Source organism: Asparagus officinalis, chromosome 5 (genome assembly GCF_001876935.1).
Source record: "Asparagus officinalis chromosome 5, Aspof.V1, whole genome shotgun sequence".
In the NCBI taxonomy this organism is placed as follows: Eukaryota; Viridiplantae; Streptophyta; class Magnoliopsida; order Asparagales; family Asparagaceae; genus Asparagus; species Asparagus officinalis.
The window spans coordinates 11,054,630-11,126,718 of NC_033798.1; the positions used below are offsets into that span (position 1 = coordinate 11,054,630).

Sequence of the window (72,089 nt, forward strand, 5' to 3'; positions counted from 1 at the left end):
CAACCTCGAAAATAAAATTTTGATATATACGCACTTACTAGCTACCCTCGACTATAACTATATAATATACCGTATACGTATATATATAGAGGAGGAGAGAGAGCGAGAGAGGCAATACTATATCCAAACCCTAAGTTTGATGTCCACCAAAGTTTATAGCCACCCACATTATATTAACTATTAAACAACATTTTTATATAATACATGGATCACCTCCTTCAGCGCCAATAGATGAGTGTAAAAATTTTGGTGGACTCACCACTATTGCGCCTATCCACTTAAGTTCGAATACGGAAGTTTTCACCTATATAATTAGTATCTAAATACATATAGTGACCATATACTAATAAACGTAACTATATACTACGTCCCAACTAGTAATATATATATAGTACGGACCTATACACTCTATACCGCTGACTATACTATAGGCCCTATATCCTATAGGCTCTACTGGTTATAGCTAGTATACCTACTCAGCTATGTCATATTTAGTGATTGAATAGTATAACTATATCAGTATACGTAGTGGAAATATGACTGCAAATATGGTGAGTGAGCCGTGGCCCAAGATCCCCCACCCCCTACCCCCATACCAGCCTTGAAGAGAGAGCCTTACATACGTATCTCACCTACTTTCTACAAGAGGTTTTATTTTCAGGTGTGATGTTAGGGTGGGGTTGATTGATGACCACCCTAACTTACAAGTTCATGCCAGAATTGATATTCAAGTTTACTCGTATATTCTTCTCAGTATATTATCATATATAGGTACTATATACCTACTACCTATATAGTATATCTACAGTGCGTACCAATATACTGACCTTATATATACCGTCCCTAGTATATATACCTACTAGGTCACTAATCTCTTACTAATAACCCGGAGAAACTTGGTACCAAGGTTCCTCCGCCAATTAGAGCTTATAATTAGAAGTGACCTCCCCAGATTTCAGTGTGGTAATCAAAGATCATTATTAAAGAGATACACAACTCCTCTGCCATTCAAACGGAGTGTAATAATATCATCTACTCTACACCAACACACAAAAAACCAACTAAACACAGAATAATGGAAATCATGTAATCAAAATGACTCTTATAATCTCTTTTAAAACACCCTCACATAATTGAATCTGATTCACTCGCAGTGAATGGATTCCACACGCGAAAGTCTTTCGTTTTTTCAATTGAATCCTCAACTGATACCTATGGAGGTGAATCGAATTCATGGAGTGAATCGAGATTCACTTGCAGTGAATCCCGAGTTCCAGTTATGTGGAGGTGAAAACCTGGACTGATTGAACTGGCTTCATCCAGTGACCATCTGATCATTGGTTGTTTGCTTGGCCCCTACTTTAAGAATTGCACTCTTTAATGGCATCCAAATAGCAAGGGGTTTTGTACGTCGTTTTGTTTGGTTGTTTGCTGCAAGTAAATAGGTTTTAGTTTTTTAGTCTAGGAGGTTTTTATTAGAAACCTACCATCATATACTACCTACGCCTCAGCTGCATTCTATGACGCGTATAGTATATTCACTATATACTATACTGATCCTACCCTGATCAAAAATGGAGACTTGGTACATTAATGTCTCTCCAAGCAACTTGGTAGTGCGATGTGGCCTACAATCTCTGCCCCTACCATCCACTCGAAGATACGAGCCTCACACCACCCTTCCTCACCTCCAACTGAGTGTAGCCGGAACAAGATTATGAGCCGCTCACATCACTACCAAGTTTGTTTGCAGAACTTGGTGACCGAAGTTTTCATTTTTCTCTATCTCTCTCTCACTCCTCTCCCTCTCTTATATATACTAGTCATACTTACTATAGCGTACTCATATTACTAATAGTACTATATACTTAGTATCGCTACCCCTAGCTAATATACCCCTACTATATAATATACTATATAATATATATATACATACCGTACCATGATTCAATATTCCTACCTATACCGCTAGAGAGAGAGAGAGAAGAGCAATCCTGACATCTGATGCTTATTATAGTACCATTTTCTTTTTCTAATTTTTTGCTTCTTTTACATAAAACTAGTTAAAGTGATGGCTGAAGAATGTCATCATATATTACCCAATCCTTGTATGATCATATGACCTACATATGTATAACGTGTAGCAGGTAGCACAAGGACATAGAGTGACAATGGGCCCTTGGCGTGAATATGCCTCGTACTAATTAATTTCCTTGCTTAGCCTATGAGATTTCAAGCCTGGCGTTATCTATTCTGGCCTACCACAATATTATGATCCATTAATTGATGCACTAATCCAGCTACTACCTCTAATGATTTGATGCAGCTTATAAGTTGTTAACGTACAATTACTTTCTTTTTTCCCCACTTTATTGTTCTTTTTTTTTTTAGAGTTTGTTGCGATTGGCGTTGCAATTTTAGGGTCCTTCAACTTTTAAAAACGTTGCAATTGTCAGTTACGTCCAAGTCGTCAGCTGCGACTGTAATTCGATCTTCATTTATAATTAGTCACAGTGAAACAAACAATTCAAATAATCCAAAATGTTCCAATTGTATGTAGTAAACACAATGGCAATCCTGCAATTACAATGAACCATGAAATCCCAGATGAAACTTAACCCTAAAATTTAATATCTATTATATATTTTTTCTATAGCTGCACCAAACATCTTCTAGATTCAGGAAAATCATTAATTACCTGTTCAGCTCGTACCTATACATCATGAGCTTATAAATTATAATGTGCAGGCAGTTGACTCTTAAAAATTGCAGCAGTATATCCATTTCGAAGGGGAAGTTTTAATCTGCTTAATGTAACGACGACAAGTTTGAACAGGTGTTGGTGAACTAACTTTCTGGTAATTAATCTGTAATTAACTTCCGCCAAGCTACTATTAGGTGTTAATTACAGACTACTGAGTGCTTAAAGTATTACTATCTAGATCAAGCCCGTCAAACATAGGTTAGGCAAATCTTACATCATTAAATAGCTGTCAAAACCTAGGAAAATTGAATCCTCTGAGATCATCTAGTCTGACTCTTTGAGCTCAAAACACGCTCGTACTTCCTTTCTAATTACTGAGCAAACAAATTAACTGCAATTACCGCATTAATATCATTCGTTTATTTTATTAAACCACAAGATGTGCAAAACTCTTCTATTGACATGGGTTCAAAACTGAAATTATGAATTATGATTAGAGGCAAGCTAAGCACATAAGGACTAAATGTTGGGATATTCATTTGTAAACATATATAGTACTGCATAGTAAAGAAAGAGCGATGATTTTAAGTAGGCTTTTAGAGCCAATTCAGAATACTTTTAAGCTTTCGGGTTAATTAGCAAAGCCAATCTCAATATATTTAAGGCTGTAAACTTCCAATTAGGTCCGGTTTCTCGAGGATTAGTGTATGGTCCTCCTGCGGTTGGAACATCAGCAAAAGGAGAGATTTTCCAACACATGCCATCATTCTGCGCATTATTTTAGCGAGTCATTCTAAAGGACATGGTATTATTGACAACCGACTTAGTCATGAAAATCTCTTCTGTGTAAATCTCAGTTCAGATATAATCAATTCATAATGTATCTATTAAGCATTATTAATCCACGATTCTTTGCTTGTTATCCAATTCATCTCACCTTCTCTATCAACTCTCCTGGGTTTAGTGCTGATCAGATATGGTCGCCTTCGATGTCTATAGAAGAGCCATCTTCATGTCGAAGCCTTCGAAATCCAGTAGCAAGAAATTTCTGGTCGATGCTGGGAGGCCCCTCTTCACTCTGAAATCCAAGGTTTCTTATTGAGATTTGTTTTTGTTATTGTTTTGAATTATAGATATATAATTCCTTTTATCTATACCTCCAGTAGTATTTACTGGATTTAGAGGGACATTTACATTAATCATAGCTGTCGATTTGTCTAGTATGTGACTATAATTCATACCAAATCTAACACTCAACAACCTTCGATGTCTATATAAGTGCCTCCGATGTCTATAGAAGAGACATCTTCATGTCGAAATTAACCTTCCAAATCCAGCAACAAGAAATTTATAGACGATGCTGAGAGACCTCTCTTCACTCTGAAGTCCAAGGTTTCTTATTGATCTTTGTTTTTGTTATTGTTTTGAATTATAGATATATAATTCCTTTTATCTATGCCTTCAGTAGTATTTACTGGATTTAGAGGGACCTTTACATTAATCATAGCTATCGATTTGTCTAGTATGTGACTATAATTCATACCAAATCTAACACTCAACCGATTTGCACTCATCTCCTAAAGTACACTCAAAGTCAAATCATAACCGACCATTAATAAGTAATATAATAATGGTCTCTTCATTACTATTTTTTAGTTGAGAGGATCTCCAAACTCTTTTATTGGTACTTACCCTTAATTCATGAGGGAAAGGAAGCTTATCTACAATTCAGGATCAGGAGGCTAATCTGGAAGTGATAACTATTTTTTTTGAAGTGGTGCTGTTAATTGACGATGATAACTGTTGGGGATTTTAGGTAATCTGTAATCCCCTCCTACGATCTCCTTGCAAGTCGGAAGCCAACTCATAATCAATAAGATAGAAATATCATAATAAAGAAGAAGAATACCTAGAATTACGTGGTTTGATCGATCAACTTTACCTACATCCACAGGGCAACAATAAGAGAAATTCACTATGTATCAAGAAGACCTATAAAAGGAATCACTCAACTATCGTCTCTCAATCTCTCAACCTCACTAATATAATCAACTCTCATATTCTCTCCAAAAACACTCTCCGTGCAATCTTTTGGAGGAACGAGACTATAAAACCCTCTCCCAATATTGGGATTGTTTACGCTGATAAAGACCATGAAACCTTCGCTAATATTATAATCTTTTATAGATAAAGATTACAAAACTCTCGTGTCTTGCACAATATTCTTGAATCACGCCACGCCACCTGTTAACCCAAGATTACAAGAACATTGTAGGCATCTAAAAATGTCTATAGGTTCCCGTATACGGCTGAAAATAAAGAGGACGAAGTGCTGTCAGATTAGAGATTAGAGCACAAATTTCAGAGAGTTAGCAGATCTTGGCGGAGTTCCTCAACAAAGTTAGAGTTCGAGAGATCTGAGACTTATTCTTTCTTTTCTTCAGATTTAAGCTTAATCTTAAACCTCGAGAAGAACCGTGATCTCGCTTGGTCGAGATTACCGTTGTTGCGATTACTTACTTGGTGAAGTGAAAACATTAATTATCTATCTTCTGCTAATCGGATCTGATCCGTAGGCGGTACACGAATAAACCCCGGCACCGGTAATGATCCCGCACAAGCAATAGGTGATAAACATCTATTGTGTGTAGTTTGAGAGAGAGTTGTAATTGTTGATTAAAGGTCTTATAAAAAGGCTATTTCTTTGAGTTTATTGTAGTGTTTGAAGTTGTAATGAGCTCATCAATGAAATCAACTTTCCACCCAAACAAGCTGACGACTACAGTAGGAGCCAATAGCTTCACTGCCGAAGCTATCGTGCTGCAACCATGGATCCGGATCCCGGTTGACGAAGAAGTTGAGTACGAATTCGATCAACTGAAGTTCGAGGAGTATCTGTCATCCTCCTCCTCTAAATCCTCTACCCCTCGCAATCGTAGGAAAATCAAGGCCCCCGTTGCTATTGTAATCTTGCCTTGCAACACCCCTCTGGCCACCAACAAGCCCGGATATACAAATATAGACCCTTCCTCCATCAAGGGGTCAATTGTAGAAGGCACGCCAACCCTATCAAAAAGGGCACGCCAAAGAGAGCGCCAACGACTTGCGCGCTGACTTGCTAATGCTTTGGAGCCAGTTGACGGGATTCGCTACGAAGCGGATCTAAAGTCCAGAAGACGCCAACCCCCTTAACAGCAAGCAAATGGACTCTTCTCCAAACCAACAACGAATGAATGGATCCAAGTCAAACAGACCCGCTCAACCCTCGAGGAGCGCATTCAGAAGCATCGCGCCTTGATTGCGTACACACGAATTCTCATGCGAGAAGCGCAGAAGCTGAAGCAAAAAGAGGTGATCAAGAAGCCACCAAAGCTACACCAAGTATGGAAACCAAAGTCCGAAACAGCGTCGAAAAAAAATCGAACACTGCCCAAACCTCGCGAACCAGCTCTGGCTGGCTCGGCCAAAACTAAGCCACCAAATGGTGGCTCGGCCAAAGCTGAGCCACCATTGGTTGGTTTGTGCTTGAGCCGAACCGGTTCGGTTCGCTTTGTGTCCAGTTCACCTCTCGCGTCCTGTTTTAAATCTCCGACAGCTCCTATTCTTGTCCCGATTAATCCCGCACTTCCGGTGAAGCCTCACGACCATGGAGACTTGTCCCATTTCAAGATGAGAATGACGGATCGCCTGGGTTCTTTGTACGAGGATCAAGACAAGGTTCCGATCAAAGAACACTTGGGTCCAGTGACTGAACCACGACCAACCACTCGAGGTAGGGGTCTCACACACTCTTGCAACAAGTCAGAGCCTTCCTATAATAGGAAAACCCCGGCACTTGACCGCCTCGAATGGCGAATTGAAGTCCAAGGGTCCGTCAAGAGTTCGCGCTCCCACCGTAGCTCCAAACGCATGACTCTTAAGAACGCCAATAAGGCAGCAAGCTCTCAGAAGGAAACATGTTGGTCAGACGATAGCGTTATACCTGAGGAGTCGTGCCAACACACGATAGGTTACTCTGATCATCTGATTGACGAGTTGTACTATCGGGCTGGGGGTACGAACAAGTCTCGGAAGAGAAGTACCCGAGAAACAGAATCTCACTGCCCGTGCGCCAAACTAGTCAGGACAGTATTATCAGCGTGTAGCTACCCTAAGACCACTCCTCAGAGGGTCTCGGTATTCAAGAGGATCTCTAACGGAATGGTTAAGTCCAAGCCAAAATGCTTCTGCAAGAAACGATTGGTCGCTCAAGACGACGAACTTCCAGAAGTCATGATTAACATGGCTGATAAAGGAAAATCGACTCGACCTTCTAATTCTGACCCGCTCATATCGCATCGTCTAACCCGTTTGTGATCAGGAACCATTAGACAAAAGGATTATTAGAGAATGTAAAGGGGATTATCCTCGGATGATGAAGCATCAGATGCCAACTCTGTAGTCGCTTCTGACAAAACGGTATCCAGCCCAGGATAATCCTGCGAGGTGTTTATGATTAACACCGAGGAAGTAGCCAAAATTGTGGAGGATGCTTTGGCCAAGCAGAAGCAAGCATTCAAAATTAAAATGAAAATGGTTATGCAGGAGATGAGATAAATGCACAACCAACAGATCCGAGCCTTGTCGAATCAAATAGGTGAATCCAGTCGTCGTAACAATGTTAGCCAAGCAGCTAGCGATTCAGACGTGGATGAATATATCAATGCTGACAATCCGCTTGTTGACCAAAATGCTGGGGGTGGTCTTACTGAGAATAACGACGTCAGGGGTGGTCCTACCAATGATAACAACACTGGGGGGTGGCTCTGTTGTTCCTCTCAGAAATCGTCCAAAGCATGATACAGACAAGGACGAAAAGATGAAGGACCTCGAGAGCAAAATCAACACTCTGATGTCTGCTCGAGAGGTAAAGAGAACTGATATTCTGTGTCCTTACCCACGAGAGTGGGATTCAATACCATACCCGACGAAGTTCAACCTGACCAACTTCACACCATTCGACTGGAAGGGTTCGCCCACTCAGTATCTGATCTACTTTAAGTCTCACTTGGGTATGATCTCTGGCAATGAGGCATTGATGGTCAGGTCATTCGTCAGCATCCTTCGTGGGCCCGCCTTCGATTGGTACTGACATCTCAAGCCTGGAAGCATCAACAATTGGGATGACCTGGAGAACCTGTTCCTCACTCACTTCTTTGATGATGATGCCGAGGTATTAATCAGAACACTCTTCAATGAGAAACAGGAAGACGACGAGACAGTCGACGACTTCATCAAGCGCTTTCGGAGTAAGGCGATAAACTACCGAGATCCGATCACAGAGGACTTCATCCTCCAAACCTGTCATAACAACCTCTCTTTGGACGTGTTGGAAGTTATGGGGTAGCACCGTCCAATATCTGAAAAGAGTTAAAAGTACCCGAAGAGCAGGTCGAACGCTTCCTCAGAAGGAAGAAAGCCGAGAGAAGCCGACCGACGGCTAACCCTCCAAATTTAAGTTTCGTCTCCTGTGATAAAGGGAAGGCCCCTGCAGCTGCTGTTGATGCTAATCAGACGTCACAACAGCAATCCCAAAGATAGCAAAAGACTTCGGATCCAAGATATGAAAAAGAGTACTCCTTCAAGGATAAAGACATTCTAGCCATTTAACAAGATCAAGCTACCACCTATCGCAGATCAGGAGGAAGTTGATAATACTTTGGATCCAAAGTACTGTGCGTACCACAGGAGGATCCTTCATCCTACCAAGGCTTATTTTTTTCTTAAAAATAGCATCCAAACCTTGGTTGAAGCTGGCGTTATAATGCTAAATTAAGCTGAATGACACTCCGAAGAGTATATGAGTATAAACTGCTTCTCAGTACTCCAACAGGTATACGAGTCTAAACTATTTCCTAATTTTAATGGGAAATTCCTGGAAGAATATCGTATGTGATATTCTTAAGGATAACCCGACCATTCAGCTAAGTACAATGTTAGATCCAGTTTCACAAAGAAAGCTGGGGATGGATGTAACGAGAAGTTCCCAAAAGAATGCTATATGTGGTGTTCTTAGGGATAACCCGGTCGCTACAAAAGGGGATGAATAAGAAACTCCTACTTGAACTCTAAATGCTTCCAAAAGTGAAACACGTCCAATTGCCGAGATCAGTTTCACCAACTTCCAAGCACTCTTTTGCTGAGACGAGATTTGATCACTTCGTTGGATCAATCTTCCCTCACAAAAAACTCCCACTGTTATTGACGATTTATAATCTTCCACCACAAAATCCATCACTGATCAAATTAATTGACAGTGAGTCTACTAAAGTTCTTTCTGGTTTAATACATTCAAACTCACACTGTGTCTGTGCACTCAACACTCCCATTATTAGAGTCATAACATAATGTTTGGAATTTTAGTCTAGTAATCTTTGACAATTATCAAACCCCTTCGTGTTAAGTTCTTATCACTTGACACCAAGAACCCCTACTGAGTGATTTGTACAAGTCAACACTCCCACTGTGATTTATACTCCCACTCCCACTGTCCACTCGGTCAAACCTTCCTACAGTTAGGACCATAACCAAAATATCCTCTCGATTCCTTCCATGAACGAGAGGTCAACTTTTAAATTCAGCGATCAAACCTATAAAAGTTAGGATCGTCTTAATCATCCCACTCGGTCAAACCTTCCTACAGTTAGGACCACAACCAAAATTTCCTCTCGATTCTTTCCATGAACGAAAGGTCCACTTTCAAATTGAACGATCAAACCTATAAAAGTTAGGATCGTTTTAATCCTCCCACTTGGTTAAACCTTCCTATAGTTAGGACCACAACCAAAATCTCCTCTCGGTTTCTTTCATGAATGAGAGGTTCACTTTATCGAGCGATCAAACATTCCTACAGTTAGGGTCGTCTCAAACCTCCCATTTGGTTAAACATTTCTACAGTTCGAGCCAAAACCATAATTCACTCTCGATAAATGAGAAACCCACCTTTAGTTCAGTAATCAAACCTTCCGACAGTTAGGATTATCCGAATCTTTTTGATTCTTGGAGTGAAGATCTCACTCTTAGTTTCACCTTCCCGGATTCTGGAAGTGAAGATCTCACTTTGAGTTTTTGTTGGCAACTGGAGATAGAATATAAAATTCTTCTTCTTCAGCTTTGGGAGATAGAATATAAAATTCTTCCTCTCCCGTATCGGGTTCGTATTTACCTCAAGAGAAGACATAATATTTGAACATTATAACTCCTAAAATCCGTGTTTCACACGTACGGGGAATTTTATCTCGAATCCTAAGTAGGGATAAGTCAACGCCTAACACGCGTTGCCGATTTAGTCTTTCGCTGAGTAAAGAAGATACTAGAATCCCAATCTGGGGAATTTTATCCTGAAACCTAAGTAGGAATAAGTCAACGCCTAACACGCGTTACCGGTTTAGTCTTTCACCGATTGAAGAAGACACTAGAATCCAAATCTGGAAAATTTTATCCCGAAGCCTAAGTAGGGATAAGTCAGCGCCTAACACGCGTTGCCGGTTAGTCCTTGACCGTAAAAAGGATAAAAGCTCACATATTCAACATTGTGACAGGTCGTTATTAATAACGCCAAAATCCGTGTCTTATACGCACGAGGAACTTTATCTCGATTCCTAAATAGAGATGATTCAGCACCTAACACGCGTTGCCGGTTTAGTCTTTCGCCGAGTGAAGAAGACACCCGAATCCGAGTCTGAGGACTTTTATCCTGAATCCTAAGTAAGGATGAGTCAGCGCCTAACACGCATTGCCGGTTAGTCTATTCCTATAAGAAAGACGAAGTCTACGTATTCAATATCGTAGCACTAAGAGAGTTAACTCTCTTAGCATAACGTTACATGCAGAACGGACTTAAACAATCTGTATGCTAGCCCGACTCGAACAGTAGTCAGTAAAGGCACGCCAAATCCATTGAAGGCTGAGGATTTGCCAAAAATCCTAAGTGTACGTCTAACACACGTCGCCGGGTAGTCTATTCCCATGAGAAAGACGAAGTCTATGTATTCAATATCGTAGCACTAAGCGAGTTAACTCTCTTAGTACAACGTTACATGAGGAACGAAATTAAACAATCTGCATGCTAGTCTGACTCAAACGGTAGTCGATAAAGTCTCATCAAACCCGTTAATGGCTGAGGGTTGGTCAAAAATCCTATAATTGTGAGAGTTATTAACGCATCAGCTCTATTAGTTGGTCTCATGACTTGAGGATCTGACAACATTCATATATGCAGATGAATCACCTTTAACAGTTGGTCCTGCAGCCCCACATTGGCTTCAATGCCTTAAAAACTTAAACTGTGTAAACTCTAGCAAACGTATGAGTATAAACTGTGTTAACGTCGGTCAGCACGTTACAGCAAAGGTTAACGCCGGTCAACGCAAAGGTCAATGCAGGTCAACGCGTCGATGATAAGGCTAAGAAAAGATTCCAGGTTAGAGGGTGATTCCAGGGAATTCAATCACATTCATATATGAATTCTCGACAAAGATAATCAGTTCAAAATCAACTCAATGACAAGAGCTAAGTTTAGAAACTTACGCATCAACTTCAGTTCAAGATTTCGACAATGGTCAGAAGATAAACCAAGTGCCGGAAGAACTTCATCTATTCAACAAAACACTAAATAGACTGAAGGCTGAAGATGTTAAGAATTAAAGCCAGCTATAGGTCCTTTGATACCGACTGAAGGTGGGGGCTATCATATCCAAAGCATTCCAGACTCCTCTATAAAAGAATAAGTCTGAAATACTTTGGAGGGGTTATCTGTAGGCGTCTAAAAATACCTATAGGTGTCCGCACACAGCTCGAGATAAAGAGAAGGTTATGAACACCATTATCCAAGTCGAAGGAGATTGTCCGAGTCAAAGAGGATCATATGATGCTGACAAGCGTATGAAGCGAATCGGCGAAACGTTGATGACGTGGTGACGAACCACCAGAACGACCAACGCCAGATGGCCCACGTGCTCACCGGCCACCACCAAGTGACTCGTATGCTAATCATCCACCAAAATGGCAAACCAAGTGGCTCTCATGTTCACCGGCCACCTCTAAGTGGCCCGCACGCTCATCAGCCACCTCCAAGTGGCCGGCGCGCTCATCAGCTAGCTCCAAGTGGCCGCGAGCCAACTCCAAATAGCCTGTATGCTTATCGGCTAGCTCCAAGTAGCCAACATGTTCACCGGGTTGCGCGCTCATCAGCCAACTCCAAATAGCCTGTATGCTTATCGGCTAGCTCCAAGTAGCCAACATGTTCACCGGTCACCTCCAACTTAACAAAATATATTATGCGAATCGGTGAAGCGTACGAGTCAACGTAACACACGAAATGGCAAAATAACCCAGCTAGGAGTTGTGTTTTTCCCAAAAAGGGATGAAACATCATGTGTTACTCGCACATACCATGTGTGGCTCGGCTATTGTAAGTTGTATATCTCTTCTCCATCTTTCCAATGCATCTTGAATCACCTTATTCTGAAATCGGACGAGAGAGTTGGAGCCAAAATACCCGAGGACGTACGAACGGGCTCGCACAGTGCCGAGCCACCATTTGGTGGCTCACACAAAGAACTGATATTTTAGCTATGATGTAATTTAATTCTGGAGAAACTCAAAAGACAAAAGTTATAGGTCTCTTCGTCAGCTTTCTAACGTATCCTGAATCATCTCATTCCGAGATCAGTTAAGAGAGTTAAAGTTAAAATATCCAAGATGGTACGAACTGGCTCGGCCAAGGCCGAGCCACCAATTAGTGGCTCGGACCCGGCCAAGTCATGTCAAAACGACTTAGCCAGGCTAGTAGCTCGGACCAGGCCGAGCCACCATTTGGTGGCTTGGCCAAGGCTGAGCCACCAAGTGGTAGTTCGTGCCGGTTCGCACTCGGTTTGATTCGGTTCGTACCCGGTTCGGTTCGGTTCACACCCGGTTCGGTTTGTTTGAACCCGGTTCGACGGATTTTGTCCGAAAACGCATTTTGACAGTTTTCGACGGGTTTTCACGAGATTTCTTTTGTTCCTGAGGTTCCCAACTACCTTGATATTATCTCTACACATAGTTAGGTGGTTGTTAACTGAGGATAAGACCAAATCTATCATTCTTATCAGAAAACCCCTCAATCGAAGCCTATAAATACAAGCCTAGGGGCTCATTTCACAGGGGGAAATCAAAAGGGAGAAGCACTATCAAAATTAAGAGTGGAGCCACGAATTTCAGAGGGTTAACAGATCTTGGCGAAGTTTCTCCATAAACAAAAAGAGAGTTCGAGAGATCTAAAACTCATTTCCCCAATATTCCTCTGGATTTAAGCTTGGTCTTAAATCCCGAGAAGAGTCATAATCTCGCTTGGTCGGGATTACCATTTCAGCGAATACTTTCTTCGTGAAGTAGGAGATTTGATTTTTAATCTGTTAACCGGATCTGATCTATGGCGGTCCACGGATTTCAACGTCCCCGGCACAGACAAAGATCACACGCAAACAACAGGCGATAAACATTTGTTGTGTGTTGTTTGAAGGAATTATAATATTATATTTTTTCATTGTGTAAGAAGATCTTATAAAAAGATCGAGCCTGGTCCACGAATTTCAGCCTGGTTCGAGCCACCAATTGGTGGCTCAGCCTTGGCCGAGTCAGTTCGTACTACCTTGGATATTTTGACTCTAACTCTTTCGTCTGATCTCAGAATGAGGTGATTCAAGATGCGTTAGAAAGCTGACGAAGAGACCTATAACTTTTATTTTTGAGTTTCTGCAGAATTAAATTACATTATAGCTGAAATATCAGTTCTTTTTGTGAGCCACCAAATGGTGGCTCGGTACTGTGCGAGCCAGTTCATACGTCCTCGGGTATTTTGGCTCCAACTCTCTTGTCCGATTTCAAAATAAAATGATTCAAGATGCATTGGAAAGTTGGAGAAGAGATCTACAACTTACAATAGCCGATCCACACATGGTATATGCGAGTCACACATGGTGTTTTGTTCAATTGGTGGCTCGGCACTGTGCGAGACAGTTCGTACTGTTGGCCTTCTTGTTTTGATGATGTTTAACAAACAATTTACTTCTAATATTGTTTGTCTAGTGTTTGTGTTTTCGTATTTATTCTAGACAAACAACGAGTTGGAGGATGGATGGAATAGCGCTTCAACGACGATATCAAATGGAGGTTGGCGGAATTGTGGAGTGAAGCCTACGCAATTCAAAGTTAAGCAATTCAAAGTTAAAGATCAAGTTCAAGCTTCATCCGCAAGTGTACCAAGTCGAGCTTATTGAAGATCAAGATCTAGCTTGGGTAACTTAGTTTAGGTTTATATTATGTGTGTTAGTACTTTAAGCTCAATATTATACACACACATTTATTGGTTTCCATGTATATATATAGTTATATATATACATATATGTTTTGGTTTGATAGTTTTTAAGTTTTAATATGAAACAATTTAATATAATTAGAAAACATATTTTTGTTTCATACTTATATGCATATATATGATTTCATCAATATCAATTTTATTTAGTTCAATGAAATCATGTTTTAGTGTATTATATGTGTATTTTGATAAAATACTACATTCATTGTTTATAGACTTCATAACAATAGTTTACATCTTTCTTTAAGTCTAAAAAATCATTTTGTAAAGTTTCAAAACATGGTTTAGCCAAAATATCAAAATTCATATGTTTACACATTTTTATGTTTTGGACTATTTTACAAAATAATGATATTTCTTATTTGGAAAGTCCTTTTAGAAAACCAATTTTTATAATATGTTTATTATCATGTCTACAATCATTCCCCAAAGTTTTACATTTTTTAGAATTTATTTGATATTTTTAAACAGTGTTTTAAAATCAGAAAACTATTCAAAACTGTATAATTTCATATATCAGTTCACGGTCGACCGTCACGGTCGACCGCGCCTGAGTTCTTTCGTCAGTGGGCAGCAAAGACTTTCACGGTCGACCGCCACGGTCGAGAAGTCTCTGGAGCTTTTCTTGTTGTTTTTATTGCTCGCGGTCGACCGCCGCGGTCGACCGCCGTTTATCCCAACGGCTCTTTTAGTACAGAATTAGATTTCTGATTCTTGGATTGTTTGGTCTTTTCCTTTGGGGTTTTTGCTGTTGTTTCCTCTTCCTATATAAACCCCCAAACCCCTTTCTATCTCAGTAATCCAAGAAATGTTTTAAACAAGTTTTAAAATAGTTTAAGTTTGTTTAGTTTGTTTTTGGGGTTTGCTGTTACAAAGAGGAGTTTGTATCATCTGTTGAGGACTTCATCTTCAATATCTTCTCATCCTCTCTTTGTGTTTATAGAGAAGTTTTCTAACTCTTTTCTCTAGCAATATTATTATATCTCTTACCTAAATTTCTAAGTAGAATAGGATACAAACTTCTAATCATGATGAAACCCAAGTTTCTAATCACCATAGACCTCTAACCATATCTAATTCTTATGAATTTATATAAAGAATCAAAGATATAATTCCAACAATCTCCACCTTAGATTTGATTTTCAAAACCCCTTGAAGATATATCATTATCATCTTAAAACTTTGTCTCTCCTGCCAGCGTCTTCTATTCTTTTGCACTTCAATCTGAAGCTCCCACACTCCTAATCAGAACATTCGCACTCCAACCTAGATGCCCCGCAGCTTTCTATGTCACCTGCCTTGCCATGGTGCCTCCACCACTTTTATGCGCACCAAGAGATCTTTGCCACAACACTAGAAGCAAATTGAATATGCTTCTCTCCTGAACTAAGCATTATAGTAGCCTTCCCCTACTTACTGTCCTCGTGCTCCACCTGCATCACTCATCTCGAACCATATCGGTGCACCTTTTACACCTCCCATAGTCCAATGTCACTATCTCCATCATCATGTGTATCACTTAGTCCTTCCCGCTTGAATGCTCCACCTAATTTGGCACCATCTCATCGAGGCTACACACCAACCATATCTTGCTCATATGATAACTCTGAGCAAATGCACGCTGACAACTCCACTAGTAGAATAATATTTGATTCTCTATATCAGTCTCATTCATCACATACGCATTCGCTTCATCTGCTATCAGATTTGTTTCACCACTATTATTAGAACTTTTTAGCACTTTCTGATCAACTTGAGCACATTCTGAAAAATCAAACTATTCCATCGCGTTCAGAGTACTCCAAAACTTATGAATCGACTTCTAGACCATCAAAATCTACCTTCAACTATCTTTCTACTAACCAACCAATCTGGACCGTTCGACGTGAAGACAAAACACCAGTCAGGTGATTTTTGTTTTCTCCTCCACGTGAAATTCTCGAATGTGACCTTCCTTTTTTTCTCTCTCTCTTTTTTCTTCGCCTTGAAAAGAACACTACACCCACGACTTTTTCACCGCCGCCTCTATCCGCTGTGCCAACTCTCTCCATCAGTCCACCGCATGGCTTCCCCCCGCTAGCAGTATTTGGAGATTCATCCCGCCAGTGATCTATAGATCTCCTTTTTTTCTTCTTCTTTTTCTTTATCTTGACATTAACTTATTTGTACATAATTTTGTTACAGGGATGAAAACATGTAAATGCCAAAGGGGCCTTAACTCCCATGGAAAGAACGTCTTTTGTCTATGCTATCTTCGGCTTTATGTTTTAACGCAAGCATATGTGCAAAATGACCCCAAATATTTAATACTTGCAAAACTAATCCAAATTATCAACATTGTATAAACTAACCCCCAAATTAACAAATAAACAAACTTGTTAGATATTATAACTAAGCATGACTATTTTTTTTAATTTTTTGCATTTCAATTACAAATTGACCTATCAAAGTTAATGATTTGTTGATTTTGGAATGTTTTTTCCTCAAAGTTGATGATTTTAAGATTATTACAAATATTGAGATTTGATGGATAGTTCTACAAATATTAAGATTTGAGAAGCAATATTCCAAATATACTTAGAGGTATATGATAGAAATCCACCAAAAAATCAATCAAGGATTAACTTGGTTAATAATAATTTTATATAAACCACAAGGGATAAAAATGTATGATCCCTCCAAATTTCTCAAAATCTCTCAGTTTCCTCTCGCGTGTCATGAATTACAAATAATTTTTTGAGGTTTTCACGAATGTTTTCTTCACCTTCATCCTGAAAAACCTACCTAGCTAGATTTTATCAATAGTATTCTCTCTGTTCTTATAGACATGTGTTCTCTCAGCCTCCTACACTTATCTTCAACGACATCTCATCCTAGTTCATTGCCTACCCCTTTTACTCGGCTTTGAACCCCCTTTATCTTGACATTAATTTATTTGTACATAACTTTATTACAGGGATGAAGACATGTAAATGCCTAAGAGCATCTCCAACCACAAAACCCAAAATGGTGTAGTTTTTACATCAAGTTGGTGTAGTTTTTACACCAAACCACTATTCCATCTCCAACCCATTACATCAAATTTTACACCAAAAAGAATATTCTTTTTATTATTCTTATCTTTTAACATTTTATCTATTTAAAATATTTAACAAATTATGTAATTATATAATACATTACATATAATTAATTATAATAATATATTTTATGAATAAAATAAAAATATAAAAATTAAATGTTAAATCAAATTAAAATATTATTTTCATAAATTCAACTAAAGATTACATTTAACATCACAAAAAAAACATCACACTTGCAAGCAAAAAATAAAAATAAAAGGCATTACATTTTTATGTCCTAATTTTTATCTAAATGGTGTAGTTTTTCTTATTTCTTTTTAAATTTTATTTTAATAATTATTTTATACTCTAATTTCATTATAATAATTAATATAAGATAATATATATTATTAATACAAATATAAAAAACAAAAGCAAAAAGAATAAAGTTTAGAAAAAAAAGCAAAAAGAAAAGAAAATATGAATAAAAGAATAAAGTTAAAAGAAAAAAAGCAAAAAAAAAAAAAACTACGCAATTGCTTCAGTGTTGCGCCATTTCTGACGCAACACTGTAGCACCCCGCTAATTTAGCGGGGTGTTTGGCGCTCCATTGGAGACGCTCTAAGGGCCCTTGACCCTCCATGGAAAGAATGTCTTTTGTATATATTGTCTTTGGCTTTATGTTTTAACGCAAGTATATGTGCAAAATGATCCCAAATATTTAATGCTTGCAAAACTAATCCAAATTATCAACATTGTAAAAGAAACTAACCCCCAAATTAATCAAAAAACAAATTTGTTATATATTATAACTAATTATGACTATTTTATTCATATTTATGCATTTCAATTACAAAGTGACCTATCAAAGTTAATGACTTGTTGATTTGAGAATATTTTGTTTCCATAGTTGATGATTTAAGGTTATCACAAATATTGAAATCTGATGGATCGTTCTACAAATATTGAGATTTTAATAGTAACTTTCCAAATATACTATGAGGTATATGATAGAAATCCAAAAAAAAAAAAAAAAAAAAAAACAAATCCAAAAAAAAAAAAAAACAATCAATCAAGGATTAACTTGGTTAATAATAATTTTATATAAACCACAAGGGATAAAATGTTTGATCCCTCAAACTTTCTCAAAATATCTCAGTTTTCTCTCGCGAGTTACGACTTGATTACAAATAATTTTTTAAGGTTTTCACGAGTGTTCTTTTCACCTTCATCCTGAAAAACCTACGTATCTAGATCTTATCAATGGTATTCCTTCTGCCCTTGGTCTACAGTTCCAGTTTGTTTCCCTTATAGATCAAATCATGCAAGAAAAGATAAAGCTAAATGAGGGTTTTTATTTGGTGCTTTTCTACAGCGAAGGTATAGTAGATCAAACAAAGAATAGAAAGCAGGTGAAGAAGGTAGAAGAAGAGGGAAGGCTTCAGATTTTTAAATTTCCGAAACTGCCCCCTCAGTTGTTTTGTTGGTTGTCCAGCGTGGAATAAAAAGAAATACAATAACTAAATAAATTCATTTTCCATGTTGGCTGTCCCCTATTGGGTCCCGTGGTTTGGGTCCAAAAAGAATTATTCCCTCAAAGAGTAGCGGATGAGGTGATGATTAACGAAGATGCACTAATTTATCCGGTGGCCCAACATTAGCCCATAATGAACAACTGCAGATCCCATCAATGTGGGTCGGGTATATACTTATAAGTAATAGATACAAATGTTAGCTTATTAATGAATATAAATATGAATATAATTCAATAACAAAAATTCATAGCTCATAACCATCAAAAAGGCACAACGAGGAAAACCTATATGGATAAAAAATAGATACTAGGGAGTACGCGCCTTATAGGTACTGCTCACATGTGACTATGTGAGCGAACAATTATGCGCCCTTTTGTAATTTTGCCCACTTTTTGTGATTCGCAGCCGCCCAACACATGAGGATGGTTCTGGTACGAAGCATTATATATGAGGGGAACTGTAAGATGAAAGAATTATATAAATCATTCGATACGGTGTATATGTGTGTGCAAGTATTCTTCATAAGCGTATATATGTGTGTGCAAGTATTCTTCATAAGCGTATTTGTATCGTACTTCATACGTGTGTCTATATACGGGAACATCCCTAGGTGATCAGCAGGCAAACGGACTTGCTTCCGACCTAGGAGTTCCCATGTGTGACATCTCCTACGCATTTGATTCCCATTAGCTTGTAGAAAATCAGTGTCTCTGAGTTAGAAGTTGATTGACATGTTCCCTAAAGTTTGATGTTACTGTTGAAAACGAAGCTTTATCTGTCCTCTGCCCTTGCGTATGCCTTCAGTTGGTCCTGAAGGGTTTCTCTAGCAAGTGGACATAGGCACTCACTAGGGGATGAGACAGAGAGGTGAGGTGATGAGAGAAATTGGTGCAAATCAGGGGGCCCACTTGCTATTCATTTCTCTCTCTCTCTTGTCCACTAACGAGTGCCCGTGGGTGCTCGTTGGACAAACCATACTCGGAATACCTATATTATACTGTTTCCAGCTAAAGCATGTCACGCACCGAAGTTAGATATACCTGAAATAACAACAATCTTTTGTATTATGTTTAAGTAAGATAGTGGGTGCTGTTGTGCGCGGCGCGGAAGCGAGACAACCAAACGGGCATGCTTCGAGAACCAAATCAAACAAACGTCGAGATAAAGACCAAACAAATCAAAACAACGGCACAAATCCAAACAACGGCACAAATCCAAACACAATAGTTTTACGTGGTTCGGCTAATTGCCTACGTCCACGGGACAAGAAGGAGATTGGGTTTTCACTAATAGAGAAGAAGTGTACAAACTGAGATTACAAAACACTCGAAGGAACAAACTAATCTCACCAACAAATCTCTTAATCTCTTCAAATAAACCCCCAAATAATTGCTCAGATAAACTCTTCTTTTTCTGTGCTCCAAATATCCCCAAACCAATCTCCAATCAAAGCCAAAAAAACCCTAATTCGTATGTTGGTAATTATAGCAAACACCAAACCCAATAAGAACAAGAAACCAAAACTACGCTTTGACCCGATTGGCGGTCGACCGCCCAAAGCTCGCGGTCAACCGCGATCTAGCGACATAGACCAAATTCGCCTACAGGGTCTGGCGGTCGACCGTGGCGGTCGACCGCAATGAATCCAAAATCACACCCTAAGCCTGTGCATGTTCGCGATCGACCGGCCTTGCGCTGCGGTCAACCGCGCAGCTTCCAAACAGTTCCCCTGCGCTTCCAAAACCTGTTCTTCACCAAATTTCTCGCCGATTCTACAATTCTCCACCTCGACGAAGTTTCTTTCAAAAACTGAGCCGACACCGACCAAACCAAATGCCTCACTTGTTGTGTCCAGTACACCATGGCAACGGACTCATGACAACGAACTCCATCCACAACAAATCGAGACCCAAACGGGAGTGCGAACACTCACCCAAACGTCGGTATCTACTCACACCAAATCGGCTGCATCAAAAACTAACTGCCTACGTATCCTCTTGCCCAAGGAATCAAGCCTTCACGTAGTTCACCTAAACGGCCTCCAAAGGCCCTCAATCAAATAGAAAAGTCTGCAACTCTTCACCAATATCATCTGTATCCAAATCCAAATGATCCACAATCTGTGTCACCTCAGCTGGAATCCCAAACGATATAGTATGATCTGGAGTATGTGGAGTAAACTCCACCCAACGTGGAGTAGCATCACCCTCCACCTGCTGCGATATCCAAACGATCTGATCAACACTCTCTACCAACCGAGAGTCCAAAGTGACGTACCTTCTTAGAACAAACTCAGAAGCTCCCAACCGATAATCAAATAAGCCTCTGAATCCTAAACACGCAATCGAACAAATCTCACATCCTCGATGTGACCAAATGCTGGGTAACCAAATATCCGACGCTAATCAAAATCTGAAGCAGCTTTACCAGATCCAATAACTCCTAATGCAGCAGTCGGCGACCTATGCATAAGATGACCCAAACATATCGAAGCCCGCACACCAATGCCAATGCTCGACATCAAACGCCGATCCCCCTTTAGAAAGGAACGACTGATACGGATGTATCTTCTCTTCGGAAAAGCAATCCTCATTAGAGCTTGAGGATAGGTGATTCTCATGATATCTTGAGAATAGTGATGTGAAGCGACACGACGGAGCACAGGTGGAAGCATGAAACGAGATGGCAAGCAGCAGATTCGAAGAATCCAGATTTTAGCTCGTGAGTCGACTCATACATGTACATGAGTCGACTCATCAGGTTGAGTCGACTCATGCCTGTCATGAGTCGACTCACGAAACCCAGTCATTTTGTCAAAAGTTTCTGCTCGGTTGACTCATTAGTTTTTGAGTCGACTCATCAGTCATGAGTCGACTCATCGAGGTTTCCTGAGCAGACTTGGTTTCTGTTTTGAAGGAATTCTAGTTGGGTTTGGTTTTGGTTATTTACCAGATTGTCACCATGTTGTAAACCCTATAAATAGGGACTGTTTAGGGTTCTAAACAGAGAGGGTGAGAGACCAATATGTAGATCTAAAGGGTTTTAAGTCTAAGTGAGATCCTGATCAAAAGGATTAGGGTTTAGATTGTGAAGATCTATGAGATCTTAGAATCAGAGGTAATTAAGAGAGATTCTAATCATTGTATTAGGGTTTAGAGATGATTGAGAGGTTATTCTCGATTCTAGTGAGATTATGAGGGAGAGATTTGTAATAATTGATTCTTCATAATCTAGAGAAGATATTTTCCTTCGCCATATTGAATTGTTCTTGTGTTTTAGTTGTCTTCTTCTCAACCCACCTTTTGGTAATTCCGCGACCAAAGGGTGCTCGTACAGCGACTCGTATCAAGTTGGTATCAGAGCAATCAGATCCTGTGAAGGGAGCATCCCGTGTATGGTCCTTACTCGATCACAGTACAAAAAGCTTAGTGAGATCCTTTTCTTTGGAAGGAGTTTAAAGATTAAGGAAGAAGAAGATGACTGAATTCAACAAAGATGGAGGGGCTCGAGAGTTTCCTTAGCTGAAGTTCTAACTTGAATGGGACTTCAAGTTTCTAAAGGGGAGACCCATGATACGGGTGTATCTTTTCTTCGGAAAAGCGATCCTCATTAGAGCTTGAGGATAGGTGATTCTCATGATATCTTGAGAATAGTGGTGTGAAGGGACACGGCGAAGCACAGGTGGAAGCATGGAATGAGACGACGAGCAGCAGATTCGAAGAATCCAGATTTCAGCTCGTGAGTCAACTCATATATGTACATGAGTCGACTCATCAAGTTGAGTCGACTCATGCCTGTCATGAGTCGACTCACGAAACCCAGCCGTTTTGTCAAAAGCTTCTGCTCGGTCGACTCATCAGTTTATGAGTCGACTCATCAGTTTATGAGTCGACTCATCAGTCATGAGTCGATTCATCAGTCATGAGTCGACTCATCGAGGTTTCCTGGGCAGACTTGGTTTCTGTTTTGAAGGAATTCTAGTTGGGTTTGGTTTTGGTTATTTACCAGATTGTCACCACGTTGTAAACCCTATAAATAGGGACTGTTTAGGGTTCTAAACAAAGAGGGTGAGAGGCCAAGATGTAGACCTAAATGGTTTTAGGTCTAAGTGAAATCCTGATCAAAAGGATTAGGGTTTAGATTGTGAAGATCTATGAGATCTTAGAATCAGAGGTAATTAAGAGAGATTCTAATCATTGTTTAAGGTTTAGAGAGGATTAAGATGTTGTTCTCAATTCTAGTGAGATTGTGAGGGAGAGATTTGTAATAATTGATTCTTCATAATCTAGAGAAGGTATTTTCCTTCGCCATACTGAATTGTTCTTGTGTTTTAATTGTCTTCTTCTCAATCCACCTTTTGGTAATTCCACGACCAAAGGGTGCTCGCACGGCGACTCCTATCAATGAGCCATCGAAACTGTCATCTCATATCATCGCCCCAATGTTTCCTCTCCAATGAAGTGCCTTAAACTGTCATGAGCTCGGCACAAATACAGTAGGTCCCTCTTGTACCTCCTTCTACAACCAGAATGAAATACCTTCACCTTACTCCCAATACACTTCTTCAACTGTTGTTGACTACTAGGACTTTAAAACCAACGGAACTTGGTTGCAACCCATAAATGTCTAGTACAATCCCCAACATAGGAAACCAAAATACCAATTTACCTTCCAATGATGCCTCCTTGGAAGGCCCCTAAATGCCTGAATGAACACCAAATAGAAGACTTCTCAATCATCGAATAGAAATGCCAAACTCCACCTCGGTCTCCTTGCTCATACCAACGTGCTCAAAGGACTTCAATACACAGGTCAATGGCACTTCTTGATAGTCCAATGCACCGTATCAATAAACAAATAACCCAACCTCAAATCTTTCTATCTCAGCCAACTATTTCAAAGCACCAACAAATGGAGAATAGATCCAAACTGATAAAGGAGAGAATTTTACCTCCAAATGAAACTCTAACAAGAGTCTCCAAACGATCTCACCCCGCACGACGGAAACGAGATCCACGAATAGGAAAAATCTCACATTTATCTCCAAACGAAGCCCTCGAAGAGCCTCCAAAGCGATCTACTCCTCCAAATAGCCCAAGCGCCAACAAACCAATGCGGAACAAATGAAGAATAGATCCAAACTGAAAAAGATAGAGTCTTTACCAAAAAGATCTCACCTTTCTCACCAAACGAAGCTCTAGCCGAACTTCCAAATTGATCTACTCCTCCAACCAAGACAAAACCCTAGATCTAAAATATAGAGCTCTGATACCAATTGTTGTGCGCGGTGCGGAAGCGGGACAACTAAATGGGCGTGCTTCGAGAACCAAATCAAACAAACGTCAAGATAAAGGCCAAACAAATCAAAACAACGGCACAAATCTAAACACAATAGTTTTACGTGGTTCGGCAAATTGCCTATGTCCACGGGACAAGAAGGGGATTGGGTTTTCACTAATAGAGAAGAAGAGTACAAACTGAGATTACAAATAACTCGAAGGAACAAACAAATCTCACCAACAAATCTCTTAATCTCTCCAAATAAACCCTCAAACAATTGCTCAGAAAAACTCTCCTTTTTCTGTGCTCCAAATATGCCCAAACCAATCTCCAATCAAAGACAAAGAAACGCTAATTCGTATGTTGGTATTTATAGCAAACACCAAACCCAATAAGAACAGGAAACCAAAACTGGACTTTGACCCGATTGGCGGTCGACCGCGATCCAGCGACAAAGACCAAATTCGCCTACAGGGTCTGGCGGGCGGCCGTGGCGATCGACCGCAACGAATCCAAAATCACACCCTGAGCCTGTGCACGTTTGCGGTCGACCGGCCTTGCGCCACGGTCGACCACGCAGCTTCCAAACAGTTCCCCTGCGCTTCCAAAACCTGTTCTTCACCAAATTTCTCACCGATTCTACAGGTGCAATTTCAGCACTCTCTTAATTTATTCTGCGCTTAATTAATACTGCTGGTTAACGGGAAATCTCAACTGCTAGCAATTCTCAAAAAAGGAAATAGGCAAGTATATGAAAATACTCGGTGAAGCATTGAAACTTTGCCAACCCATCAACAGCAACTCGATATCTGTTCACAGGCCTAGGTTTTGTACTCTCCTCCAGCTCAACAAATCTGCCCAGGTATCTTCATTTATCGAAACTACTAACATAAACTATGACCATATGAATCACTGAGCTTTTCAATGTTATTCTCAGGAGCTTGCAGCCCATATTGGAGAAGTTGTCATCAACAAATGCTTCTGTACAAGAAGAAACCCCATCAGCATCTCCGCTGCTGATATTTACCTAGCTTGCCAACTCGAAGACAAGCGAAAAACTCAAGCTGAAATCTGCAAGGTAACAGGTCTCACTGAGGTCACTCTTTGTAAAGTGTACAAAGAACTCCAGCAGTGCCCCCCTTAGAAAGCTTTTCCTAAGGCTTTAATAACTTCTGGCCGATCATCAACTCCTAAAGTTGAAGCTTCTGAAGATAAGCCTCCAAGAGTTTTAAAAAACCTGAGGTTAGGGAAGAAGATGACTGTTCTTTGGCATTGTTGTATACTCGTGATTTGAATACGGCAGCATTTTGGCAGAAAGATGAGGCCAAGGATGTGCATTTTTCTGAGTTTGATCAGAAGGTCAATACAGACTCGATACTTGATAGTAGCACAAGATGGATGAGGCAAACGACGTGTACATCATCATCTCAAGGATACAATTCTTGGCAATTTAATCGTACCTGGATCTTCCAATGCTCGGTCTGGAAAGCCTCAAAAATGGTTAGGAAACAAGACTGGAAGTGGGAGTGCTGATGGTTGATGCTGTTGAATGTAATGAAATAGTTGACTGCAATTTATAGTCACTGTTCTTTGAGCGGTATATATTTGTAATCTGGAATTACTATGGCAAGCACATAATTTATACTGTTTCTTGCGCAGTATAGTGTGTATTGTGCCGGTCTACTGTATTGAAGAATGACAAATTACTTAAACTGCATGTTGCTATGTTTAAAAGATGGGGTTCTATTGAAGAATGACAAATTACTTAAATTGCACAAAAGATGGATTTCTATTTAGTTGCAGCACTACCAATGTTAGGACCGGTTGATTTGAAAAGAGATAATTTGGGTACTTATCAGGATGCATCTGTTATTTGCAGCTTCCTCTGGCATTTATAAAATTTATAATTGCAGAAAAAAGAAAGACGTGTTTTTCTCAAGTGACTAAAGCAAAACTTGAATTTTGCAAAATTTATTGCATGCATCGAGTTACCCCATATTACTAATATTATATCGCAACATTTGAACATTGACAATTGATTTTAGATTGTAATATTCGGGTAATGAATGAAATAGCAGATATCAGCCTTTCATGTATGTTGCTCAAAGATGCTATCCGTATCTATGTCAGCCCCATATTCTTCGATCTTGGAACATGACAGACACCAGAAGAGACACGGGCAACTTGTTAAGAACAGAAAAATAGCAAGTCAACTATCATAAGAAGCTTATTCGTTTTTCCACATTGCAGATGGAATGCAATTGATCAATTGATGATATCCATAACTAAGTTACACGATGCTTCTAATAATATGTTCTTCAGCTCAAGAAGACATAATTGGAGGGAAGAAGAAAATATTTCAGATTTCCAAAAATCTGCACACTTCTTCAGATGTATTATAAGTCCTATAAGAATGAAACCTTTAGACCTTTGCCACAAAGTCCTTTCAGATATTTTGATCAGCTCCATCTCATGTCCCTAACAAAACAAAACTCAGCAATGTTTAGTAAAGACAGTAAACCTAAAGCTCGCGTAGCTAGTGATATTCTTTCTCTGTAGCTAGCCAATCATATTACTAGCAGATGTATCGATGGCTATAAATATTTGCGACATACCATAGTTTTGATGCTTGTTTGAAAAGTCATAAATGGCTTTTATAATGGCTCCACGCTTCATTGATTTCAAATGGCCCATATGTCTGCACACCAGAAGGAATAATCATCTCATTAGCCATTGTAACTCTTTTTATGTCTGAAGAAGAAACGGAAATCTATTTTGAGACGCCGAAATTTATAATCTCTGTTAACCATCCGCATAAGACTAGCAACAAGAAGAGAGCACTTTTTTTTCTTGCAAACTTGAAGTGCATGAAACTCTGTAATCAATAAGGAAAAACACTTCACACAAATGGTTGCATCAGTCTTATACTTTTGTGCAGTTCTATTAATAGTCACCTCCTTCATTAAGTTAACCAGTCATATCCTTAATTTCTTCCAACCAAATTATCTTGCGCCTAATTCTACTCCTTTCTCCATTAATTATAATCTTCTTGTTTCTAATTGGTGCAATTCACTTTGTAATGATTCAACCTACAGTAAGCAGGATTTCCAGTTTATTAGTTCCAAATGCATAAATGGAAAGTTGACCGAAGATGTCACAAGTAGGGAGGTAAAGAAAACATGAAGTTCACTGTATTTAACTCATTTTATATTTATATTTTTCTATACTAGGCCAAGCGGTCACTAGCGAAATAGTCCAATCACTAAAACAGTACGGCGATCCAAATTTGACTGAAATAGCTGACTCTAAAACACATGCATATCATCTAAGCAAGAAGCAGAGTCAGATTTATCTATGGCTTCTAGTCATTTGCAATATCACATTTTTATGAACCACCAAAGGCAAAGAAGGAGACTAGAAATTTGTTCCCTCGTTAAGAAAATGCATCATGCTGAGATGGATGGGAAAAATAATATAACTCATCAAATAATGATGCACCAAGCAAATTACCCAGTGTCACATAACATGTATTATAGAAGAAAACTTATGAGTCTCAACTGAGTAAGGGCACATGCACGCTTACTTGAATGAATATTGATAATCATGCAGAGCGCAGAAGCAAAGCTGCCTGGTAATTCAATAATTGACATTTCTGTGTAGAATCTGTTGCTCTTCCTTTAAGATACTTTCCCTTGGTATGTCGATTTGTCGAACTCTATGGTTTTCCCTTAGATGATTATTTTACTTTTACGTGCCGCAAATTACAATTATAAATGGTACTATCTCCCATCTTATTTTCTCAACATGATCTAAAGTTTTTGAAGAACCACATATGCTAGTGGATATCATAATGGGCGTACATGTGTTTCTAGAAGTGTTACTTCAAAGTTAATGTGCTTGTTGCATTCATCACTAACTAATGAGGTTATGCCAAGTCCAAATAAAAATTCGTTTTGATCCATTGATTACACAGTTCTAGAAAAATGTATCAGGTCTCTGAATTTACACGATGAATGGTGCAAGGTATCATTTCGGAGCCCTAATAATCTTTTAGCAATAAACCAAAACCAAGCTATAAGGGAGAAGAAAGGGAGCCCACATTACAAGTTGTTTTGCTTTTGTTTTCCTCAAATGCTGACGTCATATTTCCATCCACAAGAACCTTTCTTTATGAAAAGGATTTTTCTAATATCTGTCTCCCAGATATCAATAGTAAGAAATAGCTTCTATAGTTATTTGAAGGAAACTTACACAATCTCTGTGTAACGCATTCTCCATGCAGGAAATCCTAAATGGCATCTAGCAGGTCCATAAACAAGAAGTAGGTCAGGATCCGGTCCGTCAAAGCCTAAGATAAGGACACAAAGGAGAATAGAGCCAATATCAATAACAAGAGAGAAAAACATGTTATATCTAGTATATATCTTTCATATACAAGAAGAATCACACACCGACTGACTTCAAAGCAGCAGACATGTCAGCTTCTGTGAATGTTGGCTCTGCCTTATTGCAGCCTTCTGTATCACCTTTCAAATAATTGGAAAGTAGGAAGTTAGCAGCTTTAGCAGCTCCTGGTTTACAATCAGACGAAGAGAGCAACTCTATTGTTGTTTTTTCAAGACGAACACGTGTGATCACATTCTTCAAAGAAGTATCCTGTATTTGCAATGAATTATATGAGAATCACATATAAAAGCACTTTATACTGCTTGCTACGAAGTAAAATTCAAGAGATGGATCATAACTCACAGTGCATGGTTTAGCATTACAGCTGGAATTAGCCAAGCTAATCAGATAAGTCTCCAGAGATTGTTTCAGCACTCCTATATCATAGAAATAAAAAAATTGTGGAAGTAAACTTGAAGTGATATTGATTTTATTCTTTGGTCAAATTTGTATAAAAGGGATGTGCAAGTTTGCTTACCTTCCATGTCATACAACATTATATACTTTACACCGATATCTGATAACCAATGCAAAAGTTGTTTAACTTGTGTAGCGTTTTTAGCTTCTGCACTATCTATCACAACTGCCAAGTACTGAAGTTTATGTAATGGGAGCATTCGATACTTCTGCAGAAACTCTGATGAAATTATATAGCATTTCATAACTTGGATTAGATGTGACCCAGTGTGCATGATGCTGACCAATAGATGGAGTAGATACCAGCTTAATCCCAGAATAAATATGAAGATCCCGGATATGTGGAGTCTCTGCACAATTTAAGTACCAAAAGAAAAAATCACCCATTATAAGTGGCTTGACAATGAACTCAACATGGTGAATTTAACTAGGAAACAACCATGTAAATACGAAGAAAGGAGGGGAAAATATGTTCATTTACAGTCCTTAAGACTAATCTCATCACCAACCTAGAGACAAGGCTCTTTCAAACCACTTATAATCATGAATGGCCATATACAACTTTGGAATATGATTGGAACTGAGGTTCAAGTGAGAATCTGAACTTGTGCATTTTTTTAGAAGCATATGAAATGCAGGTTGACAACTTTCCACTATTGTTAGAGAATAAGAGTCAAATTTTGCTCAAGTGTCAAACTAAGATATTGCTAGATATGCAATAGCACAATTTAAGCTTTTCATGTGAAAGAAAAGCAACAGAATGTGATATAAAACAAACTAAAACCAAGTTTTGGTACTTCTTTGAATTTTATAGATATTTGGCATCAACCATGTTTAAATTCTTGGGCTATTGAGTCCAGTATCTTTGCTAGAAACAAGCAAAAACAAGAAAAGGAAAAAAAATCCATTTGCTTCTCTTGTTCTCATCACTTACCATATGCATTGCGTATTTCTTCTATTTGTAGTAAGATCATTGATGTTAGTGATCTCTGACTTCAATGTCGCTTCTAAAATTGAGGTAAGATCACTTTGTGTTGCTACATATTTGTTATTATTCTGTTATGATGTTTGACTACAAATAGCATTAGGCCAACTACCTAAATGAAAAACCACTTATTTACCTTTGCTTGTGTGAGCAGGAGGTTGGCTGGTATGGCTTTTTTTTTTTGGGAAAATAGTTTGGCTTTAATTTATTAGCTCACTACTTAATCAGCTTAAGTTTATGCATGAAATAATTTTAAAAAAAAAATTCATAATAATGGAGCAACCTACAAGTTCTTATTCCTACTGGCAAGCCCATCAGGTCAAATCTATGGTAATTCAAGCAGTCGTGACTGTAAAGCCACTATATAAATGATGTTAAATGTCAGTTTGATACCACCATACCACAATGAGCCGATTAAGGTCTTACATAATATTTTTCTTAAAAAAACATAGCGGGATAAGCATCAGCTTCATAAGAATTTAGTGGTAGCTTCAAACAAGAGTAAAATGAAGGTCACTTGACTGGATATATATTATCAAGAGCAACATGATGATAGTTGATGGCGTAAAAGGGTTAAAGTGTGAGCACGTGGGGGGACCACGTGATTAGATTGGCTAGGGAAAACAACCGCGTGAGGAGATGGAAGTTCACGTGAACAAGAATTCTTGTGCAAAGAAATTGTTTAGCGGACAAAAACAAGGCCCACCCGATTACCTACTTTCATATAAATACCAAGTCTTTTGCCCTAGGTCGGTGTGCAAGGTAAGGAATTAAGGGGAAAAGGAAAAACAAAAGGTTGCAGTGCAATTGAGGGCGTGTGCAGGAATCTTTTGCGGCTACAGTGCTGGAGGCAGAGCCGTCATTATTTTGTTTTTGGTTTTGTGCAGTCCCTTCTTTAGGGTTTTGTGCATTCTTTTGTAGAGAGATATTGTGAGGGATTTGATAATTGTGTGAGGGTTTAGATTGAGTGGTTGTAAACACTAGTTGTATTATCTCCCTCTAATAGTAAATCCCCCCTCCTTGCCCCGTGGACGTAGGCAGTTTGCCGAAAGGAATCTTTTGCGGCTACAGTGCTGGAGGCAGAGCCGTCATTATTTTGTTTTTGGTTTTGTGCAATCCCTTCTTTAGGGTTTTGTGCATTCTTTTGTAGAGAGATATTGTGAGGGATTTGATAATTGTGTGAGGGTTTAGATTGAGTGGTTGTAAACACTAGTTGTATTATCTCCCTCTAATAGTAAATCCCCCCTCCTTGCCCCGTGGACGTAGGCAGTTTGCCGAACCACGTAAAATTGGTTGTTTGAGTTTGTGGTCATTGTAATAGTTTTTAGGATCCCTCGACGCGCAGTCCTAGAGCTGACGAGAGGAAGAGCAACCACTTTGATGGGATATTAGGCTTCAGATTCTTGTTCCCTTTGAGAAATAAGAATTTTTATCGATCTTTCTCTCTTATTGTGCACCAGAAACTCTGCCGAAATTTTCGCTGCGCACAACAAGTGGTATCAGAGCCCAGATTCCAGATCTAGGGTTTGGTTGGAGGAGTAGATCAATTTGGAGACCCGTTTAGGACTTCGTTGGTGATAAAGGTGGGATCTTTTGGTAAAGACTCTATCTTTCAGTTTTGGATCTATTCTTTGTTCGTTGGTGCGTAAGATGTCGGGGAAAGAAGGTGCTTTGGGTGTCGAGGGTGGTTCTTCTGGCGTGAAGACCATTCAGAGTTTGAATATCCACTCTATGAAGATAGATGTGGAGAAATTTAATGGCACAAAAAACTTTGGATTATGGAGATGCGAGGTTTTGGATGCGCTGAACGCGAAGAATTTGGAGGATATATTGGAGTTAGATGGCAAGCCAGATGAGATTGAAGAGAAGGTTTGGAAGAAGATGAATCGAACGGCGTGTGGGGTGATTAGGTCTTGTTTGACTCAACATCTAAAATATGATGTGATGAATGAGACTTCTGCGAAGAAGATTTGGGAGATTCTCGAAAGCAAGTATTTGATCAAGAGTGTGAAAAATCGCTTGCATTTGAAGAGGATGTTTTATCGTTTCCAATTGAAGAAGGGAACCTCCATTAGAGATCACATGAACCACTACATTAAGCTTCTTGCGGATTTGACGAATGTGGATGTCGTGATTGAAGATGAGGACAAGGCGTTGCTGTTGTTGAGTTCCTTGCCCGATGAGGAATATGAGACCTTCGTTCTTACTCTGATTAATGGGAAGACATCACTTTCGCATAGTGAGGTCACTGCTGCATTGGTGAATTATCAGCTTCGGAAGAAGGATAAGGAGAATTCGACTGAGTCGGTAGCAGAGGCGTTGGTCGCAAGAGGGAAGAATCCGAACCGAAAGAATTAGAAGTCACAGTCTAGAGTAGGAAAAGATCAGTGTGCTTGGTGCAAGAAGACTGGTCATTGGAAGAAAGACTGCCCAAAGCTCAACGAATGGATGAAGAATAAGCAGAAGGGAAAAGGGAAGCAACCATCATCAGAAGCAAATATCGTATCGGATGGTAATAATTCTGACTCTTCTATTTATTCGCTTTCTATCAGCCCTACAGATAGCTATTCGGAAGAATCTGAATGGATGTTGGATAGTGGTGCGACCTATCATGTGTGCCCTAGAAGGGAATGATTCTCCAGTTTTAAGAAGCTGGTGGATAGTGATATGGTGTACATGGCCGATAACCGTGCATGCCAGATCATTGGGATAGGAAGAATTCGCATAAAAATGTTTGACGGGACTGTTAGAGAGTTAAACGATGTGAGATATGTTTCTTTTTTGAGGAAGAACTTGATCTCGATTGGAGCTTTGGTTGGAGAGGGTCTGAAGGTTCGTGTTGAGGACATGGTTCTCGAGATTGCGAGAGACTCTCGTATTTTGATGAAGGGCGTCAGGAAAAATAACCTGTACTACTTGACTGGAGATATAGTGGCAGGTGGAGAGCTGACGACTTCTGTTGATTCGACTAGACTGCGGCATTTGGGGCTTGGCCATTCCAGTATTGATTCCTCGCATAAATTGAAAGAGGGTGTGAAGACCTACAGTTTGAAGTCCAGTGAACATGTTGATGTGAGCAAGAAGACCGAGGTGAAGTGTGGCACCTCTATTCACCGTGCTAAGGGTCGTTCTAGAGGAGTTCACGTGGATGTTTGGGGGCCTTCCAAGGGGGCATCATTGGGAGGTAATAGGCGTTTGGTTTCCTTTGTTGGTGGCTGTTCTAGACGTGTTTGGGTTGCAACCAAATCCCCATTGGAGAAAGTCCTAGTAGTCTCTAACAGATTGAATAAGTGTGTAATAGACAGAAAGGTGAAGGTACTTCATTCTGGTGGGAGGTACAAGATGGACCTGTTTCTGTATTGGAGCCGAGCTCACGGCATTTCGAGATACTTCGTTGGAAAGGAAATCTTGAGGCAGCTAGATAGGGTGATAAATTTAGAGAACCGTACCTTGCTGGAGGAGGATCGGTGTTTGTTGTCAAGCAATGGTCTGCAGAAGAGTTTCTGGACAGAGGCTTCGACATATTTAGGTCATCCTATTAAAGAGTTGTCAACTGCTGTGATTGGAGGTAAAACTCCATTGGATGTTTGGTCTGATAGTGTCACTTTGGTTGAGGCTTCGATGAGGGAGCTAATTGACTCTCAGCAGGTGGAAAGTTTTGGACAGACCTTAGAGGTATCGCAACGGGTGGAGACTGATGCTACTCCACATTGGGTGGGGATTTTCCTACATACTCCAGGTCATTCTGCATTGGTTAGGATTCCAGCTGAGGTGACACAGCGTGGAAGTCATTTGGATTCGGATGCAGATGATGAGTTGGGTTTTGATTCGAGTGCAGCTGATAGATCCAGTTTGGATATGACCATTGGTTCACCTCAGGTGGAGGTGTTTGAGACCATTGGAGGTGCTATCAGTCGCAGAGTTGATGATATTGGAGAAGGGTTGCGAACTCTTCTAGTGAATTGAGGCCTTTGGAGGCCATTTGGGTGAACTACGTTCGGCTTGATTCCTTGGGCAAGAGGATACGTAGGAAGTCTTATGATGCAGCCGGGTTGGATTTTGATGGGGGTGAGATTGATTTGGTGAGTTGATACCGATATTTGGAGAGTGTTTGCATTCTCATTTGGGTTCTCGACTTGTTGTGGATTGAGTCCGTTGTCGTGAATCGTTTCACTTCGTACCGGACGTAACAAGTGAGACATTTGGTTTGGTTGGTGTCGGCTCAGTTTTGGGAAACTTCACCGAGGTGGAAAATTGTGAGCACGTGTGGGGGACCACGTGATTAGATTGGCTGGGGAAAACAACCGCGTGAGGAGATGGAAGTTCACGTGAACAAGAATTCTTGTGCAAAGAAATTGTTTAGCGGACAAAAGCAAGGCCCACCCGATTACCTACTTTCATATAAATACCAAGTCTTTTGCCCTAGGTCGGTGTGCAAGGTAAGGAATTAAGGGGAAAAGAAAAACAAAAGGCTGCAGTGCAATTGAGGGCGTGTGCAGGAATCTTTTGCGGCTACAGTGCTGGAGGCAGAGCCGTCATTATTGCAGTGCAATTGAGGGCGTGTGCAGGAATCTTTTGCGGCTACAGTGCTGGAGGCAGAGCCGTCATTATTTTGTTTTTGGTTTTGTGCAGTCCCTTCTTTAGGGTTTTGTGCATTCTTTTGTAGAGAGATATTGTGAGGGATTTGATAATTGTGTGAGGGTTTAGATTGAGTGGTTGTAAATCCTAGTTGTATTATCTCCCTCTAATAGTAGATCCCCCTTCCTTGCCCTGTGGACGTAGGCAGTTTGCCGAACCGCGTAAAATTGATTGTTTGAGTTTGTGGTCATTGTAATAATTTTTAGGATCCCTCGACGCGCAGTCCTAGAACTGACGAGAGGAAGAGCAAATATCCCACTTTGATGGGATATTAGGCTTCCCTCGACGCGCAGTCCTAGAACTGACGAGAGGAAGAGCAAATATCCCACTTTGATGGGATATTAGGCTTCAGATTCTTGTTCCCTTTGAGAAACAAGAATTCTTATCGATCTTTCTCTCTTATTGTGCATCAGAAACTCTACCGAAATTTCCGCTGCGCACAACATAAAGTATAGACATGGAGGACATGGATTGTATTTGTTACCAATAAATTAACTCTCTAATTGCTGTAATTGCTCTATTTGTTTCTCTTCAACAGGACCAACAAAAGGAAAAACAGCTAAGCAATCTATTAATTTACCAAAGATGATGATCCTTACAGCATTTAAAGTAGGTAAACCATTTGTGTAACTAAGTGTTTAAGACAATGGTTTTTTTCTAATTTCTAAATCAAATATTTATCTATTTCTTTAGTCGAAGTAGAACTCTTGAAACCAAACAACTTGGGGGCAATTTCATTCATAGCATCAGCTCAACACAATCACACCCAAATATGAGAACTTGATCAAATTCCCAACTGAGTTTTCATTCAATCAGCATAAAACCACCTAAAAACCCAATTAATCACAAACAAAGTTCACGAAATAGCTTACCCTGAGATGGGTCATCATTATCTCCATCTCCTTATTGAAAATCATATATCTGCAACCCAAAACAAAAAAAAAAATCAAAAATAAGCAGACACAGTAGATTAATGTACACCGATTGGGAAAGGAAGGGGGAAAAAATCTAACATTGATCGTAACAAAAGAGCATCCATGGTGAGCGTAATGTGCAGAAATCAAATAAGCGTATGAGGAAATAAAGAAAGGGTTATAGAGTTAGTACAACTCACTTTTGAGATAGAAAGTTTAGGGATTTATAAAGGAGAAAGCACAATAAGCGTGAAGAGAAGAAGCATGCAATTCGTCACTCTCCTCAAAATCCTCGAGTTCAGTTTAATACTTATTTTGAGGGTGGCTTCCTGAAGTTTAGTCTTGAGGGAGACGCGACGGAGACTTGGGAGTTACGAGGTTCTACTTTGCGGTTTTGCCTTTAACCCCTGTGAACTGTTTTTAACTCGGGAAAATTGCTTCCGCCTCCTTAAGTTTTCATCTATGTTTCGCAGTCCAAGTTGACTGATCAAGGGTGGAAAACCCACCTACCATTTTAAAGATAGTAGGCCAAGCACCTAAGTTTCCTGAATGGCGATTTCCTCTGGAATCCCAATTTAATCCTCAAAATGGTCTGCATTAAAAAAAAAAAAATCAAGAAAGAGAGGACTAGAGTGTGGAATTTTTACTTTTTTCTACACTCAGAAATAGTCTAGGGAGTTACACCGGAAAAATCACCCTTTTTTCTCACCAGGAAGTTCTAGCTTTCTGATAACTCTAGTTAGAATATGCTATCATTTGAGTGGCCTAGTAGGTCACATGATAAAGTTGTGTCGCTCCCTCATGAGGGGCTTGGGTTCGATTCTCGTGTGCACAAAGGCGCGATAAAAAGCTGTCAATCGCACTTTATTATATACATGACTTCACTCTTATATATCCCAAGTCTTTTTGTCACATTTAAATACCCTACTGTTCTTAAAAATAACACATAACTACCTCTTATTAGTTAAATGTTTAAATGTTATAGTTAAATATTGGAATATAGCCCTAAAAATATGGCTACACTACACGTGATGAAAATTGGTTAATCTTCATTTGACTTGCAATATTTAACTAATAGAAACAATAGATTGTTAGATGTCAGGAAATACTTAGGACAAATAAGTGCGAAGCAAATTGTATAGGTATTTAAGTACAATTTTACATACTTGTGTTTGGATACATAGGTAACATGTGACATGCACGCAAAAGCTTTACAAATTCCAAAAAAAGTGATATTTACATAACTTTATTATCGATCATCTGAAAGAGATGGTATCTCGCAATTTAACTGTGGTAAAATGTTTCTTCATATTATGATGCACTTGCGTTCACATTAAGCAGCAGTAACCTAGCATTATTTAGAGTGAGATTCGATCTATCAAGGTAACGAAATCTCTCTTGAGATTCAATCCGTGAAAGGTAATCAGTTTTTTTATCCCTTTGTCCAAACATGCTGGCTTAGTTACTTCACTTTTTTTTATTATCGGATTAAATAAGAAAGTTTAAGCAAGTCGTTGGGGGTTTTGTGTTAACGTTTATCATGTATCTTTATTAGCTGTGTTAATTGATTAATTTCATTTTATAACAATGTTATATATTTATTTGTAATAATTTACCAGCAAGTGATTTTGAGATTTCTAAACAAAGCGTAAATCATTATTTTATCTCTATATACAAGAAAAAAAAAACCCCAACGCCCAACAAGCTGGATCGGTGTCTCAGCTTTCTCTTAAGGCCAAGACGATTTCAATACCTCTATCTCTATGAGAAGTATGTGCCTAAAATAGTACTAAAATATTAGAAGCTTAATAATTAAATGGGAGAATGTTATTATATATTATATATAGTATATATATATATATATATAATATCATATATATAGAAAGTGAATCTAAGGTGACACCTTAGGCTCCCACCTAAGGAGCGCGGCCTAAAATCACATCATTTCTTTTTTTTTGCGATCCGCTCCGTTGAACTTGATCTACACGTTCTTAAACCAAGCACACCAATTTTGGGGTGAACCCATCGTGTTTTGACCATTTATCCACTCGTTGCAATTTTAACGGTTTCGAATGAATAGAACTTTTTGCACGGCTCAACGAATGGTCAAAACACAACGGGTTCCCCCCAAAATTGGTGTGTTTGGGTTTAAGAAGTGTAGATCAAGTTCAATGGATAGATCGTAAAAAAAATTAGGAAATGATGTGTATTCTAAGGCCGGTCCTTAGGTGAGAGCCTAGGGTGTCACCTTAGATTCACATTCTACTCCATATGTCCATATATATATATATATATATATATATATATAATATATATATATATAATATTATAATATATTATATTATAATAATATATATATATATATATATATTATATATATATATATACTATTCGGCAACTTAGAGCTATTTGGTTTGATTTCCATTTAGAGACTGTTTGGTTCATTTCTTAGAAACTCAAGTTTGAGAGATTACTCATGAGAAATAAGTTGTGAGACCAATTTTTATATTTTCAAACCCATTTCATGCTTTTTTTGAGAGGAAATGAGTTTCCTTAAATTTGGAACCCATGACACTATTATCTTACTAGTGGGTGAGTCATACATGCACAACATCTTTTTTTTTTCTTCTCTCAACCAAACACAAGAAAAGGAAATCAAACATGTTCACATGAGTTTGTTGGGTGTTTTGATTTTCTTTTCTTAGTTTCTAAGCCTACCAAACAGCCCAAAAAGAATTTGGATCATCTCCACTATAAAAAAGCAGTGGAGAGACCACTACTTTTAATCTCAATCGTTGATTACTTAATAAGCGGTTATGATACAATCTAAATCTAACAATTACCATACCCCTGTGTATTGCACTCATTCCTAATTTACACTAAAAGAAAAAATCATAACCACCACCTAGATAATCAATGGTTGTGATTATGTAGTGATCTCTTCACTACTTTTTAGATAGTGGAGAGGATCCGAATCCGCCCAAAAAAAGAAGTGGGCAGAGAAATAGTCTCCAAATATTTCCATAGATTTTTATGGAAATCTTTTTACTAGTGTTACAAAATGGAGGTTTCCATCTTTTGTACTTTTCCTAGTTTAGTTCAGAAGCACAAAATAAGGAAACCCAAAAGAAGGTTTCTTGTCATTTTTTATTTGGTTCACCGGAGAAACAAGAAAGAGAAAAAAATGTTTCTACATGGTTTTGATAGGATAAAGGTAGATTTATACAAAATATACCTCTTTTCTCTACTTTATAGAAATCTATCTCAGTAAAAATTTGGTGGACCAAACTGAGCTTTAGAAAACCTATAGAAACTATTTAATTACGGAAATACCATTGTTAGACGGTTTTCATAAAATTTTGTGCAGATTAGGAATCCTAATAACCTGTTACCAAAACAGATTTGGAATCATGTTACCAAAACAGATTAGAAATCCCAAAAACATGCTACCAAAACAAATTAAGAAACATATTAGAAACCTGCTATCCAACAGTTTGTCCGGAAGACAAAAGTTGGGAGGGAGAGTGAATACATTATTTATTAGGGTTTTTTTTGTGGAAGTGAGCTTCATTGTTCATGGATGAAGGAAGTTGGAAGTGAGAGCTCAGGATGTGGAAAGAGAAGAAGAGTGGTCTGATATTTAGTTTTAAAGAAAGATTGGTAGAGGCCAACAATTTCAAAGGAAACATAGGGAATTTCCCAACGTTTTGAGTGCAAACGTTGATGCTGCACTCGTTGCAGCTGCTACTATCGTAATTCTTCATGAGATTGAAGGAGAATCGGATTCAGAAGCATTTTAGGAATTTTTCGAGGCAATAGCCACATTCTATGGTGTAGAATAGATAAGTCTACAAATAACAACCTTTTTCCACTGCGGAAATCACAAGTTATAAGGGGAGCTAGAATTGCATCGTTGAAGTTTGTCCCTTATTACATTTGTTGTTGTTGTTACCATTGTTATTATATAGGGAAAATTGCTTCTGGCCCCCAATTTCCTTAAGGCTGCGTTTGGGAACTAAGATTTGGATTTGGAATGTTGATTCAAAATCAAAGGATTTTAAATCTAGGATTTGAAATCAATGATTTGATAGAATATTTTGTTTGGGTATCTTTACAAAATGCAAAGATTTGAAATCAAAGATTTCATATATAGTGTTTGGATACACTTTATTATACATGAACTTGGATTACAGAATTTGTGTTTTAAGAAAATTTATGCTTTCTCTTAACTCCTCAATCTTTTATGCGGACATTAAGGTTTATGTTGAGGTAAAAGTTAGGATAAATTTCACAAAGCCCCTGAGAAGTTTGACAAAATATCTTCAAATTTTCCAGTAGCTTATTTATTAATAAATTTTCAATAACGATATCCAATATATGAATCATTATTATCCAAATTTTCCAGTAGCTTATTTATTAATAAATTTTCAATAACGATATCCAATATATGAATCATTATTATCTTCAAACTATCACCATTATTATCTTCAAACCATCACCATTTAATTTCATAACAAAAGGAAAACAATGCTACCATCAGCTTGATCCAAGAATATCAATTCCAATATATGTACGTCACGGGAAAACAAAAACATCCAATACAAATATGGATCCATATAATTCCAATATATGTACGTCACGGGAAAACAAAAACATCCAATACAAATATGGATCCATATTTAAAAAAACTCACTTTTCTTTTCAATAACAAATAACATGAAACTACTACTCCTCACTGACACCTGAAGAAAAATCTGGATATTACATAATGGCATTGGCTGCACTAGCAATCCTAGGCCACAAATCAACACACTCCTTTCCAATTGGTCCAGTAATTGCAGATCCTGAAGAAGCAGAAAACATCGATTGATATATATTAGATGAAGAAGCAAAAATAAATTTATGCATTACAGTTTTCACTACAAACAACAATGCATGTACAAAATAGAGTCTGATGCTGAGATGGTTAAAAAAAGGATAATCCATGGGAAAAGGATGTAATATACCTTTCATTTCCCCCTTTGGGTTCACAATAACCCCGGCATTATCTGCATCACCAATCTCAGAGACTGAACATCAACTAACGCTTTTGCAGATATGCAAAGAGCGGACTACTATAAGTTTAACAACTAATCAAATTCACATGAGGCTAACAAGTGAACCCTTGACAAGATTAAACGAAATATCCCAAAATTGGTGGTTAGCCCCTGTTACTTGAAGATGCGAATGTCCACGAGGTCCAGATTACTTCACAAGAAAAGATAACAGGTAATGTCAATGCCTTCATTGGTTTTGTAGTACTTTGAGCCTTGTTGTCCATAAATAGAGACAAATTACACATGAATGGACCAAATCAGAAACGATTCAACTAATCTGCCTAACAGCAGCAACAGCCGCAAGTGTGTACCAAGGACAATCAGAAATGACAGTGAAACATTTTGTAAGTTTCAGTAACCCCCTAAACCATAGCACTATCCAAAGGTTCACTTAAAGCACACTCGATACTATGATAGATACAACACATATCCCAACAATATGAAGAAAGAATCATCCATCATCTGTTTTTTTAGGAAGGGATCAGGGGTCAGAATATATAATAGAAAATATAATGTTTTTATATAACAATGCGGAGAAAATATATAACAGAAAGGAAGTACTAGAAGAGTTAAAAGACACCAAATGCACAAACACCAAATAAAAGTAAATACTTACAAGATAAAGTGATGTAGGCACCAAGGTTTCGTATGACTCATTTAAGGTGATTACTCCACAAACACCAAGTTTTTAAGCATTGAACATGACTAGGAAATGGAACTGCACCTAGCAAAAGAAACTCATAGCAAATGTATTAGAGCAACGTGTTTAAGAAACAAAACAAGAATATCAATGAAAAAAAAATTCAAGAACATAACCTCAGTAGAACACAGAAGCAAAAAAAACCCTATAATGCACTCATGTTGGAAAGAATCACAAAAGTCATACTTTACTGTTTCCCATCTTCTCTTTTAAATTGGATTTCACAGTTTGACATATTGTTTATCTTTAAACCCTTTACAACTTCCAGTTTAAACTAGATTTTGCAGATCTATAGAACTTTTTTTAAAGAAAAATATGACCTATTATTACAGAGGGTATAATTACTTTTTCCCGATTGCAATAACAGGTGGTGAACACAATATTCATGCATGTGTGAGGATAATAACCACGATATTTACTCTATCAATCAAAAAGTCACTTTTTTTTGGGTGGGGGGTAACCATATAGCAAACTAAATAAACACTGCAATGACCAAGTTATAGCCATAAAACTCAGAATTATACACTCAAACTTCAACTCAACAAAGAATTAATAAAAACTAAGCACATGTTGTCTTCAATTAAATAAACATAGAATAAATATCTAAAAAGTTACAGAAATGTCTTCTGTAACATTGGAAAATCATGTAGTGCCAGAAGATAGACCGAGAGATATCAAAAGAGGCACACCGGGACTAGCATAATAATACAATACTCATCATGTTATAACAGATCAATTCAGATGATTTTACATCACCAACATTAACAAAGCTACAAAATGCGTTCTTTCAAAATGTCAAACGGGCAGACCTGAAGATGATCATCTAAAACAACTTTGCTTATAACTTTTAACACATCAATCAATGCCTCACACAAAAGTGGATGATCTAAATTTTGTGGAGATGCTTTTGGATTGGATTTAACCATTTATGACTTAATTTTTATGGAGAGTAGTGATAATGATACATGATAATTTATGACTTAATTTTCAATATTGCTTAACAGTAATAGAAGTGAAACATGAACCATAGAATATGAGCAGTATGCTTAATGTAAAAGATAAATATTGAAACCCAAAATAAACATTCAAGAAGCTATAGATAAGAGAATTACATTTAAAAATCACGATAATATCTTGAGAATTGCAAGGATTTTTAATTTGGTATCCCTATTAGAAAAAGTAGAGGAACCATAATGGTGAATAACGTGTGCATCATCAAACTATGCAGAACAAATTGATAACACAATCTTCTCCTTTTATGTTTGCAAAGATTTGCATTCAAGTTATTAATAACTCTTGTTGGTTATTATGCTCATCATCTCACCGCCAAAACCAGATACATAGGATGGCATTCAAGAAATATCGTAGACTCATCATAATTTATAAAATGCCCTATGTCTGCATCATATCTAGAAACTTCAATCTCACGAGTGTCGTAGACTTGAAGAGACTACTAAATGTACCAGAGTTAGGCCTAAGAGAACTAGGTTGGATGTAACCAAGAAAGTTTCGCTGGTGGTTGTTGTTGTTTAATTGATTAAACTTGAATTCTGTATATAAATCCAACTCTTTTCACTACCAAATTCCCACGCAGAGAACCTCCAAATATTATCGAACAAACATTATAACACAATTCTACGTAAGATGGAAAAATTTTCAGTCTTTTAAACAAATCCATTACCAATTAAACAGAGAAAATAGAGAAAACAGACCTCATCAACCACCGAAACTCCGCCTGGATCATCTTCCTGATGAAAAGATCATAGAGAAGCGCAGGGGTGGAGATCTCCTCCTCCTCCTCCTCCTCAATTCCCGCCTTTAAATCCTTCAGTTCCTCAATACGCAATCTTGAAATCTCCTCCTCCTCCTCCTCCTCAATTCCCGCCTTTAAATCCTTCAGTTCCTCAATACGCAATCTTGAAATTTGAAGAAAAATCAATCAGAGTCGAATCTTTCGCATGTTACGGAAACCCTAGGTGCTCGATCAAAAAGAACCCTCGGTCAGAAGATAGGCTCAGTCGCCTTCGATGTGGAAGTGGGAGTGGGGATCTAGTGTGGTGAAGTGTCACCTGGCCGAAAGCGGCGAAGACGACATCGAAACCCTCGCCGGAGCTGAGATCGACGGCGAGGGGGAGAGCGGGGGCGACGACGACGATGAGATCCTGAGGAGGGAACAGACAGTGGTGAGTAAATGTGATGACGAGAGAGGAGAAGGGGAGAGAGGAGAGATAGAGGTTAGAGAGAACTTGAGAGTCGGAATCGAGACTGAGAAATGAGAGAGGAGGAGTCCGGTCGGATTTTGGCAAATACCTAGGGGCAGGGTGAGATTTGAAATACGCGTATTTGGGTTTCCAAATTCCCCTCTTCAAAATAAGTTGATTTCAAATCTCAGCCCAACTTAGAGCCCAAACGAGAGATTTGGATTTGAAATACCCTGAATTTTAAATCCAGGGCCCAAATCCAAGTTCCCAAACGTAGCCTAAAAGTATTCCGCCCACCCTCAAGACTTTTTCAACACTCTCAAAGCCCCTAAAAGCAAAGCCACAATTCTCTGAGCCCTCAAAACACAAAACCCAATAGTTTAAAATATGTGAAGACCATAATATTGTTTCTCTTTTTTTTCATGATGTCACTGTGATGATTTGAAATGGTTTTTTTGGGGGGGGTGGGGGGGGGGGGGGGGGTGCCTCCTTCGATTGATCGCGTCGAACTTGCTCTCCGTTGACGATCCGAACGTCTTGATTCACTGGAACGATGTCTTCTCCTCACGATTTGACGCTGTGGAGAACTTGCAAAGCAAGTTTGAAACTCTGGACGAGTTGATAACTCTGATCGAGTTCGAAACTCTTGAAAAAGAGTCTTAAAAATAACTCTTAACGAGTTAATAACTCAGAGTGAGTTTTAGAAGAACTTGCAGAGCAAGTTTTGAACTCTGATCGAGTTGATAACTCTGAACGAGTTTGAACTCTTGAAAAAGAGTTGATTTGAACCGAAAGTCGGTTATAAGCCAAGGCCGAATAATTTCAAAGGCTTCAATTAAAAGCCTTCCAAAATAATTCAAGAGCTCCTTCAAGTTGTTGATCTCCAAAACTCTCTGTTGCTGCCAAGTCCCAGATCCAAGAATAAATGCCAGCCTTTTGACCGAATCTCCCTTTGTTGATGAGAAAAAATTCGATCCCTGAACTCAATTGAGTTTCTGGTATTTATAGGGGATTAAGGGTGGTAACTACCCCCTTAATCCGCTCTTAAGTGGGGCGAAAATCCCTCAAATCGTGGGGAAAAACAGTTCCTGGAACTGTTCATTGCGTGCTTGAACGAGTCAAACGCTAAAAACGGCGTTCAGGGCCCAAACTCTGCGTTTTTAGACTAAAAACGCAGAGTTGGGCCTATCTTGGTGGCTGAACGCACAGGCAGATTCTCTGTGCTAGGGCGTTAGAACGCAGAGCTGAACTCTGCGTTCAGCAGTTCAAGCAACACAGGCGCACATGCCACGTTTGGGCTTTAACTCTGCGTCCAAGGCTTAGGACGCAGAGTTAAATCTCTGTTGGAGATTTGAGACGCACAGGCCGCATGCGTTCTGAAATTGGAAACGCACAGGTCACTGGTGCGTTGAGGATCAACTCTGCGTTCAGAGTTTGGGATGCAGTCGAGTCTGTCGAAGAACGCACATTACGTGTGCGTTTCGTGATTTAACTCTGCGTTACAGAGCTCGACGCCTGCTAAGGAACGCACACTTGTCTGCGTTTTACGATTCAACTCTGCGTTACAGAGTTCGACGCCTGTTTAAGGAACGCACAGCTCGGCGAGCTTCAGGCTAAGTCCGATGTTCTGACGAAGTCCAGTCTTGCAGACGGACCTCAGAACATAATCTGCTACGAAGAACAGGTCATAACTTTCAAACCGTACGTCGGAATTGGACGAATTATATATGAAAATCGGCTATCTCGACGAGACGGGGCCATCCGAACCGAGCCGAAGGCTTCAGTTCGCTTCCTCCGTTTCGTCAAATTCCTTACGGTTTGAGAGATATATGCGTTTTAATATGAAGAGACCGTCAATTTGTAGTCTTTTTTGCTAGAGCTTTGCACAGATCGTCCTCTTGTAAACTTCGTCTTGGCTCCTTAAAAATATGAGAGTCGTCAGATTGTAACTCCCGATGTTGATTGTGAATGCTGTTGAATTAGAGCTTTCATCAGTTGTCGTGAAGGTCGTCAGATTGTAGCCTTCTACGTGAAAGTCCTCAAATTGTAGCCTTCTGGAAGTCGTCAGATTATAACTTCCATCATCGGTGTTTGATGGGGGATCAACTATCTATTGTGATTTTTAGACAGCCTACAGTGTTGCCATTCTGAAAAAAAGGCAGAAACTCCGGTGATGCAGCATAATTATGTACCAAAATTGCAAGTGCACAATTGATCAAGTTATAGTATAAAAAGTTATTGATCCCACGAGGAATGTGATTTTAAGAGATTATTAGAATTGGTTCTTATGTTTTGTGCGTGACAAAAATAGGATTAAAGAATAAGTGTGATTGTGATGAGTGATTGTTGTGAATATATGCAAGAGACAATAAATTGAATTTTAGAGGAGAGAAGAAAGAATCAAAGAATAAATGAAATCACAAGGCAAGAAAGAAGAATGAATAAAATCAAGAAATAAAATCAAGAATGAAAAGAAAATTCAAGAAAGTCAAGATGGAGAATTCAATTAAAGATATGAGAAATCTAGAATTTAATCCACTAGCTAATCTCAATTACAAAATACAAACTATTCTCTTTTTATCATATTTCAACTTAGATTTATTAAGCATAGACTATCAAACCATTTAAGAAAAGTATAACCTATCAAATTATCATCTAAGTCAAAATTACTATTCATGATAAGAACAACAACAAGATAGTAATCCTAGAATTCATAAGCATAACCTATCAAACCATTTAAGATAAATATAGATTATCAAATTCTTCTTCTACCAATTAGTTTTCTAGTTTATTATCCTAAACATGAATATTTAAGTGAAAGAGAATAATTCATATAATATAAAGAAAATTAGACTAGTTTCATACAATTCTAAGATTCCTACAAGAATTAATTTCACATTTTAAGAAATAAAAGCAAGAAGAAAAAGAACTAATTACAAAAATAAAAAGAAAAGAAAAATCTAAACTACGAACAAGAAATAAATCTAACTACAAAGAATTAAAATCTAAACTAAAAAATAAATTGTAAAAATTAAATACAAGAAAATAAATCTACTCTACAAATTATAGTGCAAAAAGAAATAAAAAGATAAAAAAATAAATCTACACTACAAGCATGAATGTAAATCTAACTAATAAGCAATAATAAAGAAATTACAAAAAAGAAATAAAAAAGGAAAATAAAAGAAATGCAAACCTTCCCAACAAAGAGGAGAAAAGATAAATTTAAAGTGGAGAAAAAATTATTATTATTAATTACAACAAAAGTTACAATTTTGGAAGGCCTTCTCAATTAAGAGTAGTCCTCCTCTCCAAATGGAGTTACAAAATTTTTCACACCTCTAACCCCTCACTCTCTACCCCTATTTATAGTAATCTTCAATGAATATAAGCCGTTAGATTTGTCTTGAGCCCCAAGCAACAATCTTCACCTTTGAATTTCTAGAACGTGCTACAGTCTCATAGGTTTCGATACCAGCATCGATGCTGGTATCGATACGGGTATCGATGCTGGTATCGATACGGGTATCGATGCCAGCATTGATGCTGGTATCGATACCCAGTCTCTTCCTTTTGCCATCCACAGATTTCCTCTTGTATTGACTTTGGGCTTTGGGCTTTTGGGCTTCATACTTATTTTCTTTATTAAATCAATGGCCTTTTGGATAAATTGGTAATTTGATTTTCCAATGGGCTTCTTGATTTCTCTTTTGCTTCATTTCTTCATTAAATCAATGGCCTTTGTTGAGAGATGAGAGTTTGAGATTTATTCTTCATTAACATGCATTTAAAGATAAAAACAATTATTAGTGACATATTTATTTATATAAAATAGATAATGAGGGTATAAAATTATAATAAAATATGATTATCATCCGGTGACTCCCGGTGTAGTTTTTTCCCTTTTTTAACTTGTACTTGAATCTGAGTGCTATATTTTTTTGTTATTTTATATATTGTTGTAATTTTTTTGAAATCGATGACTTGAGATTAAAGTAGAGTCTGTAAATTTATATATTATTGTTATTTTACTATAATAAATTTGTTGTTAAGGTTATGAGTTGGTTATGAAGGAAGGTTATGTGTTGGTTTTGAAGGTTACGAGTTGATTATGAAGGTTACAAGTTGGTTGTCAAAGTTACAAGTTGATTGTGAAGGTTAGGAGTTGGTTGTGAAGATTACGAGTTGGTTGTCAAGGTTATGAGTTGGTTGTCAATGTTACGTTTTGGTTATGAACCTTGGTAAGGAATTGGTTGTGAAGGTTACGAGTTGGTTGTCAAGGCTACGAGTTGGTTGTTAATGTTAGGTGTTGGTTGTGAATGTTATAAGCTGGTTATGATGGTTACACGTTGTTTGTGAATGTTATGAGTTTGTTGTGAAGGTTACGAATTGTTTGTGATGTTATGAGTTGGTTGTGAACCTCGACAATGAGTTGATTGTGATTGTCATTAACTAACATTCACAACTAACTCCTTACTGAGGTTCACAATCAACTAGTAACATTCACAAACAACTCGTAACCTTCACAACAAACTCATAACCTTCACAACCAACTCGTAACCTTGACAACCAACCCGTAACATTCACAACCAACTCCTAACCTTCACAACCAACTCCTAACCTTCAAAACCAACACATAACCTTCCTTCACAATCAACTCATAACCTTAACAACAAACTCACTATAGTGAAATAACAACAATATATAAATTTACATACTCTACTTTAATCTCGAGTCATCGATTTTAAAAAAAATTACAACAATATGTAAAATAACAAAAAATATAGCATTCAGATTCAAATACAAGTTAAAAAAGAAATAAAAAATTATACCGGGAGTCGCCGAAGTTTCCGCCTTTTTCTTCGGAACGGCGACGCTGAATCCATCGCAACTCGTCATCACCAGATCGTAGTTTTCTTCGCCTCATGAACGAACGACGGGAAAGTTTCATCGCCGATGTCGACGCTGTTGGAAAATTTTGGAGGGAACTAGAATCCCCCCCCCCCCCCAAACCCCCCCCAAAACCCATTTCAAATCATCACAGTGACATCATGAAAAAAAAAGAAAATGTATTATGGTCTTCACATGTTTTAAACTCTTGGTTTTCGTGTTTTGGGGGCTCAGGGAATTGTGGCTTTGTTTTTGGGGGTTTTGGGAGTGTTGAAAAAGTCTTGGGGGTTGGTGGAATACTTGTAAGGAAATTAGGGGCCAAAAGCAATTTCCCCTATTTTATATTAAGAGGTATTAGTCAAATAGAGCACAGGCTTTAATGTGATTACATAGATTAATAGTCATTTGAAAAATTCAACTGTTGAAACTTAAGAGTCCAGCTTCTCAGTTTCTGGAACTTGACTTCAGATACAAATTCTACCTGTGAAACTACCTGTGAAAATAAAGAAAGAGAAATAAAAGACGGAAATTTTCCTTTCAAAAGTAGAGCACTACCTTCACGCTAGTATATTTGTCAAATAGTCCACAACCAATCAGAAAGCAAAGTAAATTAAAAAGCACAATAGGGGCTGTTTGAATGCCTTTAGGAAACTGGAGTATTTATGACACAAAATAGAAAGTCGTTATCCACCTCATCACTTTTCATTCGAGTGTTTACATTGTTTGGTTAGGAATCTTTATGAATCCTAAAATAATAGTATTACATTGTTTGGATAGTATAATGTAAAGTAGAGTATTTATGACACAAAATGGAAAGTGGTTATCCACCTCACCACTTTCTACAAGGTTTTGGCTTTTTTATTATTGTTTTAGACACATTTATGACATTGTGTAAGCTTTCCAACAAAATCACTCCTAATTTTGATGATTTTGCTTTCAGTGACACCTCATCAAAAGGTGTAAGTTTTTCATGTAAAAGAGAATTTAAACAAACAATGTAAAGTAATAAAAACTGACATTGGGACCCACTTTTTTATACTTTCCATCATTTTACATGGTAAAACATACAACCAAACAGCCCCTAAATATTGGAGGAGATGAAAATCATTACTAACAGACAAGAGGGTATTTCAGTTTAAAATCAAAAAAACTAAGAGGGTAAAGATATGTAGGATACATTTTCAATAAAGATATGTAGGATACATTTTCAATGCTTTCTTCGGATTCAGTCGCATAAGACTTGGGTCATGTTTGAAGTTTTTTCTACTTACCCCCCAGAGAGAGTAGTCTCCATTTTTTTTTCTATAGACCCCTCTAATTTTCAACATTATTTTTACAGACTGGAACACCCAAACTATCATCATAATGTCCCAATTTTCAACACTATTTTCAAAAAAAAAACCCGTTAACTTTTGATAAAGTTTCATATTCCCCATTAGGGGGCATATTGAAAAAAGTTACTGTTGGATGTTTTGTTCATAAAAAGGTAATTTTGCCTTTGTGAATAGTCCCACATTGGAAAATGAGATGAATAGTATAGGGTATATAATGGTTCTCTCCTTATTGGGCTTTGAATAGTGTTTTGGGTTTTGTGGGCTTTGCATATCTATCTCACACACGCACGCACGCCACGCCTCGCCTCGCCCGCTTGCACATGCACATATTTTTTGCTTCTCAAGCTTTTATTTTTGCACGTTTTACACGTTTTGTAACGGCCGCATGCGGGTAACGGAAGCAAGATTTGTGCGTAACGGTTCCTTGGATTCAGGGGGTTACACTTTTCCTCACCTATATAAGCAGGCGTGGAGATCATTCAGAGACACACCAACGAAGAGAAGAACAACTTCTGAGCTCTCTTCTTTCTCTACTCTCATTTCTCCAAGAAATTTCGGCTACATATTTATATTTATATTTTGGGCAACCATTTTCGTCTGAGCATAAGCTCTGTGACTCACGCCCGAGTGCAGAGGCCGGCCGATTCTGGAGGTTTTTACCGCTAGGGAAGAGGGGACAGATTGTGTCAGGGCGATAGGCGAGTCCTCAATCTTCTAGGGCAGTGACATCACGACTGCTCCCGATCGGGCCTGAATTTTCTAACTCTTTAATTTGGATTTTATATTATTATTATATTCCTGTTTTGACAGCAATCTAGAAGATTGATTATAATTTTGCTGTTAATTTAAATCTGCAATTTTTAACCTATAGTTAACTGTTTTAATTGTTAACTAATTTTTGCATCTAAATTAGTAGATATAAAAAAAATTATTTTGCTGCTTTTGTATTCAATTTCTGTAACTGTCAAAAACAAAAAATCTTTAAGTGAACTGGTTTAAGTTTTCTTGGATTAGTTGGTGTCTAAGGTAATGTTTAAGGGTTGCATAAAGCGCTCTGTAAGAAACGAGGTACTTAATAGATCTTTGATCAACCTCTAGTACTATCCTTACCTGGCCAAACTACCCGAGTAAAACTTTAATCTTTTCACTTTTAGAGTTTTTAGTTAAGAGCATGTTTAATTAAGTTTCCGGTCTAGTAGTATTGACAAAATCCTTTATTTGATCAGATTACATCTACCTAGACTAGTAAACTCAAATTGTATTGACAAAATCCTTTATTTGATCAGATTACATCTACCTAGACTAGTAAACTCAAATTGGACTTATGGCAATTCCTGATCATTCAAAAAAGATCAGATTACATCTACCTAGACTAGTAAACTCAAATTGGACTTATGGCAATTCCTGATCATTCAAAAAATGTCAAACCTGAGAAGTTCACCGGTGTCAACTATAAACGGTGGGCTAATTAGATGAAATACTGGCTCACCACCATAGGTCTTTTATCTGCTATTGACACTCCTGAGTCTTCTACTAGTGGTTCTCAACCTTTGACTCCTGATCCTGCTCAGCCTGCTCCTTCCACTTCTAGTTCTGGTGCTAGCTCCTTTTCTAGCTCTATGAAACCAGAAGAAATTAACTATCATTGTTGTCAGAGGATTCTTAGCGCACTTGCGGACAACCTTTATGACATATACTATGAGTTCAAAAGTACAAAAGACCTATGGAATGCTCTTAAAGCAGAATATGGCTATGATGATGCCAGAATTCTGCGTTTCACCTCCTCATCCTTCAATAAATTCATGATGGTTGATGACAAGCCCATTAATGAACAAATTCATGAATTCCTAGATTTCCTCCGTCATCTCCAATTAAAAGGAAACACTTTTACTAACGATTATAAAGTTTCCTGTTTGATTGATAAACTCCCTCCCTCCTGGTCTAGATTTGCTGGAGATCTCCGACACAAGCAAGGAGATCTAACCTTAACTGAAGCCCTCAAAGCTATTCGTATTGAAGACCAGCATGGGAAAAATTCCAACACCAAGAATGAATCAAAAGCTAAAGTAAACTTGGTAGAGGATAAGCCTAAATCTAGGAATTTCAAACCCAAAGGGAAGAAATTCAAGAAAAACCAACAATCTTTCAACAAATCTTCCTTCAAGTCAAATCCCAATTCTTCCAGCCATAAGTCTGATGGAAAGTTCTACTTTGTCTGTGGTAGAACCAACCACATGGCTCCCAACTGCTTCTTTTGGAAGAAGGAACCGGCTAAACCTGCTTCTAAAGGAAATGGATCCAACAAAGTTAATATGTTTGAAATGAATCCAACCTCTTTCAGGTTAGCCTATTCACCTCATCTTGTAAATTCTCTAACTTCTTCCACTGATTGGTATTTGTATTCCGGAGCAAATATCCATGTCTGTAATGATCGCTCTTGGTTTTCAAATTATCAGGAATCAAGTGGAGGAAGCATAAGCTTAGCAGATGACTCCACTAAATCAATAATAGGAAGTGGACGTATAGAGCTCACCATGACTTCTGGGAAAGTTCTTCATCTGCAAGGCGTTTATCATGTTCCTTCTCTCCGTCGCAATCTGATTAGTGAATCTCTTCTTCTTAGAGCTGGTTATAGGATTGTAAAAGAATCCAACAAATTTGTGATTACAAAGAGTAATGTTTTCATAGGAAAAGGTTTTATCTGCAATGGCCTTTTCAAACTCAATGTAATCAATTCCAGTTCTAATGAAATTTCTGAGTCTTTTGTTATACAAATTGTTGAATCTTGTGATGTCTGGCATGGACGACTTGGACATGTCAATTTCCAAACCTTGCAGAGAATGAGTAAATTAAACCTTATTCCCAAATCTTCTCATGATACCTCATCTAAGTGTGAAATCTGTGTTCAAGGGAAACACACTAAAAAATCCTTCAAGTCTATAACTAGAAACTCCGAACCCCTCGAATTAATTCATAGTTATGTGTGTGACTCAAACCGAGTTCTCACCCGAGGGGGTAGGAGCTTTTTTATGACTTTTATAGACGATCACTCCAGATATTGTTACACCTATCTTCTCAAGACTAAAGATGAAGTCTTAGATAGGTTTAAGGTGTACAAAGCTGAATCTGAGAACCAACTTGACAGGAAGATCAAGATTCTAAGATCTGATCGGGGGGGGGGGGGGGGGGACCACCATATGACTGAATTGCTAAGAACATGGTATTATTCATGAGGTTACTGCTCCCTATACACCACAATTTAACGGGGTAGCTGAACGAAAGAATAGAACCCTAATGGACATGGTGAACTGTATGTTACTCAGTTCAGGAGCACCTGAAATCTCTGGGGTGAAGCTCTTCTTTCTGCTTGCTTCATTCTCAATAGGATTCCCCAGAAAAATTCTGATACAACTCCTTATGAATATTGGAAGGGGAGATATCCTAATCTGAATTTCTTCCAGGTTTGGGGTTGCTTGGCTAAAGTAGCTATTCCCGAACCTAAGAAGAGAAAAATTGGTTCTAAGACTGTAGATGCTTCTTTTATTGGATATGCACTAGATAGAAATGTTAACAGATTTCTAGTCATCAACTCTGAAATCAATGACATATCCAACAATACCATCATTGAAGCAATAGATGCAGTCTACTTTGAAAACATCTTTCCTTTCAAATCTAAAATCTCAAAAAATCCCAGATCATCCCTTCCTTCCGATCTACCATCTTCCAGTTCTTCTCAACCTCTTGATATTGAACCTCGAAGAAGCAAAAGAGGTAGAATCGAAAAGGATTTTGGAGAAGACTTCCTTACCTTTCTTGTTGAAGGTGATCCAAGTTCATTCCAAGAAGCAATGGATTCACCTGAGTCTCATTTCTGGAAAGAAGCCATTGATAATGAAATTAAATCTATCATGGAAAACCATACTTGGATACTTACCGACTTACCTCCAGGTTGTAAACCTATTGGTTGTAAGTGGATATTCAAAAAGAAACTCAGAGCTGATGGTTCCATAGATAAATTTAAAGCTAGATTAGTAGCTAAAGGCTTTACATTTTGATACCTATTCTCCTGTAGCCCGAATCTTAACTATCCGAGTATTATTAGCCTTTGCTGCTATCCATAAGCTAATCATACATCAGATGGATGTCAAGACTGTTTTCCTGAATGGTGATTTAGATGAAGAGATCTATATGCACCAACCTGAAGGCCTCATTACCAAGGGTCAGGAAAACAAAGTCTGTAAGCTTGTTAGATCTTTGTATGGTCTTAAACAAGGTCCTAAATAATGGCATCAGAAATTTGACAACGTCATTGCACAATATGGCTTCACTGTGAATGAACATGATAAATGTGTCTATTCTAAAGTGATAAACAATGACTATGTCATTCTCTGTCTCTATGTTGATGATATCCTTATATTTGGAATAACACTTGAATTAATTTCAAAGGTTAAGGATTATCTTTCCAAAAACTTTGATATGAAAGACTTAGGTCTTGCTGACATGATACTTAGAATGAAAATATCTAGAGACACTAGATGAATATCTTTGAGTCTTTCCCATAGCATTGAGAAAATGCTAATCAAATTCAACTTTCATAACTCTAAACCTGTTTCCACACATTATGATTCTTCTATATCCTTGAAGAAGAATGAAGGTGATCCTGTCTCCCAGTTAAGGTATTCTCAGCTGATTGGATCTCTTCTTTACATATCCAACCGGACCAGACCCGATATAGCCTATGATGTAGGGAGACTGAGCCGGTATACTAGCAACCCTAGCAAAGATCATTGGACTACCTTAGAAAGAGTATTCAAATATCTGAAAGGCACAATTGACTATTGCTTGACTTATACTGGTTACCCTGATGCTATAGAAGGGTATAGTGACGCCAACTGGGTCACGAATTCGAACAGTATAATGTCTATATCAGGATATGTATTTCTTTTTGGTGGTGCAGCTATATCCTGGAAATCTTGTAAGCAAACTGTAATTGCCAGGAGCACCATGGAGTCTGAATTGATTGCTCTTGATACTACTTGCACAGAAGCCGAATGGTTAAAAGATCTTCTCTCTGAACTTCCTTTGGTCCCTAAACCCTCTCCTCCTATTTTCATTCACTCTGATTCTAGATCTACCATAGAGCTTCTAAAGCAAGTACATGTAAATAAAAAACATAACAGACATATTCAAATAAGATATAAGTCTGTACAACACCTGTTAGGCAAAGTTGTGATCTTGGACTTTGTAAAGTCTGAGAAAAATCTTGCTGACCCTTTGACTAAGGGATTATCCAGGAGTGTGGTTCTGGATTCATCGAGGGAGATGGGGTTAAGCCTATAAATGAGGTCACTGACAATGGCAACCCAACCCTTATTTGGAGACATAGTCCCAATGTCGGTTCAATATGGTAGAAACAAGCTGGACAAGTGACTCTCGTGTGGAGCATCGACCTAGATATATTTATATATCATTATGTAGCATTTGCTACTACCCCTTCTCTATGATGACGATGCTCTTGTAGACTGTCTAAAAATCACTACAGATAGTTGTAGGCTGTCTAAAAATCACAATGGATAGCTGATCTCTATCAAGCTCCGACAATGGAAGTCACAATCAGACGACTTTCTAATTACTGTATTCGCAATTCTACAATCACTACAAACACGGCCTCATTTCTGAGATGAGTGATCTTGATGGTTGCGACAACAACATGACTAATATTATATTAGCAACTATTAGAGATGCTGATGAGCAGTGTAATGATTTCAGAAATAAAAGTTTGGACGTAGTTGGTGAGTTGCTTGGTAGAGAGCTGTGGGCAAATATTCATCTAAAAACACTATGGATGTTGATTCCCGTCAAGTTCCAACAACGAAAGCTACAATCAAATAGCTTTCGCGCCGACAATCGAAAGCTGCAAATGGAGGACTTTTCACATAGATCGAGAAGAGTTACAATTCAACGATACTTCCGACAACTGATGAAAAACTCTATTCAGCAGTCTTCACATTCTGCAGTGAAAGTTACAATCTGACGACTTTCACATTCCACAACAGCTAAAGCTAGGATTACTGAACAACGGTCCTTGCAACGCTTTACAGAAGAAGTTACAAGTCAACTAGCTCCTTCTAAAACGCAGATGTCATCCCCGCGTTACAATTCTGGAAGTGCGGGCGACCACCGCGTTTCCAAGCACAAGCTAAACGTGAGCGACCCTCGCGTTCGTAGGGGTTCAACCAACACCGACCCCCGCGTTCCCAAACTACAACAAACCAAAACGCGAGCGACCCTCGCGTTCAATGATGTTCAGCCAACACCCAACATCGCGTCTTAATTCTAAGAGGCGACGTTGGGTTTTGAACGCCAGATTGGGCGTTTGACTCGTTCAAATACGAGTCGAACGGTTTTAGAACTGTTTTCCCCACGATCTGAGGAAATCATGCCCACTCAGAAGCGGATTTAGAGGGCAGTTACAACCTCTGATCCCCCTATAAAAACTCAACAAACTCAACTGAGTTAGAGGCTGGCTTTTTGGAACGGAAGAGTTGGCAGCAGGTTGGATTTTCAGGATCTCAACCACTCAGGTTTGGTGATTCAACAGCAGCAGCAGTAAAATCCTTGGAGATAGGATTTTTGAATCAAATTCAGAAGATCAAATCTGAGAGGATTCTTCAACAACAGAATATCAGCTTGGTCATTAACCGAATTTTTGGTTCTAACAACTCTATTAACAGAGTTCTAACTCGTTTAGAGTTCTTAAACTCATTCAGAGTTATCCATTAAACTTTCCACAGAAGTTCATTGTTCCCACGAGATAGAAGACGGTCGGATCGTCAACGGAGAGCAAATTCGACGCGAGCAATCGAAGGAGGCATTCCATCGCTACCAAGAAGAACCCAGTTTTAAACAAAGGAGAGAATCAAATTTGTTCTCTTCTCTTTTGTAATCAAATTGTAATCAGAATCAAAGGAATACAAGTCAATTTTCTTTGTTCTCTTCTTTGCAATTTTCCCTACAAACATCCGACGTCCACCTCATGGGAACCACTGTAGAAACTCGCATCGTAGAGTTTGATCAAGCTAATTATGAGGAAGCCTTATCCTCTGGATCGCTTAGCCCCAAGGCTAAGCATGGTGTCCGCAAGATCTCCAAGGAGATCAATTCTGTTGTTGAAGTGCCGAAGAAAGCCCTCTCCTTCGGCCAGGAACTCAAACTAGCTCTGCTAGTTGAAGATCCCACCTCCGCGTCAGCCAGACATACTTCGGGCCACAAACGGCCTCTGGAGGAGACGAGTTCCATGAGCGTCAATGACGCTGCTGCTAAGGCTTTGAAACAAGCCAAGAAGAACGCCGCTCGCAGACGAAGAAGATCCATACGTCGAGCACACTTGCGTGAAAGCCAAATGTTAGCCCAACGCGAGGACCGTGTTTCTGAAAATTCACCCGAACCTAGCGTTCCCAAGGAAGAACGTTCACTTCGCGGCAACGAGCCCGACTATGAGCCTCGGCTTATACAGCTGAAACGCGACCCTGAGTGGCGCGTTGTTCCTTCAAAACGCAGCCCTCAGAAGGGAGCTGTCAAAACTAAACGCAACCCTCAGGTGCGCGTTCAAACGAAACATGACTCTCAAGAGTCTGTTTCACCAACCAAACGCGACCCTCAGGGGCGCGTTCAAACAAAACATGACCCTCAGAGGTCTGTTTCATCATTTAAACGTAGGCCTCGGCCTAATGTTTACAAATCTCAACGCGACCCTCGCGTTATTTCTCAGGAACGCGACCCTAGATCCGTTTCTCAAGAACGCGATCTTCAAGAGGTCTGTCAGGTTCAGAAAAGTCAGCGTGGCTTCAAAATCCACGTTCGACAAGAACCAATCTCACCCACCCAAGGGCAGGGGGGTCCATCTCCGCCTCCGTGCCCGGGGAAAGTCTCCTCCCAAGTTCCTGATCTGTGGGAATTATTGTCGAGAGGAAAACCAACAGCACAAGCAGCTCACTCATGTCAATGTGAGAGGCTTATATCTGCAGTCCTGTCAGAATGCCATTGTTGCGCATCCACACCTCGGCAGTCTGTATTCGACAGGTTGACGAATGTTGTTAGACCTGCCAAACGACAACGCCGATACAAAAAGAAGACAGCTGAAGCGGAATACTCTGAAGTCACTATCAACATGATCGGCAGAGGAAAAGCCTCGCATTCCGTTCTGACGAGTCGCAAAGAAGTCATTCTCTAACTATTAGGGAAATTTGTGACCAGTTCGAAGGAGTATATCGGAATACTCGGACTCGGACAGGAGCTATCCGTCCGGTTAATTATCAAAGATTGGCCAAGGGGGTCGTTTCCGACGATGAACAGTCGACAGTCGCCGAATCTCAATCTTCAAGTTCTGTTGTCGCACACGAGGTCTCCGCTTACACGACAGGGAACCATGAAGACATAGCCAAAAGAGTGGACGAACATCATGTCATGCTCCAGGCGCAATAGGAGACACTTCTCCAATTAAAGGATATGCTGGCCCAGCTTCTCGCTGAAAAAGGCCAAAAACCCGAGTCTTCCCGGAGAACTATGTCAAAGGGAAAGCAAAAGGCGCACGAACATTCGGATCGTGAGACTCACAACTTGGATTCTTCTTCTGAAAATGAGAAGGAGATGTAAAAAGAGCTGTATCCTCAGTCCACCAAAATGGATGAACTGGAAGTTCGTCTCAATGCAATCGCCAACAGAAGCGAGCTCCGTGAAGAAGGAGTAGTGCGGCCTTACCCTGCCGAGTGGGATACAGCTCCCTACCCACCGAAATTTAAGGCCCCTACCTTACAACCGTTCGATGGCACAGGATCGCCGAATCAGCACATCTACTACTTCAAATCCCAAACTAGAGATGTGGTAGCGAATGACGCCATCCTGACCAGGCTATTCATCGGTACCCTTAAGGGTGTCGCTTTCAGATGGGGGTAGCGGAGTGTCGCTCCTGGAGACAACTAGTTTCACAAGGAGAACAAGCTGAAGAGATAGTGGCGCGAGTTAAAGCTGAAGAAGAGCCGCAACCCAAGCCGCAGCAGCAACGCAACCAGAACAACGCCCAGCGGTCTAAGGGAAAGGAGACTTTAGCAGCTGACTACACGCGAGTACCACCGCCTAATAAGCAAGGCAAGGCGCCCAATCAACAAAGAGCGCCCAATCAATATTCGTTTAAAGAGGAGCATGTGGATACCTTATTCCAGTTGCTTCGAAAGAACAACAAGCTGCAATTGCCTGAGATCAGGAAGCCGGATGAAGCAGGGAAAGTGGATGACCCTAATTATTATCGTTACCACAGATTCCTTGGATATCCTACCAAAAAATGCTATGTATTCAAAGACATCTTGCAGAATTTGGTAAATGCTAATGTGCTCACCTTAAAACCTGAGCAGAAGACCGTATCCACTAATATGATAGCGGTCCAATTTGGTGACTTCCCCCCGGTGGTAACTGCGAACGGCGTTGTCCCCATTCGCAAGGGAGAAATGCACTTGAAGAATGTTGACTTGCATAGTCAAAAAGACAGGGGGTTGGTACCCCTCACTACCCCAAAAGGGGAAATCATGTGGGTCCACCCTGATCTACTAGGAGATCAACAATGGACGAATACCTCGTCCAAAAAGAAGGGAGGCAAGGCTAAGTCTTCCAACATGATTAGCCCCTCCATTACTGAAAATGATGACCACCTCAAACCTCTTACTGATTCAGAAGAGGAGAGGATTGCCCTGGCAGCATACCCAGGAGACAACCCTGGCACTCGGTCAGGAAAAGCTTACCTGAAAGACTACGGCCAGAATGCTCCAGAAATTGAGAAACAGTACCAAGACGCTGGGGGTTCTGTCCCGAAAAAACCGGTTGATAAGGGGAAACAAAAGGAGCTTCGGTTCAACAAAAATCTTCACCAAGAATCCGGGGAGTCGAGCGCTCCCTTCCAATTCAATGTCATGGCTCAGTTGGCCAATATACCGGCCAGGATTACTCTATATGAGCTCCTGAGGTTGTCCAAAACTACTAAGGAAGCTCTGATCGAAGCCTTAAAGAATACGGAGAGCTTCATTACTCAAGTCACTCCGATCCCTGAAGCTTCTGAAGATCAACTTTGTCTGCAATGCCTACAAGCAGCAAGAAGTCTACCATGCATATCATTCACTCAGGAAGATATGCAAGTCAAGCACGACCATGACCGACCACTGTACTACACAGGGTATATTGGATCCTCCGAAATCAGTCGTGTTCAAGTTGACCCAGGCTCGGCACTCAACATCATGCCTTACAGGGTCATGCAGGTCTTAGGGATTCCTATGCACCGATTGCACACCACCCAGACTACTATCTTTGGGTTCAATGCAAACAGCACCCGACCTCTGGGAAAGATCAAGCTCAGATGCCAGATCGGAGATCTTAAGTCTGAAGTAGCATGCTACATCATAGATGCGGAAACATCCTACAATCTTTTGCTAGGACGACCATGGATACATGCAAACCGTATTGTCCCATCTACTCTGCATCAAGTCATGAAGTACGCCAATAACAAGCGCGAAGTTCGAACCTTAATTGTAGAAAAATACCCCTTCCGAGGAGTGAAAAACTTCCATACCGACTCCGTCTTCTATCTGGAATCCCAGGAGAAAGAAGATGTGGACAGCGGTAACGAAGCTGACATCGAGCCAGATCCTGATGAAGATTGTCCTTGGGAATTAAACTTTGATGTAATGGGTCAGGGCGAGAGTAATAATGTACCGAGTGAGGGCGAGTGGTGCATTAATGAAGATTTCATTTTAGCGTACTTGTCTGATGTCTCTCCTAAAAATAAACAAATAGAGAATGATTCTAGTGCAGGTACCAACCCATGGCACGTACTGTGCACAGAGGTGTCGCTCACCTTGCCAATCCAGTCATCCTTCGCTTCAGATGAAGAAGTGGAGGACGCACAGAAGGCTTTCTTCAAAGTCTCATTCAAAAGGAAAGGGCAGAAGCCGATCTGTTTTGGTAAAGTCAAACCCGGACAACTCAAACGAGGAAGTTCAGAGGAAGATGATAGAGTTCCCCAATTCCATTACCACGAACCCAATTCTATATACTTAATGAAACGAATGGGGTATAACTTTAATAAGAAACAGGGCTTAAACTTCGGGAAAGGAAGACGAACAAACCTCCGGATTATTATCAAAAAACCGGAAGAGGCTTAGGTTATGTCACAACTCCCCCTACCTTAGAAAATGAAATTAGTAACTATCTGCGTCAGAACCATTCATCCGGAACATCTTCTTGGGAATCTGACATCAGTGTTGGACCTTTCTTTAAAAGCCTGACTGTGAACATGGTTTCAACTAGTCATCCAGATGAAGACGCAGGGGGTAATGAAGGGTTAATCGAATCAACTAATGATCCTTAGATCAAACGTCTCAATATCTTGTGGGATATGCGATTCGAACAACGCAAACCACCCACTGAAGATAAAGTGGTCCAGGTTAACATGAGAGATGAACATGACCCTAAACCCATCTGCATAGCCGAAAACCTATCATCATCCGAGAGAGAGGACCTTATATCTCTCATTCGAGAATATATAGATGTATTCGCTTGGAATTATGAAGATATGCCTGGCCTTGACCCAAAGGTTCCTATGCACCGTCTCAACATCGATCCAGATGTAAAACCCGTTAAACAACAACAACGCAGGTTTCGTCCAGAGATCATGGAATCAATTGAGTCAGAAGTTAAAAAGCTTATAGACTCGGGTTTTGTTAGGGAAGAGCAACACCCTGACTGGGTGGCCAACATTGTTCTAGTTCCCAAAAAGAACGGTAAGGTCCGGATATGCATCGATTTCCACGATCTCAATGCAGCTTGTCCAAAATACGAGTTTCCTCTTCCTATCACTGACGTCATGATCGATAACACTTGCGGATATGAAAGGATGTCTTTTATGGACGGATTCTCCGGATACAATCAGATCAAGATGCACCCGGAAGACGAAAAACACACTGCTTTTAGAACACAACTGGGGGTATATTGCTACACAGTGATGCCCTTCGGCCTGAAAAACGCAGGTGCAACGTATCAACGTGCAATAAACACGATCTTTCACGAACACCTTCGAAAAAAGATCGAGTGCTACGTTGATGATATAGCAGTAAAGAGCCAATGTAAAGATGATCATCTTGCAGATCTGAAGACAATGTTCGAGATCATGCGAGCACATCAGCTGAAGATGAATCCGACAAAATCGTTTCTCGGAGTTTCAAGCGAAAAATTCCTGGGATTTATCGTTACTTCCAAGGGAATCTCCCTTGATCCAGAGAAAGTGCGTGCCATCCAAGACATGCCACCTCCGAAGAATCTCAAAGAGCTCAGAGGTTTGCAAGGCAGACTAGCCTATATTCGAAGATTCATATCAAATCTTTCAGGGCGTTGCCAACCTTTCTCTAAGCTCATGAAGAAAGGAATATCCTTTGTTTGGGATGCAGAGTGTCAAAAAACGTTCGAGGAGATTAAAAGATATCTCACTCAACCGCCAGTTCTCGTGGCCCCGATATCAGGAAAGCCATTCCTGTTGTATGTGAGAGCCATAGACCATTCCCTTGGAGCTTTGTTGGCCCAGAACAACGATCAGGGTCAAGAGCAAGCCATCTACTACCTGAGCAGGACTATGATGGGAGCTGAACACCGGTACAATCCGGTCAAAAAAGAATGTCTCGCCTTGGTATTCGCAATTCAACAGATGCGACATTACCTAGTTGGACAAACAATTCACGTCATCTCTAAGGTGAATCCCATGAGAGTTCTGATGACAAAACTGTCATCTCTAAACTGTCGACTCGCCAAGTAGGCCATTCTCTTGTCACAATATGACATGCAATTCATGCCGCAAAAGGCGGTCAAGGGTCAAGCACTAGCAGACTTCTTAGCCGATCATCCAGTGTCAGGAACGTCTAAGTTGTATGAAGAATTACCTGACGAAGTCGCCGAAACTTGTGTTACTCAAGAAGCTACGCAAGTGTGGAAGTTATTCTTCGACGGTGCATCCAGAGCAAACCCTTGTTAGACCCTAGAGGGGGGAGGGGGTGATTAGGGTCTTATGCTAATCTAATCCGATTTTATGCCAATTAAAACTAATTAATAAGTGATCCTAGGAAGTATGAAATACAACAAGAATATAAGCCTAGGCATAGCAATATGAACCAATGAGATATATCCTATATGATAAAGATGATATCAATGATATATCATAAAACAACACAAGGGTAAATAATCTAAACATATAGTGGATGAGATAAATGAGTAATGCCCACAATTGGCGATATAAATAATGCAAAAATAAGAATACGCCAAAGCACACTCAAACACAATCAATGATCGATGGAGTTCAGACCTTCCGTCCTACGTCTCCCTCCCCACTCCCGTGGAGAAATCACTAACCACAATCCGGTTTGGAAGCGGAACTTCTCTACCACACTCGCGTTTTCAACTAACCGAAAACTCTACAACTCACACTCTTGCAATCACACTCTACACCACTAAGTGTTGCCGACCTAGCCGTATTCTCCCTCAACGTGCCTCGGTTACAACCTCTCCCCTAGGCACGCAACCGAACGGCCACTCCTCTTGGCGACGCCATCCCTGACTCTCACCACACACTCTCACTCGGTGGTACAAGTGTATTACAAAGCTGATTCTCATGACAAGCACAACAATTAACAAATGATTGTTCTCAAAACAAGGCTGAAACTCAATTAATCCACAACCTTAGTCACGAACCCACAACCAAAAATATATCTATGTATGAAAATACAATAAGCCTCAATGCGTGTGTGTGTAACAAGAGTATCAATAAACATTAAACTCAATAAAAGAGAAAATCTAGCATTATGCGAAATTTAGATCAAAACAATAAATAGCTAGAATTGAGTTTTAAGGAAAACTTCTCTATAGATCAAGCAGTGGAGGGGAAGAGTTGGTATGCGCCAAACACCAATAAGATGCATCTCCTCAAGCTCTTGTTGAATTGAATCACAAAAACTGAACAACTCAAATGCCTTAAAAGCTTCTTAAAACAAACTTAAACCAAAACCTAAACAAGTTTAAACCTTGTTAAACTATTCTTAAAAATTTCTTGGTAATTTTAAAACGAAAACAGCAAAAGGGCGTATTTATACCAACAAAAAAACCTCAGCCAAAACCCCAAAACAAAAAAGACCAAAAGCCCCAGGAAAAAACCAGCTCAGAAATAGCCGTTAGAATCCAACGGTCATATTGATCGGTCGACGCAAAATCCCGTCGGTCGACGCGATGCAGAGCAAAAACACGAAGAACAAACTTTCTGAAACTAAACGTCGCGTCGACCGGAAATTCTATCGCGTCGACGAATTTGCAGCTCTCGTCGAACCGCGACCGGATCGCACCGACGACTCTCTGGAAAAATACTGACGAATGCGTCAATTGACCGTCGACCGTACGGTCGACCCGAAACTGACATCCCAGAAAAACAAAGCTGATTTTACAAACACTGTTTAAAAAATATCAAACATAAATTCCAAAAAATGTAAAACTTTGGGGGGCCGGCAATGATTGTAACATGCATAATAAACATGCGTATAGCTAACTTGGTTATCAAAAAGACCTTCCAAATGAAAAAATATCATCATTTTACAAACTAGTCCAAAAACATGAAATATGCAGATACTTGATTTTTGCATTTTTGACATAAACCAACTTTTGAAACTTTACAAAATTTTTTATAGACTTTATGTAAAACATGTATAACTGATATGAAGTCTATAAACTAGCTAAGACAATACTTTCACAAAAATATACATATTCTATCAAATAAGTTTACTAAAAACACAAATAGAGTATGTAATATCATAAAAAACCAAAACATATGTATGATATAATATATAATATATATATATGCATAGAAACCAAGAAGCCTTATATTATAGTATATATATATAATATATATATATATATATATATAATAATTATATATATATATATATATATATATATATATATATATATGACTAATAGATATATATATATATAATTATATATATATTATACGAAGAAACAATATATGTGTGTGTATAGATAATGAGCTTAAGTACTTAACACACATAAATATTAAAATCTAAACTAGATTAACCCAAGCTTGTCATTCTTGATCTTCTCATTGTAGTCTCCAACTTGGTACACAATGCGGATGAAGCTTGAACTTGATCTTTAAACTTGAATTGTACATGCTTCACTCCACCAATTCGCCAACTCCTCCATTTGGAGTATCATTCATTTGAAAGCGCTATTCCATCCATCCTCCAAATAACGTGTTTGTCTACAACATAGAGGAACATACAGAGGGAATGCACGAAAATAGACAAACAACATTAGTAATAAATTAGTTTGCTTAAACTATCATCAAAACAAGAAGTGCCAACAATCTCCCCCTTTTTGTATGATGACAAACAATTTACAAACGAAGTATAATGCATGAAAAGCGAAATTATCTCTTCTCTTCCAAAGCCTACAACAAAAAGGTTAAGGAACGGATTTTCAAGAAAGGCGATTTAGTTTTAGCCAACAGACGACCCATGGTGATGACACACAAAACTAAAGGGAAGTTCAATCCTAAATGGGAAGGGCCATTCGTAATAGAATCTGTCTATTCGAACGGAGCATACCGCCTCATCAACCAAGAAGGAGATAGGCTCATGATGCCAATTAATGGGAAGTTCCTCAAGAGATACTTCCCGTAAATCATGTAGCCCCCTAAACCCCAGCTAAATCAGGCTGGGGGTTGCCTATTTATAGTGTAATTATGTCTTATATTTCGTCATGTTAACACTACACCTCTGACGATTGTAATTTGCTGGAATTATTCTAATAAATGATAAAGAGAATTTCAACAGTGTTAGCATTATTCTCCATTATTTTAAGCCATATTTCAGCAGAAGAGACGATAAAAGACAAAATGATATCATTTTCCTTCAAAATTGTTAATCTAAACACAAAATGATGACAAACAAAGTGAAAATGATACAAAATTCCTTAGTCAAGAACAGGACGATATCTAAACATTAGGCCTTATTAACTTGAGAGATTTTAGCCTCGACTTGAAGGCAGAAAGCTTCTTATGGTGAGCCGCTCGGACTTGTTCTTCAATCTCCTTTCTGAGTTCTGCTTCAATAGGAGCGGCAGCAACAATGTCTTTGCGAATCCGCTCAGCCGCATGGAGTGTACGGCAAACGTCTGTATAAAATTGGCTACTTTGATGCTCAAGCTCTTTTCTGACCTCTTCATAGTGGGCCAATTGGGCTTTCTTCTGGTCCAACTCGGCCTCTAATCGAGCGATAGTCTCTTCAATACCGCGGATATCAGAAGCAACCCCTTTGATTTTAGCATATGTTGCAGAGTGCCGCTTCCTTAAAGCTGATATGCGGGCCTTTTTGTCAGACAAGTCCTTGCGAAGGGTCCCTGGGTGATGTGCTCTAGAGATTATCGCTAAGGAAAGAGCCGACTCCACTTCAGCATCTAAATTGGTGCGCTGCAGCTCCCTGAACGTTGCTAATTCTGCCTTCAAGAAAGCGATTCCCCCCTGACAGTGCTCAGTCCATGATGCATCCCCTTTAGCCTTGATATCATCCAAACACTGGGTCAAGATGGGTCCTCTCGATCAGCGAAACTCCCAACAGGCACAGATTTCATCGCATCTCCCATTAACTTGGCCTTTTTGGAATTTCTGGCCACGACAGGTATTCGCTTACGAATTCTCCTGTCGTATTCGCCTTGTTCAGCAGCAGAAAGAGCCTTCTTACCCGATCTTAAAGAACAAGGTTTAGGAACAGGCTCTTCTGCAGGAATCTCCTCAGTTGTCTTTTCTTCGGGAGAATCATCAATTGGCCTTCCCTTTTCGATCCCCGTAGGAACCTCTTCCTCAGAAGGTTCTATGGTGGACAAGTCCTGAGGAGCTTCAACGGCTCCAATCGCTTCCTGTTCACAAGATAGGTACTCTTCCATCCCTGGCAGACGAGTACTCGTAGAACCGCTCCTCGAACGATACAATTCCCGAATCTCGTTTATACATGAAGTATAAACATCATATTCCGAGATCTGAGAAACTTCAGCAAACCACTGGCGGAAATCCATAACAGTAGAGCAGCCAGGCGGTGAGTTGGGTAAGGTGAATTGCGCATGAGTTCCCCCGGCGGAGAAGAAGTGCCATGCACGGGCTCCTTCGTACAAATTCCCAATCTGAGCTAACGCCGGGTTAGGATTGCCAACATAGAGTTGGTCATATCCAAACTGTCTGGCGAACCGAGAAGGCATGTAAGGCTCGATTATGCACTTCTCCCGCAAGCGGTAGACCAGGTAGCCCAACCTGATCATAAGAAGCCAGCTAAATATGCCCTCTTCCAGAGAAGGCGAGCCCTCAAAAAGCAAGTCCATGAAGCAGGCATCCTGCACGTCAGCTCCGTCAAAATTCGGAGCGCAACAAAAAATCCGGTAATTGTCCTTCCGGGATAGAAGTTGTCGAGCCCTGACTATATAAGAATTAGTCCACGTGGCCGACTCCAGCCTCTGTACAAAGGGAATATAAGCATCATCGCCCTCATGTGTTCCCGTCATCAATGAAGGGCAATGCAACACGAACCAGGCCATTAGATATGTATACGGCACTGGAACACGTGGTTGAGGAGCTTTCCTAGCTTTCTTCTTAGTAGATTTGACCCTCGAAGCGCTGAGAAGTTCTGAAGTCAACACCCTCAGGCCGTTCTGAATACAGCCAACCACAGCAGTAAGGAGGCTCACAGACTTCCCGTGTGCTAATAAAACAGCGGGGTACACAACCTCAGCTAATATCGCCTCTATTGGTCTTGACGGTACCACACACCGCTTCAACCAAATCATGAAGAAGCCTGCAAGTAGAGCGGTGTCAGAAATAGGGACTGTGGCTTGGTAGTGGAAACTTTCAAATTCGACACCAGCTTCAAAGTCACCCTCTGCATGCTCTGTCTTGTAAGTAGCACCAGGAGCTTGAATCCGAGCCTTGGCGTCCTTAAGAGAAACAACTGCGACACGGGATACGGCTACATCTTTCCTGTTTAAGTTTTGAAAGAGGTAGTCTGCCCATGTGGTATGCATAATGCCCCCTCCACGCATCCCAAAGACTTGGGCACATATGTGGAAGTGGAACATCAATTCCCAGAAAGTAGCATAAATTTCCGGGTGCGCCACCTTTAGTAAAGAAAGCTCCTCGGTGGTGGGGACAAACTCCTCATAGGGTGTTTTTCCGAGCGACAACCCCGATACTGCCTGCATCTCATGAAGAGCAAAACCTAACTCTCCTGCAGGTGTGAAGAATGTGCAGCTGTCTGGGTTGTATTTCTCCAACATGGCGAAGAAATTGTGAAAACTCTGCACGACTCCCTGTCGTGTAGCTAACACGGGAACTGTGAGACCCGATTGAGCGAGCGAGTCCTTAAGCTCCTCAAGAACGAAGTCAACCATGCGGGTCCACCAACCTCCTTCTCCAGAGCAGACCCATCCAGGGGATCTGAACGTCTGGGTAGAGAATTCACCCTGAATTGCAAGGAATTGGCGGATAAAAATGTTCGCTGGGCGTGGCATCTCCGGAACCAGCTCCTTCTTCTCAAACAAACCAGGTCTTAACCCCTTGAGTTGTCCTCCGATTTGTGTACGAGCTCGCCGACCAAATCCAAGCGACACGTTCTCTTTCTCCCTCACAATGTCGAAGGTCAAACCCCGACGGCAACTCACATTCAAGAAATAGGAGAGCGGGTACATCCTCTTCATGTTTGGGAGGAATAAGAAGCGATTATCAGCTCTCCGCAGCAACTTTGAATCTTCCACGTGTGTGAGATGGTCATCGATTGGTATGCGATCCCCAAATATGAATGCTGGTTTAGGAAACTGGGCATGACCAACAGGGGTCTCCAAGTCTAAGTCAGTTATCAAAATCCTGAGAGTAGAGCATTGAGGGAATTTGATCATTTCCGCTCTTTCCGAATTAGGAAAAGTACACAATGGAATCCTGTTCTGAAGACTAAATAATTCATTCGGGTCAGGTCCACCAATATATCCGAAATGGAGCTCTTGTGAAAGCGGCACGTTTGGGAAAAGCACTGCACAATCGAAAGCAGAAGTTAGCAGCTAGAAGCAAGCTATCGACATAAAGACAGAGTCTGAAACACAAAGGGGTAAAGCCTTGTGTCAAAATCTCCAACGCGAAGGTCGAGCCTCGCGTCAGAAGTCTCCAACACGAGGGTCGAACCTTGTGTTGAACAAGTTGAACGCGAGGGTCGAGACCCATAGGGTATCCCAACCCCGCGTTTTCATTTGAGCTAAAACGAGTCATCTTCCTCGTTATCAAGAACCCATCTAGGGTTTTCAAAGAACTTACCAAGGTAAGTTATTTCGGTCAGCACTCACCACGACAGGGAGGTCTCTGCGGCGGTGATGTCGACGGCAAGGTTCCCGCATGGACAAGAACACTGCCGGCGTCACAATCAAAAGCAGAAGTTAGCAGCTAGAAGCGAGCTATCGACATAAAGACATAGTCTGAAACACAAAAGGTTAAAGTCTCGTCCCCAACGCGAAGGTCAAACCTCGCGTCAGAAATCTCCAACGTGAAGGTCGAATCTCGCGTCCGAAGCCTCAAACGCGAGAGTCAACCTCGTGTTGAAAAACTTGAACGTGAGGGTCGAGACCCACATGGGACCCCAACCTCGCGTTTTCATTGAGTTAAAACGAGTCATCTTCCTCGTTATCAAGAACCCATCTAGGGTTTTCAGAGAACTTGCCAAGGCAAGTTATTTCGGTCAGCACTCACCACGACAGGGAGGCCCCTACGGCGGCGATGTCGACGGTAAAGTTCCCGCACGAACAAGAACACCGCCGGCGTTCTCAGCCGACGGCATGTCGGAAGTCGCCTCAACGACTTTCTTGGAGTTCGAACCCATTCTCCGAGGCGCCATCGATGCAGTAGGTCGGAGGTAATTCCTTTGAATGAGGGAGACGAAGCTCGTCGGAGATCTTGCCGTAATCAAACGAGAGTTCTCGTTCTTGGAAAGAGCCGAAAGTCTTAAAAGTCAATTGACTTTTGACGTGACCATCGATCAGGTCTATTTATAACAGCCGTCAAGCTGTTAAGATGGCACGGGATTCTAGGAGTGAATCCCAACCATCTCCAAAACGCGAAGTTCATAGCCGCGTTCAAATTTCCCAAGTGCAAAGCTCAGGCTAGCGTCACGAAGGCCCGAACCTCGCGTTTCAAACATCAAACGCGAAGGTCACCTCAGCGTTGCAATTCTTCTAAATAAAGAATTTACACTTGTGTCTTCAAACATGACACTTTTTCCTCAAAGTCATGAGCCCTCTCAATAGAGTGTTAGTCAAAACCTCTGTATCTCTTCAGCAGAATCTAAATTCTCATTGGGTTAATACTACACCCCAGAATCCACTTATCAAATCTCATTAATAGAATGATAAGTCTCCAACTCATTGTCAATTTATTAGCTCTCCTCAGCAGAGCAATAAATAACCTGTTTTCAGTGGGATAACAAAATCCCTTAAAATCTTGTTCAAATCACAAGTATCACAATTCATCGTCCCGATGATAAAACTCTTAGCAGTTCTCCCCAGTGAGATGCTATAATAATCTTTCCCCACAGTTGTCACGTTAAAATTACACCTCTGACAAAATTAACTTATCGATTCTCGTCAATAGAGCGATAAGTCCTCAAAATTGCCCTGATCACAATATTTTAGTTGTCACGTTAAAATTACACCTCTGATAAAATCAACTTATCGATTCTCGTTAATAGAGCGATAAGTCCTCAAAATTGCCCTGATCGTAATATTTCAGTTGTTACGTTAAAGTTACACCTCTGACAAAATCAACTTATCGATTCTCGTCAATAGAACGATAAGTCTTCAAAATTGCCCAGACCGTAATAATCCCCCTGCCAAGTGGAAACTATACCTCTGGCACTTATAGATTTCTTTCAGTGTTCAAAGCAAGAAATAACACAGGAAGAATTCTACTAGTCAACCCCATTATGAGAATATTCATCCTCAGCAGTTTAAAACTTTCTAGAGTTATCTTAAATGATAATAAAGAGAGTTTTCTGCACCAGAACCATTGTGGAGATCTATTCTAAGTCAGGAATACATCTCAGGCATTTCTTGTGACTTGTATCTAAAATCAAAACATGATAAATGCAAGAAACAATGAGAAACCAATATCACTTTTTATTCAGAAACCAAAAAGAAGTGATACAAAGATGTTCTTAAGCAAAAGAATAGTACAAAGTCAAGTCAAAAGAGGCAAGTTGAGCTTTAGCATCAGCAAGCTTTTCTTCATGACTGGCTCGCACAACGGCTTCAGCCTTCTTCCGCATATCATCCTCGGTGGGTGCTACTTCAGCGACTGCCTCCTTCTTCGCTCTTTCAAGAGCCTGAGCTTCCGTATGGTAATTCAAAAGAGTGTTCGTATTTTTGGCCCCAAGTATATTAACGACGGCTTCTTCACGAGAAAGCTGGGCTTTCAATCTCAGCACCTCCGCCTCAGCTTCGACCAGTTTCGTGCGAATGAGGTCCAAAGAAGCAGTTGAGAGCTCCAGTTCTTTTTGTCTCAGATCGCTCTGTTCCCGCAACTACGTAACTTGAAGCTCTTTTTCATCCAGGCCTCGCTCAATTGCCTCACGGCGGGTCACTTCCTCAACCTGGAAGTCAGCAAAAGTAGACACGATCTGTGTCTGAATGTCTTCGTGGCTGAGGGCTTCCAAATGTTTGAGCTGGGCTTCCAAGTGGGAAATAGCTTCCGAACAACGTTCAAAGCAATGGGCATTACCCACACTCTTGACCCCATTTAAGCCCGCTTCTAGGAGATACTTAAGAGAATCAAAGCGGCCTCGACCAGCTGTGACAACCTCAATTACCTTCCTCACGAGACTGTTCAAGTAGCTCAAGGAAATATGGAGGAAGTCAGGAGCGTCTGCTGGACTGGAAAAAGCAATGGAGGACGACTCGACGACCCCAGAAGTGGACGCGCCGAAATATGGATTGGCAAGTGATTTGGGTGTAGAAGTCGCGGAGGCAACTGAAACATTCAATTGCGAAGGGCTTGAAGTCAAAGCCATCATTGCTCTAGCTGGAGACGCGCTTGGTCCAGCCTCCGTGGGCGCAAGTGAGATCTTCATCAATGCTGTAGATGAAGCAGCTACGGTGGATGAGGCAGGTAAGGCCTGCTCCTGCATAAGAGCTGACACCTGCACAAGTTGCTGTTCGGGAGGAGGAGTTGCGGCAGTAGTTTCAGGCAACGCTGCAGGTGAAACCGTTGTCGTAGGAGAGCCAGGTAAATGTTGCTCTACTAAAGGAGCCAACATCTGCGCAGGTTCTGGCTCTGAAGTAGTAGTAGCAGTAGTCCCTGGAGAAGGTGAACCTACACGAAAAA

At 39.7% G+C, this 72,089-nt stretch overlaps 3 protein-coding genes and 2 long non-coding RNA genes across 6 annotated transcripts in view; 2 read left to right on the forward strand and 3 right to left on the reverse strand.

Moving 5' to 3' along the window:
- The window catches only part of LOC109843097, an 8,398-nt gene extending 4,538 nt beyond the window's left edge, over positions 1-3,860 (forward strand). The window contains exon 2 of the long non-coding RNA XR_002247508.1: positions 2,148-3,860. This is a non-coding gene — a long non-coding RNA (uncharacterized LOC109843097). The remainder of the gene's footprint in view (positions 1-2,147) is intronic.
- On the forward strand, positions 24,215-25,688 carry LOC109843021 (plant-specific TFIIB-related protein 1-like). Its single transcript, XM_020411949.1, has 2 exons — positions 24,215-24,838; positions 24,914-25,688. Exons 1-2 carry the CDS (start codon positions 24,728-24,730, stop codon positions 25,118-25,120), a joined length of 318 nt encoding a protein of 105 aa, XP_020267538.1. The 5' UTR covers positions 24,215-24,727; the 3' UTR covers positions 25,121-25,688.
- Positions 26,166-35,739, reverse strand: LOC109843020 (dehydrodolichyl diphosphate synthase complex subunit Nus1-like). 2 transcript variants are annotated; one of them, XM_020411948.1, is made up of 8 exons: positions 35,577-35,739; positions 35,335-35,383; positions 28,901-29,189; positions 28,726-28,799; positions 28,428-28,632; positions 28,228-28,324; positions 26,592-26,674; positions 26,166-26,454 (listed from the first exon to the last, which is right to left on the reverse strand). In XM_020411948.1, the coding sequence occupies exons 2-8, from the start codon at positions 35,377-35,379 to the stop codon at positions 26,447-26,449; spliced, it is 801 nt and encodes a 266-aa protein (XP_020267537.1). In that variant the 5' UTR covers positions 35,380-35,383; positions 35,577-35,739; the 3' UTR covers positions 26,166-26,446. The 2 variants fall into 2 exon arrangements, with proteins under 2 accessions (XP_020267537.1, XP_020267536.1); XM_020411947.1 differs by lacking the exon at positions 35,577-35,739 and adding an exon at positions 35,476-35,566.
- On the reverse strand, positions 40,031-40,429 carry LOC109843998. The gene is made up of 2 exons (XR_002247855.1): positions 40,383-40,429; positions 40,031-40,220 (listed from the first exon to the last, which is right to left on the reverse strand). It is a non-coding gene; the product is annotated as an uncharacterized LOC109843998 (long non-coding RNA).
- The window catches only part of LOC109841511, a 2,154-nt gene continuing 860 nt past the window's right edge, over positions 70,796-72,089 (reverse strand). Inside the window, exons 2-4 of the mRNA XM_020410475.1 lie at positions 71,335-72,077; positions 70,943-71,277; positions 70,796-70,832 (exon numbers count right to left, since the gene is read on the reverse strand). Coding sequence (XP_020266064.1) covers positions 70,796-70,832; positions 70,943-71,277; positions 71,335-72,077 — 1,115 coding nt within the window. The remainder of the gene's footprint in view (positions 70,833-70,942; positions 71,278-71,334; positions 72,078-72,089) is intronic.

What these genes read in the sequence shown, in the direction of transcription:
- LOC109843021 (XM_020411949.1), top strand. Translation starts at nt 24,728, where the DNA reads ATGAAAATACTCGGTGAAGCATTGAAACTTTGCCAACCCATCAACAGC. An exon ending in AGCTCAACAAATCTGCCCAG is followed by an intron (nt 24,839 to 24,913) that starts GTATCTTCATTT and finishes TGTTATTCTCAG; the next exon opens with GAGCTTGCAGCCCATATTGG.
- LOC109843020 (XM_020411947.1), bottom strand. Translation starts at nt 35,501, where the DNA reads ATGGATGCTCTTTTGTTACGATCAAT. An exon ending in TAATGATGACCCATCTCAGG is followed by an intron (nt 29,190 to 35,334) that starts GTAAGCTATTTC and finishes TAAATTGTGCAG; the next exon opens with AGACTCCACATATCCGGGAT. An exon ending in ATGCGTTACACAGAGATTGT is followed by an intron (nt 26,675 to 28,227) that starts GTAAGTTTCCTT and finishes TCTGGTGTGCAG; the next exon opens with ACATATGGGCCATTTGAAAT.